Source organism: Aythya marila (genome assembly GCF_965140915.1).
Source record: "Aythya marila genome assembly, chromosome: 6".
NCBI classification, from domain to species: Eukaryota; Metazoa; Chordata; class Aves; order Anseriformes; family Anatidae; genus Aythya; species Aythya marila.
Genome location: NC_139047.1, coordinates 33,536,806 through 33,608,894, shown reverse-complemented (window position 1 = coordinate 33,608,894; position 72,089 = coordinate 33,536,806). Strand labels below are relative to the sequence as shown.

Sequence of the window (72,089 nt, the reverse complement as noted above, 5' to 3'; positions counted from 1 at the left end):
TGTTATCTGCTTGTTTAGCACAAAGGAGGCCAAACAGAGCATCTATGCTGATACTTAAGGCTGAGCTATCCCCCTAACACACAAGCCACTTACCTTCTGTATCTACTCTCCCTACCAAAGCTCAACACATTGTGCCTCAGATTCCTAACTTGGCATTAAAGATGCATCCTCAGCGCTTTCATTGAATTGTAGGGATTGATCTGCAACACTGCATCTTTCCTTCCAGGCTTGCTGGCAGTAGAGAAGGAAGGCAAGTAGAAAGTTTGGAAAAACGAAAAAGCTCAGGGACTGCACAACATTGTAAGTGCCAGACACTGGGGGATTTTGAGGGAGGGAGAGGAAGGAGGGAAAAGTACTGGAGGAAGGACAGAAGGAGCTGAGAGGGGAAGAGGTTGATTCGCCCATGGAATTCAGTAAAGTATCCAGCTTTAGGCTAAGCAACAGTCAGCATTTAAGCTAAAGAGCCCATAGTGTGAGCACCTGGGATGTACTGAAGGCTGTGTTGCCACAAGCAGTTCTCTTTGAATGTTACATGTTGATAACCAAAAGGATTCGTGGTTATTGAGGGACCCATAGGACATCATTGCAAGTGGTAAGGCTTCTCAGTCAATGGACAGTATTAAAACTCTGCCAAATTTACCCTTTGAAACTAGTCAAAATTATTCTCACAAACACAGCTGTGAACTTCTGTGGCCATTTCTGATATCCGAATAGTAAATCTTTAATTGTCATACTTAATCTTATGTCATCACATATTCCCTCTTTCTGTATACACCACATGAGCCTGTATGAGCCATTTCACAGAAGAAAACTGCAAAGAAGTGTCCACTGCAAATACAGGACACAAAAACTTTGATGCTACAGGCTTCCAGGTCTCCCAGATTCATAGGAAGACAGGCGATGCTTTCAAGATAGGCCCTTAGCTTCCTGCCTCCAAAAAAAAAAAAAAAAAAAAAAAAAAAAAAAAAAGCTGGTTTCTGTGGGTTTAGTCTGCTGTGCTATGAGACACTGTGTAATATGTTGAGAGAACGTTGCAAAAAGAGACAAAACCTAAGCCAGCTATCTAAATACCACTTTTTGAAAGAGAGGAGTAAGGTCTTCATTGGGAGTTTGAGCTAGTGGTTAATAGAAGGTTAAGAGAAAGAATTTATACAAAATTAGCTAAAACAGACAGCATGCTGCCAAGGCAAAAGATGTGGAGGATATATTATTTCGTTAACCTTCAAAAGATTCCTGGTATGTATTTCTGAAGAATCAGCATGGGGATTGTGGGGGAGGAAGAGAAAGTTATTAGTCGGGAAAAGAATACCATTGAGTTTTGTGAAAGCTAACAAAAAAACATGACTTAATGCTGACAAGAACCAAACTGGCTGCTCTGAACCTATTTCTTCAAAAGATTTTTTCAAAATTTGGGTATACGTAAGTAGCCAGACAGCCAGGTATCTTATTTCAAAAGAAATCCTTTAACGGATACAGAGTTTCAGCACCTTGAAGATTCTTACCATTTTTGAAGTTGCACAATAATGAATACAGGCTTCCTCAGGAGAGGAAGGAGGAGGAGAAAAAGAGGGCATAGATGAAGAGTTGCCTGCTGAGTAGGATATTCTCCGTGGTGCCCAGAGAAATCCCAGCTCCAGTCCAGGTCAACAGCTACCCTAACAAATGCTCTAATCATCGAAGGGTTGCACCACCCCCTCATTCTCCTGCCAGGAGTGCATACGAGGCAAATTTGGTGTCTATTTTGAGGCTCCCAGGCAGCCCCCGATGAGAGGCAGGTATCTAGATATTGGGCTCTGCAAGGGCTGTTGTGCAACTGGGTATGAGCTAGTCAGAGGGTTTTTGTAGTGGTGGTGGTTGTTCTAATGGAAATTTAGATGTTTGTGGTCATTTAAGCAAGTAGAAGAGGTGCTTGTGCTCCTCTTAGGTACCTCAATTATGCCTATTTGAAAATTCAGATGGATGTGTGCGGTTTTTTTCCCCAGCAAAAAGGCCAATTTAAGGCAGTTGTTCTTCCAGCTTCACTTTCCTGACCCCTCAAGTTGCATCAACTGGAACTTTTTGCAGACCCTGTCTAAAAACCAAATGAGATAAATCATAATTTAATGTCTTAAAGAAATAACTAATCTAGCTCTCAGAAGAATTTGACATCCCAATGAATGTGAGACATAATGCAAGAGGAAGTGTCCCCTGCTTTGGTGCCAGACGAAACTTTCCTGTAACAAAACAGATACCAATTACCATAAAAGGGCCTTATCTTCTCATTTGTGTAGTGTGTTCACATTACACTAGTATTGTCAGGTTTTAATTAAACATTTGGAAATTGCTGTGGATTCTTCCAAGAGAGAAGCCAGTATAAATAAGACAATTACACTAAAATGGGTGATGAAATAAGTAAGTGACAGAAGTAATTCTATTTGTTACAGAAACTCTCTCTAACATCTGATTGTCTTTCCTTCATATTATTAAAATAAACCCTACTTTCCAAACATATGTATGCAGATCATTTTTAAACGCAGAGATTACAGAAAAAGGTAATTCTTTTAAGAAGAGAATTGTGCTTGGTGGAAAGGGTAGGCATCTGTCAGGCACAGATAAGATCAGACAGCTGTGCTCTATCCTGAAAGGGTATTGTGAAGCTAAGTTTTCCTAGGGAAATAATATCTTTGGTATGAAAAGCAGCAAAATGTAATGAAGTCTCCAAGCAAATAAATTGAGAAAACAGGAAGTCTCAGAGCTCATTTTTATCTAAAATACCAACCCTATATTGGGAGAAAAAAAAAAATAGAATGAGAGGAGGATAACATCTGAACCACAGTGAATAATATGGAGCAGAAAGATCATCTCACTTCATATTCTCAATCAAATTAATCCTTTAGAGTAAAAACAAAGTCAAGAGGCAACTTCAGCAACAATAACAACAGGCTGCTAGGATAAGAAGAGCTCTGGGACACACAATTCCTAGGATGGGCAACGGGGTGGCTACAACGGAGACAAGGAAGCAAACCAGGCAGAAATCCAGTCGGTGTTGTGAAACAGATAAAGGGGAAGGTGGAGCCAGGCTGTTCCGAGAGGTGGGCAGTGAAAGGGCCAGTAACAATAATCACAAAATGAAGTGAGGGAAGCTTGGGTTTGACTGATGGAAGAACGTTCCTCACCGTGAGCATGGTTAAGCACTGGAATGGGAAGCCGAGGAAGCCTCCCCCTGGGGGATTTTCAGAACTTGACCTGAGTCAGCCTCACTCTGAAAATGGAATAAGTACTGAATACCTCAAGAAGTCCTCTTAAGATCGTTTTTGTATGATCCTATGGAATGATAAGCTTATGGTTTACTGGGAAGGAGAGCTGTAGACCAGAATCATAAGAGAAACTTCATAAATGCAGTAACTTCATGGGAAAAAAATCTCCTGTGCATCTGGGCAGTGCCAGGATTGGCAGTGAAAATGAGGGGCATCCAGGAACGCACGTCAACAGGAAAGCAAATAAGATTCCTGGAGAAAGAAAGAACTGAACGTGCCTCCAAAAGGGACTTCCAATAAGAGGTAGGTCTCTGTTTCTATTAGTAGGGCCTCTCAGAATGATTCCAGGCTTGAATTAGCAAAAAAAAAAAAATAATAATAATAATAATGATTTGTTTGGATGATGGGTTAAGATTTAACTTCAAGGTGATAACTTGGGAAAGCAGGAATAGAATTCAAGATGAACTGAAAAGGAAAAATAAAGGAGAAATGTTTTTAAAAAGATGCAATTCAATAAGGAAATATACACCGTGCTTCACATGACTAGGGATAATCAACTGCACAAATAAATGATGAAGGATGACAAGCAGAAAATTATTTTTGAGGTGTTGCATATCACAAACAACATGACAAACCTTTCCAAGGAAAGTGGATGCATATTTCATGAAGCCCCCTTTGGGTGCTATTTTCTATGATTATTAGAATTTTGACAAGCTCTACCTGAAACGTCTGGCTGGGTGGAAAATCTGTTTAAAAAAAAATGTAACTTAAAAGAATGCTACACGTAGAGAAATATATAGTCTTAGCTACTGTGACTGTGCAAATGAAACAATGAAGGGGGACTTGTGATGGTCAGTGCCAAACTAGATCACAGTGACACAGAATCACAGGGTATCTGTAAGTTATTAACTAACAAAGGACTACTGAAGGCACCTGGAGTAGTATTAAAAGAAGTTATGAGGCCCTGAAATTTTCAAGTCTGATACTTAGAGAACGTGTCATGCTGCTAGTGACCGAATGTGCTAAATGCATGGATACAGTAATTACCATATCTGAAATGCATGACAGAAGTTTCAGCATCATGATAAGAGATATAACAACTCAATTCAAGACGTAGACATGAGAAACAGGATACAGGCTGCAGGCGAGTCAGGTCCTACTGTGTGCTGTTCTCTTACCACTGCAACTGATTATTTTTATTTGCCATACTGCTCGAGGAAAATCTGAGTAGAAAAGACAGCCTTTAATAAAAGGTGTGGAGAAAGATAACAGTGAGCAAGAGTTTCTGGCTGGTGGGAGAAGCAGTGTCTGGAGCGCTCAATATCTGTACCAGCAACGCATCAGCCCTGGACTGGCCAAGCATAGGTTAGGATCACTGAAGGACCAGTAGAGGCCAGTAAGAGAGAAAAACAACCAACAAAAGCAAGCACAACATTCCTGTGCTGTGCAAAATATAGCTGAGTGCAGCTGAGTCAGGCTGAAAATCAAAGACTACTTTTCTGCTACATAAAACATATTACTGCTTATTTTAGCATCTGTAACAAGATAAAGCAGAAATAAAATGCATGTTATGGCGTGCCTTTACATCCCAGCAAATGCTGTAACATTGCAATGTGCTTCATTACATGAGACAATCCATTGCTTGGCACATTTCAGCTGTCACTTGTGTATTACAAATGGGTAGATCCTCTTCTGTGAGAAGACTGTGTTTCTCACTGCCTTCTCAGTGTGTTTGCATCTACTGGTGGCCTGGTTTTCCCCAACACAGAAAACATATACCAGAAATGACTTAACAAATCCGTACTGTTAGGAAAGCTGCACTATTTGTGAAATGCTTTAATCAAGCTGGTTAAATTGCTTAATTAAAACTATTTTAAAAGCACATTCTCATTTATGTTATGGACTTTAAAGGTCTTATGGTCTTAAAGAGTATAAAGGGGTCCAAAAGTAGCCATAATGTAAGTAAGAATTACCAACATTATTTTCAGTGGTGTTATTTACAGTTACTGATCTCGTCACATTGGCTTAATTATCATTTGGTTCTAAAAGGCTAATAGTTTCACTGCATTACCCTCCAGATCTGGTCTTCTTCAAAAACAGTTTAAAAGAAGAAAAAGAAGAAAAAGAGAACAGTGATTTCAAAAACGTTGCCCACCACCTCCCTCTGCTGAGAGTTCCTGTATGTACCAGCAGAAATAGATAAATCTTGGAGGTACCACTGCTTCTGGACTGGTAAGTTATCTTATATCAGATCAATGGTGGTTTCAAAGGACACATGAGACTGCTAGTTGTGGTGGTAAAGATTCAATTACTTTTCCTATCTACCAATTTACTAAACTCTGCCATAGGAAAAGGACATACATATTGTTGAGACAATAGCTTCAAAAAACAGAACCCATCCATCAGTACCCAAATCCATTTGAATTTCAACAAGACTTATATCTTTGATGATTTATTTTTAAAGTTGTTGGTGTTTTGGGGTTTTGTGTGTCTTTTAATTGCCAGTATGCAGAATATTTCTGCCAGTATATTTCTGAATAAAAATTACAATACATAGAGACATACAGCATCTACATGCATCTGAACACACACTCCTGTGTGTATTTGTAGAACCAGGGTTACCTGAACTGCACTAAAATTGATGAATGTTGAAATGAACAGGAGCACAAGAGACCATCTTTGTGTATTTCAAACTGAGAAAGTAATCAAAGTTAACGTAGAGTAACTTATAAGGGTGAGCACCAGCAAAGAAGTGAAGAACGGTGACCTCTGCATGGTTGCTACCAGCTTAGTTCCAGAAAGATACTGATGGAGGCATACTCCACCCCTGCTGACCAGGGTCACAGACAGGAGTGGTGAAACAAGATTCTTGCTCCATTTTAGAGTCCAAAAACATATAATAGAAACACACATTTGAATAATTTAGGTTAAAAAAAAAAAAAAAAAAAAAAGCAGCATGTTCTGCTCTCTCCACTGAGAGGATCCCTGAATACACAACTGCTGTTCCACAACCAAATGTCAGCAGCTGAGTGACATGCAGGCCTGGAAGAAAAACCGAGAGCTCAAAACCCCCTTCTGCATGGCTGCTTGATGGCATATGGTACATGGTGTGGGCTTTGTTGTGAATCCCAGACAAGTCATCCTGCCATGCAGACTTGGAGCATTGCATCAGAAAACATCCAAGTCCTAATTTCTGGGTTGGTGCTCCAGTATGCTCTCTGTTCAGGCGGCAAGGAGGCCCACAGCTCCCTCTGCCTCAACATTTAAGGATTGCTTTCTGTCTCTAATAACTGTGCATCACCTTGGAAAATTAAAATAGTAGCTCTTGTTCTGATTGTATGTGAAAGTATGGCTAAAACAAATCTCATGGCACTGATAGAGTGTTGTATTCACTAAAACTTTAGAATCCTATTATGGATCTTTCCATATTGGTGTTTGTGTATGCTTCACAGTGGGTAAGAAAAAAAAAAAAAAAGAATCAGATTTCAGGTGCTTACGAGCATGACAAATAGGCACTGAAGTGGCCTTGAGCACTCTGATGCAGTAACTGAGAAGAAATTGAAACATTCAATATTCTGAGGTGCCTGAGCCCTCTGCAGATGGCTCTTGGATACTTGCTATTAATCTAGCCCCAAAAGAAAGTGCCTCCAGTTCTGTTGATTTTTGTGGGTTTTCTTGTGGGCTTCTTCATATTTTTAGTTTTTATTTTTTAAACACTGGCAACAGAAATAGTTTTAATTATATAATGTGAGTAATAATAATGTGGGCATTAACTTTCAGCTATTATTCCAGTGTTCGTCTCTAAGTGAAATTAATGCAAGATTTAGCAGAAGTCCTTTGTATAGTAACAAACCTCCAATTCCGTGAGGTTACTGTACATTTCAGTGTTAATTAGGAGCTTTGCTGAATTTAATTCAAGGTTGCTGACAGAAAGACTTGTGATCAGGAGTATTTTAAACTTGTGACTGACAGTGACAGCAGTGCTACAGTTTTTTCTCTCATTCAGAGTATGTGTTTTGCTTGTCTTCATACCCTAACATTTCATTAAATAATCTGGTGGTTAATAATTCATTTAAAATGTACATCTATTGGTAAATGTTCATCCTTGTTTAAAGCTGAATTTTATAAAAGAATGCATAATTAAAGTGCAGAAATAACTTTTTTTTTGTCTCTGTTTTCATCTAGCAAGTGAATCTGTGGAAAGAAATGCATTCATAGATGAACAGATGACCTGAAAGTATCTATATATTATATAAACCATTTAGACATCCATTCTGAGTGATTGAAGACAATATCAGCAGGTATCTGATCATTAGGTGTCATTAGCACATGCATAAAGATAAATATTTATCTGTTCCACTACAATGAAAGTTCAGAGGTTTAACATCTCTACTTTAAGAGCTTCTCTGGTTTAGGTTTTCATATAGATGGAGGCATTACAAGTCTGAAATAATGTGTAATGTTAAAAAGGCCCAAAAGATTAGAGCAGTAATATTTACTCTAAAGTTTGCCTGGCACTTGAGGCATTGCAAAAATTCATAATTTCTCAACACAAACCTCCCTAGTCTTCCAGCAAGCATACTTCTATATCTTTAAATAAAATAAACTTAAATTATGTGGGTTGTAGGTCAAAAATTTAGAGCACTGAGCAGATTAGAACAACAAATTGGCTATTGCTCAGTCACACACACAGGTGTGACCCAGCAGAGGTCAACAGCCAGACAATTTGTTGAAGCATGGAAAGTTTAAAATAGACTGTGCAAGTGTAGTTTATATAAATAGGTGATGTACAGTTGCCTTCTAAGGCCAATACAAGTGTATTTATTACCTAAAATTAAACTGACCTATGCATGAAGAAACCATGAAATATGAAGAAGCCAGCAGTTTTATGAAAGAAATTAAGTGGTACTTTACAAGATCATTAGAACTTCCATTGATTTTGTGAATAATTGGGTTCCTTGATTATTTTATCTGTCTTCCCAGACATTAAGTCATCCCTTATAAATGAAATTTAATTAATGATTAAAGAGAATGTGAGCACATCCCCAAGCACAGTAATAGGGCTTGTGGTAGCACAACAATTCAGCAGCTCCCTGCAGCAGCACACAGAACCCACCCAAAATTAGATCGAGCCCCAATGCACTGCAAAACTACACTTTGCTGGCTCTCCCTGTATTATCAGGGAAAGCCACAACATCCAGGGGGTGAAATCAGGTAAGTGTAGCTTGTGTTCCTAATTCTCCCTTAAAGCCAATGTTCACATACCCACAGTGCCTTATGGACAGGCCCACGGACTGGGCACGGGCACTCATCCCTGCTGACAGCTGGCCTGCTGGCCCTGTCCTTCAGGGGTGCCCAGGGAGAAAAGAGGACTGCATTCTGCCTCACCCAGGAAGAAATGAGTTGAAATGATAGGAGAAAAGTAGCACAAACTGTAGGGCTGGTAGGAGCCAGGACATCACAGTACCACAGGTCACAATGCTGCATAGTTGTTCCAGCCACTCTGAGGTTAGGCAGATGTCACAGCACCTGGATCTGGTCCAAAGTAGTAAAATCAGCTCTATTTCAAGATAGTTATGTCTCCTTTCAGTGGAAGAAAGTTTCCCTGAAAATTTTACATTGATGTAACTACAACCAAACACCCTACCCAACCATGACATTTCTGTAAAGGCTGCAGAGACACAAACAAGATCTGGACTCAGCAGCTGCCCGTCATCTTTGCCAGTCAGAGATGCCAAAGACTGATTTAAATTTAAAATCCTATGATTTGGATATTTTAAAATGTACATTAAAAAAAATATACAGACTCAAATCATTACTGATTAATTTTATAAATACATTTTGGCACATTTTCCATGCAGCTTAACCTTTTGAAAATAGTAGCTATTACTGGGCCAAAAGCATCTTTTAGGTTTAGAAGGTCTTTAAATTCAAAACATACCTGGTGCTTATGTTTCAAATAAAGATTAAAAGCTAGTAAAAAAGTTTCACACTGAGCTAAATCCACACCAGAATGGTGTTATAAATATGCAGAGGCTACAGGGAGTAAAAACAGGGGGGGGGGAGAAAAGAGTTCAGCAAAGAAAGCTCCTTTCTTTTCTCTTCAGGATCAAATGCCATCTCCAGATCCAAAAGAAAAAGGTGAAAACTATCAAAAACCACATAGAATGGGAATCTGCAGCAAAATTTAGAACAGAAATATTCTTCAGTGATGTGTAAGAGAACAAGGAAATAAGCAGCAGGGATGCTATAAACTGTGGTGAGGAATAAATTAAAGCTGATCTAGCTGTGACTAAAATTTGCAGAGATAATATTTAGTGTCCAGTTTTAGGCGTTCAACCTACATAGCTCAAGAGGGAATCTTTTAGTTTCTGCCTCTAAATTATACACCATGATTCAAGTTTAAACCTTCTAGATGGTGACATGCAAGTCCCTGTGAATACTCAGTGAGAGGAGTAGTCAAAACTTACAGTGAGGATGAGATGGCTAAAGGCAATGAGGTTGAGGAATGGATGTTACTAAAACCAAGTAAAGCTTGATGTTCTCAAAGTGAATATATCCAGCAATCACCTTTCTTGAATAAGGAAGGCCTGATAGTTTGTTTTTTTGTTTTTTTTTTTGGACAAATTGTTCCATCAAATTAAGGCTTGAAAGAAGAAAATATACTGTTTGTTGGACGGTTGGACAGAATAACTGGGGAACTATAGATTCATTCATCTGACCTCAATAATACACAAGTCTTTAGAACACACTGAAGGATTTTAATACAAATAAATGGAAACAAAAGTAATGGTCCCGTACAGCAACCAGAATAGATTTTGCCATGCTTGTACACTTCTACAAGAAAGGGAGATGCTAGAGGAGATGAAGAGAACCCAAACAAGACGCTACACCTATTTGTAGGCTAATGAGCATCTGCAAGGCAAACGTGGCGGCACCATGTTCTCTATAATACTCCATTTGTAGCTGTGAATGCTTGCATTAATGCCAGTTAATCTGCAGAGCTATGAAGTGAGAGAACGGAGTGTTGGCCATGGGACTGGAGTTAGCTGCTGCACTTCAAGCACCATAATTGAATCCTACACAGCCTCCTGGACTCCACCAGAACCAAGCAGATGGAGCCTCGCTAAGCTGCTTGTTCAAACACAAATACGTAATAAAGAAATACACATTAAGGGGTTGACACGACACCAAAGCAGAGGAATGGGAATGGTTTTACTAAAAGTGTTTCTCACTTAAACCCTTTTGGGGGCACTTCCAATAAAGTGAAGAATTCACGGTTTGAACCAGGAGTAGCAGCATAAAATTGAGTCTAAGTAAATCCAGCTTACACTTAAGACAGAAATAATAAAATAAAATAAAATAAAAAGAAAACCAAGTAAAAGACAGTCTGACTGCTTTTATGTAATGCATCAACTTCAAGCAGCTCTGCAGTTTTCTGAGTTTTTGGATCCTTGCAATTAAGGCAGAACTTATCCATTATATTCTGCAGTACAAGGATGCCTTTTAGCTTGCTTTTGTGGTTTTTTTTTTTGTTGTCTTTTTTTTTTTTTTGGAAAGACTTGACACTTCTCTCTTTCGTTCCTACTCCAGCTGAAATTTGGATACCCCTTCCCCCTTTCCAGAAAAGCTTTAGAGAACAAATAAAATGAGGATGAAAAACTCTTTAGCTTTTTAGTTTAAAGATATTTATGCTCTCATTTGGCTCCCATTTTCTTTCTTTCTTTCTTTAAAATCCTTGAAATCTTACAGTCAGTAGAAAATGTGCCACTTAAGTATCTCTTTCTCCTGAAACCATAGCAGAAACCATCCATCCTTCTGGGATAAACAAGCTGAGATAAAACTCTTTTGTTCTCTGTGCCACAACTGAAGAGAAATTGCTTGCACCACTGGATTATAATTTCATTTTAAAGCAGTTTTCTTAAGAAGTGAAAAGTGAGAGTCAGACTATAGAAAGAGATGGGGCAGGGAAAAAAGAAAACAAGAAACACAAGAAGAGTAAACTTCAGAAGACTTCTCTACTACGTCATGGATATCATATTCTAATTTTGACAAACTTCCTACTCACAGAGTCATTTTGTCCACAAATGTTTTTTTACCAGCTCCTTTAATTTTAAGAATATTTTCAAAGAGTACGACCTTACGCATTGCATCTCCCTTCACATGGCCCTACTGTTTTGTCAGGATGCATTCTTGACTCACTGTATTAAATACACTGGGGACAGTTTTAGCTGCAACACAGATAGGTAAGGAAGAGGATGTGAAATGGAGTCTTAATTCTGAATTCCCTCACCAACCTTGTTGTTCAAATGGAAATAAAGAGTATGGAAGAAAACCAAACAGGAGAATGAGAACACAGTTTTCTGTTCTTATTTAAAGGATAACGATGTCCTAAGGGAACCAATAAAAGAAAATGAAATTGTACAAAGGACAACTCTAGTACATCTAGTAAATCTTGTAGGAAAAAACAACAACAATCAATAATAAAAAACTATTCACAAGAATGCTAAATAAAGCCAGCTAGGAACAAAGCCTTTTGAAATGCATATATTGTTTTCTGGGTTTGAAGACTTCAAAAATCATTATTCATAATCCAGGTTGAAATTCAATAAAGATATTTGCCCAGTGTTTACCTCTTTTTATGCAACCTGTGTTTATATAAATTACTACAGAAAGAGAAAAATGGCAAACTTCTACAGCATAGTACATACCACGTGGTTTCTGCTTAAAACAATTTTTGCATTCACACCAAAAGATGTACACTTTTCAGCAAGGTAATCCATGTGTTATTCTGCTCTGTTTGCCTAGATGGTTACTCCTGCTAAAGTCAGTTGATTTTTATGCAAGCAGTACAGCAAACCAAAAGCATAAGTTCACATAAAAAAGTAGTATGCAAACACACCAACAATTAAGAGGTGTGAGAATAGTCCAAAATCAGCCAAAAATCAGACTATTCTACATAGCAAGCTTAATACAGTGTATTTTTCATATTCCACTTATTTCAAAGGAATGGTCAGATTTTCATCAAATTATTACTGCAATTACCTGTTTATACTGAAATTAAACACAACAAAAATAAAGCCTAAATGAGATTCGTGGAAGTTTATGAACAGTGAGGATGGGGGAAATCACTGAATGAACTGAGATGTCATTTGCCTGGATAGCAGGAAGGAATTTTCAGATGTCTATGTATTACACATATGTAAACCACACATACTGCTATTCCAATACTTACTCACATAAAACTTACACTTATTAATGATGACAGCGTATCTGTCCCTGTTTTACCAGGTATGTTCCTAAGTATTTATCCAGTGCTTTGAATTCCATAATGTTTTTGAATGGAATTGTTCTGGATGACTCCTGGAGACTTGAGCAATCATTTTGTTAGGTAATGAAAGATTCACCTTTAAGTTCCAAGTTCTACGTTCTGAATATTCAGACATTTCAAGAAATTATATTTCAATATATTGACATTTCAAATGACTGAATCGATCTGCCAAACAATACGTCTTAAAGAGAAAAAAAATACCAACAACCAACCAACAGACCACAGCAAAGTCCGTTTTTAGAATATTTAAGATCTGTCAGTGTTTTCCAGTGTATCAATATTAATGAAGCTTGGCAAACAGGGTCTGTGGTTGAAGTTCATATTAATACAGCATTAGGTCCCAAAGAAGACCTCCTGATTCACTAAAAGCTTTGTTAAAGATTTAACCAGAAAAATGCTAGTGATATTGTAAGATTTCTCTGCACTGGGCCTACATTTACCCTGGAGGAATTTCCTGCACATTGTTACATTTAATGAAAATGAATAAAAGCAGAATATACAACAAAAAGTCCCTTTTCAGTACAATTCACATGGAATTCACATTTCAGAAACTGCTGAATGATGGCAATAACAACTGTGAGATGATTTACTGCAACCAAACTTTGCACCACTAAAATAACTCTTAGCGTTGCATATTTTAGAGTAAAACACAAGAAAAGTTCAAAGAAGAGTCCAGGTACTTATTACATCATATTTTATAACTCAAAGAGTAGCTGCATCAAAGTTTTAGCACATTTAATCCTTACATTTCCACCTTCTATTTTTCCCCTGAGGTGTGCTTTATCATATAGGTGCACAACTAAGTAGGGATGGTATAACTGACCTCTCCCTTCTCTTAAAAGTCCACGATGAATTCCCACTTACTATAAATGATCAAAGTTTTATGGACTAATGACAGTTTAAAATACTTTTTTCCCCACTTTTACTGCAGTACTGTCATTAAGACTAACAATCTAAAGTAGCTAAGAGAATGAGTAAGCAAGATGATTTACACAGATGATAGTGCAATGGAAAGAAGCGGGGAAAGATTCTTTGAAATTTTTTGTAGCTGAACCATTAAAAAGATTTACACCAAGGTCTTTAAGTGAAAAGAGAGCACTGCCAAAGAGGTCTGGCAAGCTCTTCTATCAATAAAATACTCTGCCACATAAATTTAGCCAAACCTTCAGCTTAAAACCTGATTAAAAGCTAGAAGGAACTTGTTTTGTTACCAGAGAGATCCCACCACCCCAGCATCCAAAGAGACTGCTTATAAAAATCAGTCAGGATAGAGACATTTTTAGAAAAAAGTTTCCACCATCACTGAATCTCCTCTATTTTTCCATGAGGCCATATACAAGAACTCATGAAACATTTAGCATGAGAGAGCGCACAGGTTCTAATACGGGGCAAAGTTGTGTTGAAATTATTTAGGGCTGGGGACAACATTGAAACCATCTGTGTTTCTATAGCTGGCTGATCAAGGCTTCTAGAAGACTCAAAATGTTCATGTATCCTTATAAGTTTTGTATTTAAATTCTTTCATAATGTTCTTCAGTTAGAGATTATTTTGGTACAAGCTTTTCTTTTTCACATCCCACCTCCTACCATTTTTACTCATTACAGGTATCCTTAGGAGGCTATCAGACCTGGATGTTGGCGTAGGGCACATTCAGAGCGAAGACTTGACTTCATGACTGTACAAGAACATAAATCTGGACTCTGAAAGCAGCGATGTTTGATAAGGTTTCAACAAGATTTCAAAAGCAAGCAACAGAAAGAAAACAGGAGGTTTTCCACAGGTCACTATGCCAGAACATTATTATTTGTTTGGTGCTAAAATGGGATTAGGGCTGTAAAACACAAGTGTTTTGACAGCCCTTGCTTCAAGATCAGCTGTTCGTGACATTTCCACCAGCTTGGATTGCTGCCCCTCCAGAGCCAGAAGACAGGTGCTTTCCAGTTTTGGACTTCACCCAAAATAAAGACAGGGGGGATAGATACTCATACGCCCTCATACGATATTCACCCCTCCCCGAAGGACCAAATAAAGAGAGAAGCTTTATACACTGCACACCAACAGTAAACAAGTTCTAGCAGGATGAAAAGCAAGGAGCTGAAGTGGCAGCCAGGCAAGGAAAAGCGCCTGTTGGTTACTTGGTCTTTTTATGCTGCAGAAGTCCAAGCATCCGTGCTGCCTGAAGACAGCAGGTCACAACTATTGGGACAGACCTGAGCCAAGTTTTTTAACCTTCAAACAGAAATCTGTAGGAAGAAATCCATAGGGATAGTAGCCAGGTGAGTTAGCTGACCATTGCATGTGTCCTGTGCCTTTTTACTTCTCCAAGACACAACCTCCAAAAACTGACCCATCATAGTAGGCTCGAGTTTCTACAGAAGTGTGTGCTAAGTAGCTGAATAGCATTTCGGAATTGTTGTGGTCCTTCAGCCAACAAGGTACGGAAGAGGAAAAAAAAACACAAAGGGAGCTGGGAGAGGACAAACAACCCTGTAACCAACAGTACCTTTCCCAGATCAGTGCTGCTACTTGAAATTTCAACCATTTGGGTAACAGTATGGTAACAAACTGAGGACACCATTAGCATGTGTCCTGGGAAAGAGGTAGAGGCTACTCCTTGTCCTGCTCAGCCTTTCCTCAGCCATCATTTGCATCTGATAAACTTTGAGGCAATTGAGCTTTCCAATTGTCCAGCTTTCACCTGGTTTTGGACTGGCTGGGCAGCACCCAGCACAACATTCAGTTACCAGCATAGTAAAAATAAGACAAAAAAATTATAGGGAGCCAACACTACATCACAGAAAAGTCAGCCTACAAGTCCTCATCGCCAATCTTTTATCTCCATCACAGAATAACAATCTCCTCTCCAAATGCAAATGTTAACTATTTGTTTTCTAATAGATAAATATTGTGTCTAGTATTATTTTGTATGAGATGGAGTGGGAATAAACACTGGAAATTATGCATGAAAGTGCTCGTGGACATTTTCTTCATTTATGGTCAGAACTCCAAGTTTTAGCAAATACACACACATATATATATATTTTAAATAATAAGAGAACCCATCCCAGCATTACATGCATTCTCTGAAAAACATGCAACACACACACAGATGTGCGAAGAGAAGACCCTAAAGACTAATGTCCTGTCAACAAGGAACAGATCAAAAACGTGGACTTCACAATGACAAAGTTTTAACTGAACGCAGATTTTAAACTGCTTTGGATGAATGTGAACAAAGCATTTTCTTCCTCTAAGAGCCACTTGTCAGCCAGAAACAACAAAGTGGATGGAACGGGGAAAGTTGAGAAATGGAAGAAGGTGACTTCGGGAGCAAGGGGATGAGGTGTTTGGGGGAAAAGAAGGGACAAGCAGAGGCACAGTTTGCACCCTCAGCCAGACACACTGCCAGCAGGGGGAATGAGGGCTCACATGAGACATGTGATTTACTCCTTTTGACTCCTTGAGGGTCAGTACTTGTCTCCAAAAGCTAAGAAGCTCTTGGACATTTCTGCAGCTTTGGGAGGGATATCTCTTTGAAAATACATCAGATTACTAGTGGCAGGTGGTAAGCTGGGTCATAAAGAGAATGACTTTATTTTCTGGTCAATTTACAGACATATCAAGTAGTTGGGATTTTTATATAGCTTCCTATCTTGTGTGAATGAAGGAATAATTAATGAATTTCTTCATTCATATACAAAATATTTAGTGATCTTTAGCTGGGAACTTTCAGTGAAATTCAGTGAAAACATTTATTTTTCTTTTCTTTCCCCTTCTTCCCCTGTTGTATAGCAATCTGGGAAACCAAAGCAGATCATGCATTGAAAAACCAGGACCAGAATGATTCATTAGGAGCACTGAAGAATGATTTTTGGTTATACATTTTCCCCCCAGCTGATGCACTGGCTGTGTGTACACAGGCCCCCATTCCTTACAGACCTACTCCTAAGAGACTGCATGAGAGAGTTAAAAGCACCAAGACCTATTACTCATTCAGGTGTGTGAAGTCAGACAGCTTCAGAGGGGATTACAAGTGTCATTTTTGCCACTGAATCTCCTACACACTGAGTAGAGCTCAGAACAGGTGTTCACACAATCGTTACCTTTCGGGTTTGTAGGTGTAGGACCATTTCCATCTCAAGTACCTTCCTGGAGGGAAACGCTGCATATTTCTCCTCTTTTCAAAACATTGGCAAAGGGATGAAACATTCATAAATAAATGGTTTATTTCCTCCTACATTTCCTCCCTAATGCGAAATACAATTTTTACATACTGCATATTGATGACTTGCGTAATGTTGTGATTTATAACACTTGCTTCACTCTGTTTCATTGTAATTTTTTATTCTGATCAAATATGCTTTTTTCTCGATTTTTTTTTTTTTTAAGCTGTGTGGTTTTATACCACGTACCAATTTAAATAAAAAGTTATTTAATAAATGCGATAGTACTTGCCGGTGAGTGCCTGTTGTGCATTTTGCCAGTAGATGGCAGCATGCTGCTGCTTAGTCGTAAAGGCTCTGCGTAAAATCCCTAAAGCAGAAACTTTCTAACAGAAACTATTGTGTAAGGTTTTTGTTTGTTTTATTTTTTCAAATCCACATTCCTATACGTTCTCTCACAGCAAAATATTTCCATTGTGTCGCCTGCAACCCCTCTGGGGCTGAGGCAAAGAGTAAAGTTTTCCTTGATTTTTTTCTTGAAACATTAGTTTATAATGTTTCACAGAAATTAAGATTTCTGGAAAGCAGAGATAAGCTGGACAAAGTCTGTTGTTACAGACACTCAGAAAGGTTTGTAAATGGGGAATTTCAGCCCTGTATCCGCAGTTCTGGACGTCATTTCTAGCAACAAAAACAGCTCTTGTATCCTTGCCTCTTCAAAATTCTTGATGACACAATATATTTTCCTGTTATCAAACAATATGCAGACATATATAACAATTTTCCTCCTTTCCTACTGGTATAACAGGCAGCAGCAGGATATCTGTGAGCATATACCTAAAAATTTAAAATAACAGGCCCCAAAATTTTGCTATTGTTATATATTTTCCATATGATAATTTTAATAAAAACAAAACCAAAGTACAGACTTCAATCACTAAATTCCTAACTCTCTGCATTCTCAGAACCAAGATGTGCTGACAGAATGAGCATTGCTAGCTGCACTTTCAGTCTACAGTTTGCTCCTATAAGTAAGAATTTGTGTTAAATGCTGTGGCCAGTAGAACAACAGTGTATTTTTCACTCCATCATACACAAGGTTTATTGCAATTTGTAGGGCATGGATCTTTCAGGTTAGGAAGTTTAGGGCTTATCTTTAACAGTTTTCACAGTGCATTTGCAGCCTTCTAACATGCCCTCTTGTACCCTAGTAAAGGAGAATAGATATATATGTGGCTGGCCATTTGATAAAAGCACATACACAAAAAAAAAAAAAAAAAATCAAGTGACCAGCTCAGGCATCCCCTATGTCATGTCAATGCTGTAGCCAGAATGACTTGGCCACTTCAAGATACACGTTAAGGAGCAAAGGATTTTTTTCAGAGGCTTCATGCTTTCTCACTTGAAGTGACCATTTTAGCCTCCTATCCCCCAGAAGCAGCTGAAATTCCACATTTACCACACAGCAAGTAGCAGCTGCTTCAACACTGTAGTGAGAGGGAGAACTGTCAAATACAGTGCCTTTTTTTTTTTAAAAATAATAATAATAATAATAATATTACAACAGACCACATACAGACAAGATCATAATAAAGCAAAGCCTCAGGAGGGCCCTCCAACATGTAAAAGCATATCGACTTTACAAATAAATGAATAAAAGACCGCAAATCCCTCTGGTTTGGGCTTGTAAGGGTAGTTTGTATGGCTCCCACACCAGAGCAAACTCCCTTGCCAGTGCCATGAGGTCTTGCCAGGTCTGGGTGCCCAACCTGGGGCTTCTCCCTGCCTCCTGCTCCCCAGTGCCTGCCAGGACAGGAACCCACTCCCCAAGGCTCCTCCTTGCAGCTCCTTGAGTTATTGAGTCTCTGAGAGTCCATCTGCCAAGGAGCAGAAGTTGAAACCAGCTGCTCGCTTGCAGAGAGCATTACCAGGCAATTATCACCACAGACTATCTCAAAGAATCCCAATTTCAACATGCCTTTGAAATTCAGCATGCTTTGAGTTGAAACAGATGAACTGTAAAGAAAGATGCTCAAATACATTGTACTGCTAAGCAGTATTAATGGAGTAAAATGATTTAAAGACCCCCAAGGTAATGACAATTTAAATAGCAACAATTACAGCGATGAACAGCAACCAAAGGTCTGCATCAACCTTAATACTATGAACACAGGCAAACTTCCACTTCTCTGGCTTCTAGCTCTCCCTAATACATCCTAATTTTAAATACTGCTTCTCAGATCCTGAACACAGCTTACATTCAACAATGCCACCAACGACAATTCTTCCTCACTTTGATACTCTTCTTATCCTCTTTTCTTTGTTTCCTTTTTACTTTGCCATTAATTTCTATTTCCTCCCTGATTTCACTTTTCCAGTATTTCCTCCCCTATTTCTTCATGTCCTAGGAAGCTTGATGCATCTTAATACTTCTCTGAATTAGTATTTAACAAAGAGGAGGTTAAAACAGGGGCAACAGTATCTAATGTAATTATATTTAAAATACTGATAATACTGCATGAGCAGGCATGCCAGAACCCACTAGCTGTTCCTAAAGGTACAAGCCAGCTTTCTGTCTCCTCACATTATAGCCCAGTTTAACCACTGTTGTGATGTATTTTAGGACAAGAAATATGGAATCTGCTTCATTAGAACTGGAGCTCTAATTTATCTGCTTACAGAAACATGTGTTGTTCTGTCATTTGAAATATAAAGATTACATGGGGTGTTACAGATAAATACAGCAGAAGTTTGATAGCGTTTGTTAAAGAAGAGCGGATTGGTTTGCATAACAAGATTCTTCAGAGCTGATTTTATACATGTGTATATAGAGAGTATAACATTTTATATACGGATGATACCACAAAAAAAAAGTATACTTGCTTAACTTTGAGTCATGCATGGGAAATAGTTTAGGATGTAGAAATATACAAGAAATTAAGCCACAGCTTAGCAGAGGCAAGAGACAACTGTGCTGTGTCCACCTAATAGAACAGCCATTGAGTTGCAGCTAACAGTCTGATCTTGACAGTTTCAGATTGCTTAGGTTAACTGGCATCTGAGTGCAGTTAGAAGATAAACAGATCAAAATTTATGAGGAGCCAACTTCTTGCTTCCTGCCCCATTATTAGGGATCAAGAATGGGGCCTACAAATGAAAATGAGAATGAACTAGGTGTATGGTTTCAAAGAATCTGGTTTAGATACTTGATATTGGCAGTCTACATCAAAACATGCACCCTCTAAGCCCTTGCTTTTGGCTTTTCCAGGCTGTTACACATACCACTTTTCTTCATTGACTCTATCTGAAAAGGATTTATGTCTCATCTTGGCTACCCATCCGGACAAAATCTCTGGCAGCCTGCTGCACCTGCATTGCTTCAGACCTTCAGCAAAAACAATCTTACATTGTAGAAGAGTTCTCTGAAATTCTTAAATAAGTTGGAGTTTTATTAGTGTTGGTCCCACCCCCCTCCAATCCCCTCCCCAAGAGAGATTAGTGGTGCTTACTTACAATCAGCCTTTAGCTCCACTGTTAGTTTTTGTCTAGGTTAACATTTTATCATGTACCACTTCTCCAGCAAGCTTCCACATGTGTCCAACACCACCAGTGGAAGATTCTGGCAATTAAGTTCTGCAATCCAACCAGATTCAACAGCGAGCAATGTTCTGGTGAAGTCTGTTACAAATAGAGGCCACTAGCAACCATTAGCTTCAGAAAGTGCTTCAAAACTTGGCCTATGTGACAGGCTGCTGGAGATTAAAATGTATTTCACACATTATGCAATGAACAATGAACATCACCATGGCTAAAGGTTAGATCTGTTCCACATTAAGAATACTTCAATCATCTTTTCAATCCTTCATATTTTTTCTGATAAACAAGACATCTCAGCCTATTTACCAGTACTTCCTGCATTAGACAACCCCTATCCTTATGCAAGTGCCCATACCTACAAAACCATTTCATTTAACCATTTATAGAACAGAGTAAGGAGAGCTGAGAAATTTTTTCCTCAACTTTCTTTCCTTGTATGTATCAAATGTTTTGGACATGAAGCTGAGTCAAAAGAGGTCAGGAGTCCAAAGAGGCAGTGCAGCTGCGGAAGCCAGCTGGGACCTGTGAGTGAAGCTCTGATAACTGATAAGGCTACACCTGGACTTCAGTCCTTCCAAGAGTTTAAGCACAAAAGGTCTGAAGATGATTTTAAGAACCTGGCTTACTCCTAAAGGAGGAGCTATTAGAAAGGAGAAAGTTTGTGGGCACATAATCAGCTGAGGATAGAAGCCACCCTCAGGCAAACTGAAGGCACAGTTCCCTGTTATTCCCTCTGCAGGCAAGTTCTTGGTTCTCCCTGTGTCACTTGAGGTAACATCTAGCATGGATAAAGAGATCTGGAAGCTGGAGACACACGTGTAGAAGTATAAACCAATTAGCTGTTGTCTGATATACACCTATATATACACCCCCGACCTTGTACTCTCCTTAGGATTGTGCAACGCTTTATGTTTATTCTCCCTTGGAGTCCTTGAGCTGCCTTCTATGCACTTCTCACCTGCCTTCTCTGTAGTTTCACCTCTCCTGTTTTGCATGGCTATGCTCCCTGTGCTTTATTACAGCTCTTTCTATCAGTTTGGCAGATTTCTCAGAAGTCTGAGCCACAGTTACACAGGCGTGCTGTGCGCAAGCTGGGTCTGGGATTGCAGAGAGATGAACCCCAAGGAGTAGGGTTACAGGTATGTCAGGCTGTTCTGGGGAAGAAAAACCTATTGACATCACGTTATGAAGACCTGTCTCTGTTATTGTCAAGTCACATTGCTGGGAGGGAGCAGAGAGCAACAACACACACTTAATAAAGTAAAAGGACCTCTTTGCATCTCCTTCAACTCTGACACAACAGTGAGAGCAGCAGGCAGCAGACTCTCGCTGTTTAGGAGCACGGATAACACAAAAGCAGGTAGAAGTACATAACAAACCTCTTCATTTGTGCTAAGTTAAGCAACAATAAGCCTACTTGTGCCCACAGATGGTTCAGTGCCTGTAATGTTCGGTTTGGGTTTTAATGCAGAAATACCTGAAGCTGTTGCTGGCAATACTGAATGACCTCCTGCCTGCAGCCAGCGATTTCCTTTTGATAGAAAATGCACACTACAGAGCGACTGATCATGTTTTGAGTCTCATTAGACAGTCAGGAATGGAAGGGGGAGAGGCACTAAGTAGCTGTCTCTGCCGTGAGGAATAACTGCAGGACAACACCCAGCCAGCCCTGGCGGATAAGAACCTGCACGCTCTGGGAAGGCATCAGCACAGGAAAGGTGGTGTGTGCAGCCCCTCTATGCAACGTCTGCCAGATGTGGCACTGCAGGAAAAACACAGGAAAGAACCAAAAGGCACCATGGATATAAGTCATACAAGTGGCACTGTCTTGCTTCTGAAAGGAAGAAATAATTTCTGTATCTCACTGCATAATCACATCCAACTGCATAAAACCACTGCTTTGTTAAACTGAAGAGATAAATCCGTGATTTCCACCTTCTCTTTGCTGACAGGCCCTTAAAAATGTTCCAGTGGAAAAGTGGATTTATATACCATAATTGTCAACCTACTTATAAGTAGCATGTTATTTTGTAGTTATTCTTCTCAATCCTTTAATAAAAATATGCTGACCTGAAGACAAAGGGTCAACAGCCACAGCTCGAGGCCATTCAGCATAGGCAGAGCTCCGCACTTGGACTGTTCCCTGTTGGTGCATTCACACATGGCCACTAAAATCACCTTCCAGTAAAAGTAGATGAGGTTTTTCAAAGCCCTTTCAACCACTGTGAAAAGAAGGACAAGTGACAAAGCAAACAGAGGCCACCTCGCTATAATGGTTTTTATTTTTTTGAATGTCCCTGCCTCTTTCCGCTCCTTTCAGTAAGGTCTGTGTTGCCACACACATTGCATTGAGCACTGGTATCAACAGATTTCATCTGGTACATTGCTTGTCCTAGAAAATTAATAGTGGTAACTATTTTCTAGAGAACTGTTATAAATGTTGTAGGACTGCGGAAACTGCAGTTGCTAAACAAACATTTCTGGTGAGCCTTGAGGAGTAACTTTGAAGGAGTCCATATGTCAGATTACACTTGCCTTCCAAGAAGAAACATTTAAATACTTTTTGTCCCTCTGGTAAATTTATAGTCTATATTTTTTTTTATTCTAATAACAGAAAAACACATCACTAGCCACAAAATTTGATCCTGAATGTATTGTTATTGTAGCACAAAATGTAAAGTGTAGAGTTTACCTATCAAACTCCTCTGGAGCATAAGATCTGCAAAGTGCATCCCAAATTAATGTCCACTGCTGCTTTGAAATGACTGGAAGCATATTGCTAATGGCAGGGCAAGGAGCATTATCTATTTACAGCAATGGTTTTGACTTCTAAAATGAATTTTGACCTATAGGCCTTTAAATATCACACATTTCAGTCTCGCCGTGGAAGGTTTCTGCTTGCTACACTCCCCGTTCACACTCGGGCTGCAACGTGCTGGATGTGATCTGATTAATAAGGACAGAACCGCATGGCTGCACCGAGTCCCAGGCTGTCTCTCATGATTTATTTAGTCCTACAAAGGATATTTCCCTCAATTCATTACTTTATTGATGATATTTGCTGATTGAAAAGTTAGTACTTGCTTCCACTAATCATCAGATCAAAGAAGCCTGGTAAGATTTTTAATGTTACGTAATGCTTTTGAGGAATTTTTTTCTGATTCAAGAAAATTAACTTTCCTAATCCACCTGGGTAAACACTTGCTTTTCTGCCTCCCTCTCAATTGCTCACTCAAAAAAAATAATAATGAAAGTTAATGTCAAGTTTTTCTTTCTCTAATTCTGAGACTTTTAAAGATGGCAGAGGCGTCCATGGGCCTTTTTAGCTTAGTCTTACAAATAAAGCTGACAGAACTCAGCGAGCAAGAAAAATGAGCGACATTTCTCAAAGACCCAGCACATGGAAATGAAAGCAACAAGATACACATATGCCTCTTCCCACTGTAAGAGGCAGGAAACCTCTCTAGACTCACCAGCTGCAACGCTTCTTTCCTCAGCTCCTGGTCACCCCAGCTTTATGGGTTGCTGTCCCCACCACCAGAGACCACATCTCCCATTAAGGCCAACAGCATCAAACAGGCTGAAATCTTAAAGTGCTGTAACCTCAAGGCCACTACAGACTAAGTGCTACTTCACTTTCCAAGCAGAAAAGTGCTACTCACTACCTGGTCTGCTCCAGACCTTTCAAAGGTAGCACACCATCACCACTGTACTTCAATTTTCACACACTAGCTTTATGGAGAAGTAAGATCTGAGGTCAACACAGAGCAAACCACAGCCTAGCCCTACATAGGAAGTGGCAGCAGGCCATCCATCAGTTACTGCTGCTCTCCTCAGCTAAGCCAGCTGCCCTCAATATGCCAGTTTTAGGCAGCTGGCAAAGCTTGCCCTTGCTGAGGCATGTTTTCTGTAACAAGGGGCAAAGCTAAATAGCATTGACTGGAATATGTGGCAAACTTAATTACAAATCCATGCCTGTACTCCTGGGCATCTTTTTCAACAAACAATTTTTCCAAACCAGGCTTTTTTTTTCCTTTCCCATATTTCCTTAAATTTCAAGCACTCAATTTCCAGCAGTCACAGGTTTTTTCAAATAAAATCCCAGCAAATGCAAAATAAGAAGCAACAACAAACCTTACCTCGTTTCAGGGAAGACTCCTTAGTCCCTCTGATTTATTCCAAAGCTGTTCCTGCACAGCATGAACCAGGCACATCAGCAGCAGGCTTTACCAGACCTCCCAAATAACTTTCCTAGAAGCCAAGGTCTGCCTCTCTTCATCCACAGAGGGAAACTGTATTTCCAGAGGGCCAAAGCACTGCTCCACCCAAATTTCTTCAGTAATTTTGGTCTGGATTCTAAACAAAACCAAGATGCTTGTACTATTTCCCCAGCCCTGACCCTCACAAAGCATTTCCCTCCTCCCCCAGCAGCTCCGTGCCCACCTGGGCTGCAATTTATAAGTAGATGCAGCAGGCTGATACCTGTTCCTGGGGCACCTGTTCCTTGTGCTAAAGGGCTGACAATGACAAAACTGAGAAAGAACAGAAAAAGGAGTTGATATGTAAAGCAACATAGGGAAAGAGACCATGAGGGAGGGAGAGGGAGGCTGTTTCCACTGCCCAAAGTAAGATGCCAAAGACCACAATCAGCTTTACGATTAAAAAATATTTTGTTGTTAGAAGTTAAGGGTGTTAAATAGTTGAGTTTTTTTTATTATTATTATTATTATCATTCAAAGTGCAACATTTTATATTGAACATCAAAGAAAACTTCTGAGTTATGAAGCAGAAAAAAAACCCACATATTTATAAGTCTCAGCTCACAGCTGACTAAGTAACTAACTCCAGGCTGCAGTGCCCTGTGACACCTATCCCAAATTTAGCAGCAGCGGGGCTTGCATTACAGGCTCTAACTCTTTGATCTCATCGTTGTGGCACTGAGTATAGGAAATCAGTAACATGTATTGTGCTTACTCGTCGCTTCAGCTGCCTAATGGCAAGCTTAGAGCCAGGGTCTGGGAAACACAACCCCTCCCATAGTGTACTGCCGGGAACGATGCAAGGAAAGCCCAAAAGATTCCAGGTATACCTCAGAAATGAAAATGTCTTGTGAATAATCGCTTTGGCATTGTGGAAGATATGATGAAGAAAACAAAGAATTTGCACCAATGTACAGAAGCAACCAGTTATGAACTTAGCTTAGTAGCTTCGTTATCTATCAGCCTGCTGTAACTATTCTGATAACGTAACACATCTTCTGGATGTTTTAAGTGGCATTTATCTCATCAGGTACCAATGCAACGTGCACTGGATGTATACTTCGTATATAGCTTGGGTAGTTTACCCGTGAGTCTCATACAGGGGATGAACAGGATGATAAAACATGACAATAGCTGGTAAATAATATGTAAGGAGATGTAAACCACAACATCTTAATAACTGATTAAAATAATTGCTTATATTGGAAATGATATAGACAAAGACCCATGTTGGTCAAATAGGCCAGAAAAATGATGATCTAAAAGTCCATGTGTGGCCTCTTTATAATCAAAAAGAAACATTTTTCTCTATCTTTCAAAAAGTTCACTTGGGCATGTTATCATACCTGTATGTTCCTGACCAGCTAAAACTCTAAAAAAAACACTGAAAACATTATATTTCAGTTGTCTTCCAGAGCTACCCAGATTCACCTTGATACTGAGTAATCACACGTGCTCAGTGCAGGTTTTTTTAATCACTCCCCATATGAAGGTTGACAGTAAAAAAAATTGCTTCTTTTTATGTAAGAGATTATGACTTAGAAGTGTAATAAAGGTGAAAGTGAAGTGGATTTGGAAGCGTTCACTGAACCAAAGATCACATTATATTTTCAATACTAGATGAATGCAATAGCAAATTCTAATCTCAAGTCACAGCCTTCATTTTAGTACAGCTCTGTGATGTTTTTTTCATAATGTTAAGCAGGATTTTTTTTTTAGCAGAATTACACAATGTATATTTTTGTCATAATGCAGATTTGCTTGTTTTGTCTCTTGGTTTAAATATAAGCAACACGGTACATTTGTAATGATACTGTTTATTCATATTCTATGGAAAAAAAAAAAAAAAAAAAAAAAAAAAAAAGCAATAGTTAAAAAATTAAAACTCTAACATGGTAAAAAAAGATATTCAAAAATAAAGCTTTTCATAACTTATAACTAAAGGAAATTGAGCAGCTGCAACATAAATGAATCTCACGTGAGTGTCCCATCTAAATTATAAAATATTCCTTTGCAAGAAATTAACTGATGAAAGAATACATCCATTTCTAATGAGGAAAATGTATTAATTCTGAAGGTGGAAAAAAATCTGAGAGCATTAATGCAGGGACACTCTGCCCTCAAACGCTACCATTGCTGTATGTGTATATGTACTATACAACAACTCCAGATAGTATAACTTCTAAGACAAATTATATTGAATAGCTCTTCTGATCCAGTTACAGGCAACTTGCTTTCCTTTAAAATGGATTTTTTACCATTACTTTTTCCCATTATGACATCTTATAAAATATTTCCCATGATCCTGCTTTATACACATCTAGCCATAGTTTATAAACTCTGGAAATTTAACTGTTTTACTGACTCATCTTCTAGGTCCATTTGTATTAATTCCTTTAATATCTGCTCAGGTATTTTGCTGGGCATTTGACTTTAAGTAACAATTACTAATTTCCTGGATGTCCCTTTTTATTCATTCTTTCATGTTCGTAAAAAGGTTTAAAATGTATTGATTACCGTTGCCACCTGCCTCTCAGTTTTAATTAGTGATCTGCTCTCACCAATGCTCTTCCAGGAGTGCCAGCATGTCTACTGAAAGGTTTCATTTGTCCATTTGATCTGGATGCGCCCCTTTATTTATGCCCTCATTGGTAACGTGTGTGATAAAGTGTGTGTGATACTTCGCTTGCTTAATTCTTTTTATTCTTTGAATATATGTAAGCTATAGGAATTCAGAAAGTCAGTGAGCACTGGTGAGTCACCTCGCTTTCTTCCAAATGGTTTTCAAGGTCAAAAATCATGTTTAAGCACACAGCGGAAAAACAGCTTAATACAGTGGTCACTCATAGCCTTCTGAAACCAAGCTTTAAATCTAAATGTGTAAAAACCCCCTTTGAGGAGCTGGGCTAGAATTTGTCTGTGCTACAGCACAGATCCATCACCTAAGTTAAAGCAGCACTAGTAAAGAGCGGTAGCAGGCTGTTATTCTCTATTTAGACTACTCACAACGGAGAAAGGCAGTACGCTGACTGCACTGAGAAAAAGAGTTAACTGATGTGATACAAAATTCCAGTGGAGAGGCAATCTCTGTCTCAAGCAAAGCTTACAGCTCAGCTTAATGACAACTGAGCACCTCAGATAAATGAGGAAACAATGAATGCAGAAAAACAGAAGGCATGAGGACGGAAAGCAAGGGGACAAGAAGAGCTGCTGGTAATGCAGGCATAAAGAAAAAACTGACAAAATTAAGATTTAGAAATTATACAACAGACACTATATAGGGTGAGAGAATGAACTAAAACACTCTGGCGACAATGCATGAATACTGCACCCAGAAGCAGAGATGCAGAGCTGGTCAGGTTGCTGACAGGCTTATTTTCTTAGTGTATAGTTAAGACATTTAGAGAAAATCAACATGTAAAGGTTTAAAAAAAGAATCTTCACATTGTCCAAATTAAATGAATAGAAACAAGAAAATAGCCTGGCAATTAAATTCCTTAATGTCTCAACGTCAAATGTGCTGGGTCCAACTGGACAAAATAAAAAATAAGCACAGAGCACATAAAAGTGGTAAAAAGGATTGATAATCAAAGCTAATGTGTTCATTAGGGGTCAGAACAGGAAAAAGTGGAAATGGAAGTTCTAACAGCCACTGCAAGACTAAAGTCCCACAGTGAATATGGTCTGACAAGCAGAGATGCAGAAGTGGTGTCAGACAATCTTCAGCCCGAAATTCTGAACCAACAGACTTGGGAAACTGCAAGTCAGTAGGAAAGATCTGTAATGGGTCTGTACAATCAGGAAGGGTGAATATGTAGAAGAGCAAATGTAATTCTGCATGAGAATACAGAAAAAAAAAAAAAAAGAGAAATACAATAACAGCAAACATGAGCTTTAGAAATGCACACAGCCTGAAGGAGGGGAAAAAAAAAAAAAAAAAAAAAAAAAAAAAAAAAAAAAAGCATAAGTAAATAGAAAATGGGATCAATTTGTTGCATTGTGATGTTTTTATTTTATTTTATTTGTTTTTTATTTTATTTTATTTTATTTTATTTTATTTTTTCCCAAAAAGTAGATCATAGTGGATGATGAATGTTTCATTACCTGTCTTTGATTAGGTTGCTAATTTTCTAGACAAATGAAATAGAGTCATCTATCAGGACCTCAATCAAAATGTCTTTGGATGTCGGATGGGAAAAAATAGATATGCTGGAGAAGGTGATTAGGGAAAAAGTTGTGGAGAGGGTAAGGTATGGCTTAACAGGGTATGTTCAATGTCTAGGATGAAATAACTAAAATTCTGGTGGAGGGTTGAAGATATTAGTTACAACAAAGCAGAGGAGACAGACTTCGGTCACTTATGTGACACATTCTTGAAAATGAAAATACGCTAACACCATGTATCATGGAATGTATTTCCAACAATGATACATTAAGCATTAATTATGTTCCACATGACTACTACCATCTAAATTTGGATTTTCACCCATCTGCAAGAAAAACTTGTTCCAATGGAAATAGAAGGAAAGGTTTACTAGAATGATACTGGAATTTGAGTGCTATTGTCTGAGAGACACTGCCTGGCTCACATAATTAGTAGCATTTTAGAGGAAATTTGTCCACTCCTTATCAGTTTTGATGGGTAGACATTTCCAGAGGGATGAAGAAGAACATGTTAAAAACAAGCCCCATGGCTGCAAAGAGATAAGCGTGTATAAAACTGGGTATCAAGTACAGTGAATCTGGAAACTAGAAGCTAAAAGAAAGTTTTTGAATGCCAGAGGAGTGAATTTTTGGAACCGTTTCCTAATGCAGTACAGGACTCTCCACACTTCTGGCTGACTACTTTAAAGATGGAGCTTGAAGCATTTCCCAAAAGGACCTACATCCACCGTCTGCAGCCCAGGGAGATGGACCGAATGGCACGGGCTGCTCTCTCCAGTCCAGAATTCCTAATATCAGAAACGGAGTGAGGAGGGCCAAGAAGAGCAAAGGTTGGAGCTGGTGCTTTAAATTAACCTGGAAGACTTGGAAATTTAATTGGGGTTGAACAACAGATGACTTTGATGCTAACTACAGGTATTACTTGTTTGTGCTTGTAAATGACGTGATAAATGAATAAAAATCACTCTTGACTTTGTGCACAACCACTAGAAAACTTGTGATAATCAGGCATTTTTCACCATCTCATAACAGCCGGGATGGTTCAGTAGGACCTTAAGATGTTACTTTAGTTTTTCCACAGCTGGATCACCAATCCACTTCTAAAGAGAGAGCGGGATTACTTCCTGCAACTCTTATTTCCCGAGTTGAACCAACTATTTGTTACTGTGCCTTAAAATTAGGCCAGAAAATTTTCACTTCCCCATTCAAATGACATTTGAAGATCATGCTAACAACCAAAGCCAGGGGGTGCAAAGCTCAGCCTTACGTTCTGTTCTTAACCACCGCTACCGTGACTTTTCTGGGAAGTAATACAAATAACAATGCCACTTATCACTTACTGTGCATGGTACTTTTCATCTTCAAAGCGCTTTACAAACATTTATGGGTAGTTAATCTGGAAATAGTATGATTTAGGGGCAGCTTCTGATAGCTTGTGTGACAAAGTTAATGTCATTTAAATTGAGTCTGCTCGCATTTAATAGGATAGAACTACAGCGCTTTAGTTTAACCACTATTGTTCCATTAAAAGCCAATTACAGAAATTCAGCTCTCCTTGAATTTATAGAGCGCGGCTTTTCATTTTAAGAGAGATCCATCTAAATACCTCATCCGGCTTCGGCCCTCATAACTGCGGCTAATTGCATGACGCTTCTCGCCCCGCTGCATAACGGCATTACGGCTCGCGGGGAAGCGAAACCCTCCTCGGGGGGCTCGCAGGCGCTGCTGTCGGGCAGCAGAGGGCGCTGGCGACATGTCCAAATGTCGCCGGAGCCACTTCGGGTCGCGACGGCCGGGCTGGAGCCGCGACGGATCGGCACCGCTGCTGCCTGCCCCGCTCCGCGTCCTTTTGCCCTTTCCCAGGCGATAATTCCTGCATCGACACGTGCAGGGGGAGAGGATCGGCACCACAGAAAACACCATTTTAGCATAAAACCTCTTAAATACGGAGGTGTTTATTTGTTGGACAGCCAGGGTGGGAAAACAGTTTTTGGGGTTATGTTCTGACAGAGAAGCCCTAACATAGCTTGCAATGATTATTCTATAGTAAAAGACCACTAAAATAAACATTATATATGAACTTTTAAGTAGTGCTACAAACTACATGGATTATCATGCATTGCCTCAGTGGGTACTTCTCTGAATCTTAAGTCTGATGCATGTGAACCCATTTTGGACCTGTTCGGCTTAGATGTAGTTTCCTTCTCTACACCTGAACATGTTTTCTGGACCCAAATGAAGGAATGCAGTCGGTGGCTCATTCACAGCTGCGTGATGTGCCTTGACACGGTCTAGGAAAGGACCAAATGGGACACAGCACACACATAACTACAGCCATCATCTGGTAAACTCTGCGCAGTAAAAGGGCTTCCAAAGCGCCTTCCAGTGGCAAGTATTTTAGAAGTTGAACCCCATGCAAACTGCAAAACTCGGGGCGATGCTCAGGGGGATAACAGCGCTCCCACCACAGCCTTGCATGCTGAACATGGCCAGGCCTTCTGCCAGCCCCAGGCATCCCGGCCTCCACAGCAGCCCAGCAAGCCCCAAACTTCATTCTCCTTTTGAGGTTGCATCTTGAAAGCCCAGGAACAACAGTTTTACCACCGCTGCTAAGGCCACATAACTTAAAAGTGGGTGCAGAGAGCACTCACTGAGAGCTGTGCCAGGGGAGGTTCAGGTTGGAAAAGAGAAGACATTTCTTCTCAGAAAGAGCAGTCCAGCACTGGGACAGGTTGCTCAGGGAGATGGTGGAGTCTTCCCCCGGGGGTGTTCAAGGAAAGGTTGGACGTGGTGCTTAGGGAAATGGCTTAGTGGTGACATTGGTGGTAGTGGGATGGTTGGACCAGATGATCTTGGAGGGCTTTTCCAACCTTAATGATTCTGTGACTCTAAGATTCACTGCCTTTGATCATTAAAAAGACAGCACCTCAGGCGGGAGGTGAGCACTGCAGCCCTCCCTGCCTCCCCTCACGTCCCAGCACCAGGTGCCCTCATGCCCAAATGCCATTGCCCAGACTCATGTGAGGAACCTGCCGAGCCCCTCAGCACCCACAGGGACCGGCCGGGCACAGCACCCCGGGACCCTGCGGCCACCCCGCGCCTCAACCCGGCCCGTGGGCAGGCTTAATTCCCCCGGAGGGCTCCGCTCTCCCCCTGAGGGTGGGCTGGGGACGAGGAGGGGACCCGTCCGGCTCCCTGCGAGCGGCAGCAGCCCTCCGCCCGCCTCCCCTTCGGCACCACGCCGGCCGCACGGAGCCCGCCCCGGCAGCGGCGGGCGGGCGGGCGGAGGAGGAGGGGGCGGCCGCTGCGGCGCGGCTTTAAACTTGCCGGCAAAAGCCGGGGCGTCGGGAGCGGGAGCCCCACCACGGCTCTCCCCCAGCGGGGGACGCCACCACAACCACAACCACCGCCGCCACCACCACCATCATCATCACCATCACCATCACCATCACCAGCGGGCTACGAGGGGACCCCTCCGGGCCGGCAGCGCTCCCGCCCCCTGCCCGCCCCCCGCCCGCCATGGCCGCCCGCGGAGCCGAGCGGCGGGGCAGAGCCGGGGGCAGCGCCGGGGGCTCGCCGCCGGCCCGCAGCGCCCTGTGAGGGGGGCACGGCGCCTCCCCGAGCCCCGGCCGCCCCCCTCCGCCGCGGGGATGCGCCACGGCCCCGCCGAGGGAGCCGCCGCCTAGACCGGCAGCCGCCATGGTGCCCCTGCGGCCCCTCGTCGTGCTCCAGGGCGTCCTGCTGCAGCTCGTAAGTGCCCCCCCTCCAGGCTCCGGACCCCCTTTCCGTCCTCCCCCCAACCCTGCTTTGTTTGTTTATTAATTATCTGCCTTTATTAATTGCACCCCTCCGGGCCGGGGGAGCGCGGGGGCGAGGCCCGGCAGCGCTCTCCTGAAGTTTGCCGCCGGCCCCCGGAGCGACTGCTGGCGGCCGAGGGGCTTCCTTCTGCCTTTTTATCCCTTTTTCCCCCTTTTTTTTAAATATAAATCCAATGCTAGGGGAGCGGGGTGGCCTCCGGCGGGACGTTTCCCTTAGGGGCCAGCGGCCGCAGCCGAACCAAACGCGGTTTTCAAGACTTTATTTATTTTTTTCCCCCTTTCCATCACTATTATTATGATGATTATTTCGGGAATTTCTGCCGGCGTGCTCCCCTGTCACCTCCGCTTCGTGCTGCCAAACTTCTGCCTCCCTTCCCCAGCTGCCTCGCACCTCCAAAGTTTGTCACCGTAGCCAACAGGGAGCGTGTAATAAACCCTGAAGGGATTAACCATCCTCCCCGAGAGCCGGCTCCTAATGTTGCAGCGTGAATTGATTGATTAGTTTTCGGGGGAAGCTTATGTCAAATCCTAATCCGTTCTCTGGCTTGTGCTTGTCGTGTAACGTTTCTCGCTCCCGCACTTTGTCGTATAGCAGCGAGGCGCCGAGCTGCAGCCCTGCGATAAGGCACCGCCACCCTTTTCGGACGACCAAAGGCTGGTGGCATCCTTCACTCACACGGCAGCTCCCAGCTGAGCAAGGCAGGGGTGAGAGCACCTCTGCAGGGGTGAGAGGTGCGGATGGGGAGCAGTAAATGGACGGCCAAGCTGCTGAGCAGAAGGGGACTAAACAGCAAGGCTCCTTCCTCGCACCTCCGAGCCCTCCTCGCCCACATGCCCCGTTTTATTTATTAGGCAGAAAGCAGAGGGATTCATTGTATCACGAGGGAGCGGTTGTGTGGATAGTGTTTCAGATAGCATCGTGAGGTTGCTTGCTGTGGTGCTGAACGCGCTTTGCAGGGAGGCTGGCTGCTTGGAAGAAGCAAAGTTGCTGCCTGCCACGCAGCCGGTGCAGGTTTCCAGGTGGATGTGGCACCGAACTCACGCAGGAGTGCTCAGTTTTCTGTTTTCCTCACGTACAAACCAGCAAAGTTTTGTTGTCGATTAGTTTTATTGCTTACACAAGTTAGTGTAAGTAATAATTTAAAGCAAAGGGAGAATGTTTGAGATTTTAGAGGTGCTTTAGATCTGTCTTTTAACGCTCAGCTATTACTAAAAATACACATGAAAACGCTTTGGCATGCGTTTCCACAACATCTGGTTAATTTCTGGTAAACATCTGGTTAAAGCTACCCCTTATTATACATTGCAGGCAAATACGTTTGGTACTGGTGGTGATGCACAGAATACAAGTCTCTGTGCTATCCTCTGCTCTCTGTGCAATACTTGGAGTGCCTGGTGGCTTCCTGGAATCTAATTAGCAGTTTCAGCAGGCAGGCATCGGTGATGCTAATTCTCAACTGTTTCTTAACCAACAATGAGTACGGTTAATATTAATAAAATGCAGAATGCTCAGCATTACAGCCAAATGAAGAAAAAATTGTGGCTTGCAGTGTTGTAGTACAGCAGCACTCTAGTAACCCAGAAGTGCTGCCATCAAACCCTTACTGATGGCACAATCTTAATTTTTAAATGCAAACAGACTTGTTAGGATGCAAAACATCTTTGCATCTACAGTCTACATTTTAATGAAGCCAGAAATACTTTTTCATTAGACCTCAAACTCTTGCTTGGCTTTCAAACACAGAAGGGTGTCATCTGTGTGCCCACTTTATAAAGATGTGCAGATACGGGGTAAAACTTCACAAATTTTAGGAGATGCTGGCAGAAAATCTCACTGCGTTTTTGAACAGCGTTAGTTCGGTGATGGTGTTATATGCAATACCGTTCAATCAGAAGTTCATGTTTGGTATTTTCTCAGTGGAGTGTGGATACATTTTTGTAACACTTTCCTGGATTATTATTTTTAACTAGTGGATGGCGTGCCAATAAGGCATGCAGTGTGAGCACGGCTGTATCTCTTAAACTACTTTGCATTATTTGGGTATGGAAAGCAGCACGGCTGGAACATGCAGCTGTGTCAGGTTGAGGTGCTAACTGGAGTCTGGATAAAAGCGTTCAGTTCAAAAGTGAATTTTGGCTCGTGCTGTCAGTATAGATCAAAAAATAATTTGCAGTGCTCGGTCAGTGATGTTCAGGCTGTTATTGATAAGAAGCCCAATAATTGATATGCTGTATTGTCGCTAGAAGATGCTTTTCCTTTACCGTTAGTCATCAGTAAGCTTTTTAATTTTCACATAGTTGCTGAATACCTTCATAATTATCTCTGTATGAATAATGGAGTTCTACATATTGGAAATTGAAAATACCAAGGTATTGGGAATTTTAATTTTAAGGAGATCTTATTAAAGTACATGCTGTATATATTTGGTGTTTTCATGTTCCTAATTTGCACTGTTAAAATGCCACATTTAATACCCTTCTTTAACGTAGTTTATGGGGTCTTTAAAATGTACAAGACTCACCCTTTGCTTTACAAGGGAGGGAGCAGGGGGCTGTACGTAGGGTTTGAATCAGCTCAGGTCTGTTTTTGCTGTAGGTAGGTGGTGTAAGCAGTACTTTGCCTTGGCGAGGGGCAGGGACAGAGCAGCACTCGCAGGTGGGACCCATGGTTCCGTAGGGTATTCAGCTCAGCTGATCTCAGCCGGCTGGAATTAAAAAGGGATTGCAGCAGCGTTTTCCAGCGCCCATAGCTAAAGTTGTGTCAGCAGTCCTCCCAAGGAACTCGCTTCTAGTGTTAGCAGTGGGCAGAGCTGTCACCATTTATAAACCGAGGGAGTTAGTTATTTTACAAACACTTAAAACTGCATTTTTGTTTTTGTTTTGTTTTGTTTTTCCCAATAGTGTTTGGATAGATGAGAAAAAAATAGAGTGACAAAGTATATTGTTTCAAGATTTTTCTCCACCTAGGCTGAATATAGCATCTATTGCTGTGAATTTCAGTGACGCTTTGTTTTGGCCTTTTTAAGGGATGACATTTTTACCCACAATGAATATAATTTTGCCTGACAGTTAAGCCATTTTTTTTACAGCGTGAGTTTAAAACAGAGTTAAAAGGTCTTAACAACTTAAGTAGGAAAGAACATTTCATAACATGCTGTAGTGCAAGACAATGCTTCATCAGCAGAAATAGCTTGAAAAGTGAGATAAAGCTGCATTTCCATTTAAAATATTTATATTACGTGGGGCATAGAACCAGAAGTGTGTTTCTCTTGGCTTCTTTAATTTTGTCACCGTCACCTTGCAGACTTGCAGTGTGTAACATGCCAGTGCAGTGAGAATCAGAAATAGCCACCATGTAAAACTCCAAACTCCGTTTGTGAAAGGTAAATGCTACCCTCTGGTCATTGGGAAGCACAGGGATGAAATTCCATCCCTCTTAATTTCACTCAGATATTTGCCACGAAATACATTCAGCCCAGCTTTCCTTTTGGTTTGTTTTGGTGTTCTCGGTGCTGTAGGCATCGTACACCTGCATCTTATTCTGGTGTAATAAGGTACTAGAAGTAATCTAAGGAGTGAAGGCAGTTTGAAGTTAAGACAGTTCAGGAAACGCTGGTTTCAGCACTTTGGGACTTTCATCATCCCAAATGAGGAGCATGCATCAAGGTGGATGGGCCAGGTTTAGTTTAGGAAGGGTGTTGAGATGCCACGCGAAACTCAGCTTGCAGCAGCATCACATCTTTTAGCCCAGTTCTGTGGAGCTGGTGCCTGACGTTTTTCATGGTTTATTTGCAGGTTGACTGGGGCACAGAAAGGTTGTGGATCCTATTTAAAAACTGTTGAGCAAGTCAGTTTGAGTGATGTCTGTGAGACCACAAGAAACCCCGGGCTTCCCAAGCACAGGACACTCAAAATCCAAGCCTCAATCTTTCCACTTGGGACATGGAGAGCATTTGTCTGCCACTGTAAAGAGCTTTGGGATCTTCCTACCAGAGATGTGCTATAAGCACTTTTGTTACCTGTATCATAGTGTAACTGCCAGGGAAGCGAAACAGAGAAGTGAGTGGAGCCTGAATGCTAAGTTGGTGAATTGGGATGCAGTGGGTCAGTCACCTCCTTCTGCTTGCTTCCTGAGCCTTGGTTTCTGCAAGGAGGGAGCTCAGAGTTGTGGGCAAAAGGAGAACACATCTAAAAACACATCTAAAGAAAAATACATCTAAAAGCAGGTGTACTTCAGAGGACAGTGCATTTTCTCTGTCAGTCTGTCTCTAGTCTTGATTTTTGCCTGCCTATCTGTAGCTCACCACTTAGCTATTCCCAGTTATAAAGCAGAGCTATTGGCTGTGACATTTTTACCACATCACAGGGGAGGTTCCCATTTACGTGACTCTGATGCATTCACCCTGACCTCGATTTCCAAATGTTCTGGTTTGGACCTTTCACCAGAATAGCCTGATTATCTTTGTGTATGTTTCCCCTTGCCCCATCCCTTGTTCCCGTCCCATTTTCATTCTCTTCCTTTCCTCCCCTGTTTGTGGCTGTAGTTTGTGGTTTCCTTGCGTAGGTAAAGAATCAGTCAGAGTTAAAGTTAAAACTGGGAGGACCTGTACAGAAGCAGAGCATCAGTAGTGTTAAGTCCCTGTCAGTCACGTTTCACCCTCTTAGAACCTCTCTTCTGCAATTTAGCCCTTCCCACACTTGCAGGCTTTCTCTGATGCTCTGTAAATTCAGCCCATCCATCAGCCGTTCAGCTGTGGCTCGCACACTGCTGGGTGAGCAAGAGGTGGAAGGGGCGGCTGGATGAATTTGGGGATGGATGTCTCACCAAGGCTGAGGCTCACAGGTCAGGGCGTGGAAAACACTGTAGCTCCTTCACTGTAGAGGATCTCTTGTGGCTGCTGTTGTGGCCAGCCATCGGTTCAGCTGCAGCTAAAGCTTATTTCAGGGCTGGAAGGACAAAGAAATATCTGAAGACAGGAGGAGGAAATGAAGAGCTATGAAGATGGGTCCACAGAAGACCAAGTAGTTGTGTCCTAGAGGCAGAGTTTGGTGCTGGTACAGTGCTCTGGGCTCCCTGGGTTGCAGCACTTGCTCTAAATACCCAATCTGAGCAAGTTGACTATAATTTAAGGTGGAATTATTTGTAAAGAGCTTTAAGAGCTGGAGTTGTCAAGCTCAGGTTTTCTATTTGTTCCAACTGGCTGGTAGCAATATAAGTTACTAATAGCAGGCAAGTGAAAATGTAAGAATAGGGAGAAATAAAAAAAAAAAAAAAAAAAACACAACTAAAAATCCAATGTCTCTAAAAGCAGTTTTTGTGTGCGCTGGGACCAATTATGGTTATTGTGCCATTACAATGAAGAGTTAAGGTTATTTAGAGCACTTGAGTTCTGCTTCCCCAAATCCAGCATGTTTGGCTTATGTTTGTGATGAACAACCATTTGAGAATTTCCTGACTTTATAGAACTTGGTTTTGGTGATGACTGTGTATTTCTAGAACCATGAATCACCAGTATAAACTCAACCTGAATTTCATCATGCTGTAGCCAGTATCTAGGAAAACAAAGCACTGTGCATAGATGTGCTGCTGTATTTGTTCTGTCATTGTGCGGATTTAAGGGCTTTGGTGAAGGAGCTGGCTGTGCGTGCGGCTGACCTGAGGAAGAGGAACACTGGGACTTGTTTGTGGGGGTAGGAGGTGAATATCAGAGGGAGGAAGATGATGGAAATGAAAAACCCTGATGGGCAGGTGGAGTGAACTTGAGCAGTCACTGCAGGAGGAGAGGGACCGAGGGACCGAGAGGAGCAAGGTCTCTTTCCCCGACCTGTTCTGAGTCTGTGCTTGCACAAGTGCAAGAACCTGGTGGTTTCCATCAGCAGTTTTCGGCACTGTTGCTGGTTTTCCTGCCTTGAAAAGGGAGTGGGAACCCCAAAGTTGAGCATCCCAGGATGGTAAGACATGGACCGTGAAGTTTTTTCCTTTAAAGCTGGCTGCTCAGCTTTTTTTTTTTTTTTTTTCTTGTTTATTTCTCCCTGCAAGCATCTGCTGGCTGTTTCTGTTGTTCATTACGTGGGTCTGGAAAGTTGGAGTTGCTGTTCCCCTGGAGGTTCTCATGGGCAGTGATTTCCCTCCAACCTCCAGCTGCAGCTGCTACTGATGAGTGTCTTCCTCCAGCACTGCCAGCTTAACCACCCGTGGGATTCCCAGCCCAAATTTTCTCCTTACCCCAAGCAGTTGGGTTCTTGTAGTTCCCACAGGCTGGTTACTGCAGTCCTCAGAGACTGTAGTGCAGGAGTAGGTATGTGATGGTAGCTTTATAGTACTCACTAGCAGGACTTCGTGGCATTTATAGGCAAGAGATGTGCACTCATTTTTTTTGTGAAACCAAGGAACAAAGGCTGACTGAACGTAAACCAGAGCCTCACAGTGTGTTTCTCACTTTTTTGTCTCCAGTGCACCAGGAAAATGTTCCACACTGCTGTCCCTCCTCCCACTGGCCTGCCTCAATACAACGGCAGGGGCAAGGATGAACTTTGTCAGAGAGGAAGCTGACTTCTCCAGTCTGTTTGCATCAATAGTGTATGACTATGTGTTGATTCATACGACTTACTGCTTAGGGTTTTTAACCCATTAAGTGTCACTGCACGTATTTTCCAAGTGGAACTGTAGTGCTGTGCCACGTGCTTTCTGTTTCATATACTGTAGGGCAGATAGTGCATTGTGAGACTATGGGCTAAATGAGCACGTGCTCAACCTACTATATCCCTTGTTTCCTGGGGTTCAACTTAAGTCTGGAACTGGGATATGACAGCAGAAACTAGCACCACAAAATGTTGCTGAGAAACAAGAATGGCAAGGTTGGTGCATAAATCTGTCTGTACAGCCTCCAGATGTAAGTGCAGGAGAAACTAGTGTATGGCTCCTGGTTTTCTAGGCTGTGCAGATGTGTTCTGTGTTTTCTCATGTATCAGAAGTTGGTGGTGTCTGTAAGAAACAAAACTCTGTTTCCAGAATTTTATTGTTTTATTTGGGAATAATTACAAAACCTGCTGCTTCTGTTTTACTCTACTATGGATTATTAAACTATGTTCTCAATTTGGAGCCTTAATTTAAAAGCAAAGAAAAACAGTAAGATACTCATTTAAAAAAAAAAAAAAAAAAAAAAAAAGAGGAAAGAAAAAGGTGTGGTGTGTTCTTATTTGTTTGGTTGTTTTTTGAGGAAAATACAGTAGCAGATGACGAGTGGTGCTAAATCTAACTCTTAGGCTGGAGACAGGGGCATTTTTAGAGCAGCACAGTGGGAAGCAAGGGACGAGCGAAACCCAGTCCTTCAGTTTCTTGAGCAAACAGCATGTGAGGGAGAAGCCGAAAGCTTAGGCTGTTTTCCACTCATTAAGATAACAAAATGCTAATCAGCTTTGTGGAAAGATTCATAGCAGATAATGTTACCTTTGTTGCTGTGACACCGCTGAAAGGTTATCTGGTGTGTTAGCACGGTCCCCTTTAATTTAGATGATTGAAACAGTTATATACAGCAATCACTAGCTAAATTGCACCTTTCTTTCTTTTAAAATGAATGAGGTTTTGGCCATTGGTTAATCTCAATGTTATGATCGCTCAAGGCAAGGAAAAGACTGGCATTAAGATCCTTGTTGGGTTGGGATGGGTGCTGTGGTACTGCTGGAGATGGATGCCAGACTCAAGTTCATCCCCCTGCTGATCCCTTGTGTAGCTTGGAATTGGTTGTAGTTGTATAGCTATGGAATTAGTCTTCCCGTTATGGAAACATCCAAATTTGAGTTAGTTTTGAATCCCCCTTAAGTCTACTCTGTTAAAATCATAGCATCAGTTAGGCTGGAAAAGACCTTCATGATGGTGAAGTCCAGCCATCAGCCCAGCCACCAAGTCCCTCCAGGCTTTCTCTGCCTCCTGGAGGTGTCCACATGATCCAAAGTGCAGCAGCCAGGACCAGGTAGAAGGACTGCCTTCCTTTCTGCTGCCCAACTGCACTTTTTTTTTGTTTGTCTTTTTTTTTAAAGCAAAACATACTCAATCTGTACAGGAAACTAAGGAGTTGCAGCCACCTTTCCAGGATCTCCTAGTGGTCATCAGTTCACACCGTGCTGAGAGCTGTCTGTCTGAAATCCCTGGTAGCAGGACAATCCAAAGGCTTTATCAATTTGAATCTTAGATTGTGTAATGCACTTCTAGAATGTTTCCACTTAAAACTAACTGGTTTTCAACTCAGCTGTTAACTCTGGGACCAGGGAATTAAACTCCACGTTTTATTTAACAAAACACTTTTGAGAATATTGGATGGGATCTGTTACTCTGCTTTCTCTAGAGTCAAGGTGTCAGTGTTTTTTTTAATACTTAATGTTGCACAACTGGGGAAGGAAGGATTATAAAATACCTAACTTTGTGTTACGGTGACCAAGAATACCATTCTGCAGAAATTTGCTTTCTGGTGAGGTTTGCAATGTTCTTTCAATGAACAACAAACTTTATTTTTGGTGGAATAACAAGCTTAATATGGCAAAAAATAAAAATATAGTAGTTTTTGTATCTTTCTTTGGGTTTGATGGATTGCATTGTCTTGTTCAGATCAACAACTAGACTTCATTTTTAATTCATGTCAATAAAGCAGATAAATGTAACGGAAATTCAATGTTGTCCTATTTAGATATTAGAATTGTAGTGCTGATAATGCAAACCAGTAGTCACTGTACCTGATTTGTCCTGTACCAGTGATATTCTCTGAAGGCACAGAAGGATGTTAGCATTGAGATAAACTGGTCTGTGAGCAGGCATTAATAAGCCTGCTGTACTCTGAATACAGGCCTTGTACCCTGACTTCTGTCTTCCCAGTACCATTATTTAATAGAAATGTAATTATCTTTGAGATCTCCAGATCTTTTAGATCTAGTTGAAGTGCACAGAATGGTTGAACAGTTGTTAGAGAGGGACTGACATATAGCTGCAGCAACGGCATCATAGGAAGCTTGTTTTTTTTTTCATAGGAAATGGGCTAAAACAGTATTCTAAACAGAAACGAGTCTGAAAATTGAAATAAACCCGAGTCCTGATCAGAAGTTCTTTAGGACATCCTGGGACAGACACATTTCAGGGATTTGCTTGTTATTGTACAGGCATGTAGAGGCCGCAAGACATTTTAATCTTTCCTTGGCTTTGATGAAAACGTGGGCTACTGCATAATTCATCTGGTTCGGGTTCCTCTTTAAAATACTCAACTGGAAAAGAAGTAATCAATTTTAGTCAGGCAAGAAAACCTATGCTAATACAGAGGTTCTGCTCACTTCCTCAGTTTAAGAATAACATCTTAACTAAAAGCAGTCAGGCGTTTTTCTACAGTTCTGGAAAATTTCAAGTTCTGAAAAGATAGCACAGAAGTTACCCCTATGGCAGCTTTGAATTAAACACCTGCAGTTTGCATATTGTGCCTGAGAGGGGATTCAGGCGAGCTTGCTGCACAGAAGGACGTGCCGTACCTGGTAAGATCCCAGGCACGAAGGAGCAGTGACTTAAATGCATCCCTTTTAGAAGCTGCAGAGCCTTCCCCTAGGTTGCAAGGAGTGCTTTTTCACTTGAATCCAGCAGCCTTGCTACATTAAGCTGTTTAGCTTAACATACAACAGCTTTTAAAGACTGATGAGTAAATTCTCTATGTGCAAATAAATTAGCGGTTATCCTAGTTTACAGCACTGGAAGGGAAAGGGAGCCTGTGTCTCTCAAGACAGTATCATATTTACCAAGGTAGACAGTATATTTCATGAGGGTGCTCAGTCCCTTCCCTCAAAGCTATTTAGATTCACTTTTTGGAGGAAGAGAGAACAAACACAAATTTGGAAGTGGGATATGCGAGCTGAAATTCAGTGAGGTCAGGAAGGTGGCTTTCCTCTCACACCTACCAGGTGATGCGCAGAACACAAAGTGGTGGAGGACTCATTGCAACCATTTTTCCTCCTCCTTCAACCTTAGTATAAGGTGTGTGAAAACCATGGCCTGAATTGGATCCTTCAGCAGAAATTGATGCAGGAATGCCTGGACTCGTGTCCCAACAGAGCCCATACGTGGATTAGCGCTGATGTCCTTGGTGAGACATGCTCCAAAACAACTAAAGGCAGTTTTCATCCTTAAAGCATAAGGACTACTTGGGTTGTATGTCTTACAGGGCGATTTTAAAAGTTATAGATTTAGGACCTAGGCATCCCTTATGAACCCGTGAAAAATCGTGTTTGCTGCCTCTTGAGCTCTCCCTATTCTTGTGTTTCACTTCTGAAGACAGACACCAGGCAAAGATATCCAATACCCTCCTGTAATGTAGGATTGCTGCTGCCCTAAGCTTCCTAGTACTCTTCCTCAGCTTGTTTTAGGTCTCACAGTAGTCCCTAGGAAGCTTCAGAGCTGACAGCATTGTGTTATTTAGTAAGCTTTTCCTGATATTACGCACAAAGTTTTCTTAATTCCTTCCTGTTATGCTTAGCTATCTTCTTTCTATCACTATTGATGTGCTTTGCTGTAGGCTTTGTTATTTGCCTGTTCCTGGGGACCTTTTCCTCGAAGAACCACAGCAGTAGCGTTGTGAGTTACATCGAGCTTTGCCTCTCTGTTGATCTCTGTTACTGACCATGCGTGTTTGGAGTGCCTTTTGTCATTTTTTGTTGTTGTTGTTGTTTCTTACTCCCATTAACTTTCACAGAGCCTCTTAATGTAAAGATATCTGCAGGGCTGACCCAGTCAGTAGTAAGATAGCCTGTTAATGTTACAAGATACCATCCAAGTGTTAGAGAATTCAGCAATTTTGCAGATGAAGAAAATGGGTTACATTCAGGAGGAAGACAGTATATTCTGAGTGATACTCTTAACCAACTCTTCTTTTGAATACAATCACAAATGCACATCTGAAGCCAGTGAAATAAAATACCTTGTACTTTTATCCTACTGTCAAAAAATCCTGTTCTACTGATAGTGTATTTATTCTACTTCAAACTGCAAAGTGTTCACTACCATATGTTTTTATCCGTCTCTGGACACTTTATCTAGGCAGCTTTACTCTGGACACCAGCAGTCTGCCCGTGAGAATGGCGCGCTGTGTACACCAGGCATATATCCTGAAGGTGTGAGCTACGTGACTGTATTGGCACTATGCACAAACTAATGAGCACTACACCAAAAGGTAGGATGAGTACAGTTATGCAGTTTTGATCAGTTTAGCACTCAGGGAGAATGTTCTCCTATCTAGCCAGAAACATCCTTACCAATCTCCCTAACATATTGCTTCCATCGCGAGCTCTTGAAAAGTGCCTTCTGCTTCATGTACAGGGCTCAACACCCATCAACGCTCAGATAAAATACAGTGGTGGCTGAAAAGAAAAGTAACAGCAGGAGTTACATGTAAACAGATTGTATACCTGAATATTTTGCTCAGTCTCTTAATTTCTGGCTAAAGAAACATACCACAAACTCCTGAGGGACACATTTCTTTGCAAGCAATGGCAACCTTCGTAGCTGTCAATATGTGAGAAAAGCTTCTGCTGAAAGAGGCTGTAGAAAATCATCAGATGTGTTGTTGATATAAACCCAACATTACTTCACATTTCCTATTCCTGAAAGAAATGTGTTTGGAGAAGTCTGTAAAATAGTCCTCTTACCTGGCACCACAACCTGTTTCTCATACAAGTGATCATCTTTAATAGATAAACTTTCCATTAAGAGCTAGACAAGGTGCTATTTTTTCTTGCAGTAGTCAGAAATAAGAACAATAAATGTGTGGGAGAAATTCATCAATTTTGTTAGAACATCAAGTTGCATGTCTATCTGAAATATAGACTGCATGGAAACACAAATCAGTACAGAGAAGGCTCCAAGTATAGAATTATTGACCCTGGAGGATAAGATACAGAATAACCTTTCCAGGCTGCACTTTGTCAAGTTTAAGTAGTGTTTGCAAGGGTGGGTATTTTAGCAGTCTCTTCCCCCTCAGCAAAGGTTTAGTAGTAGATGCATTATAGCTTTTCCTAAATGTTGTTCTTCTTATAAATTACAGTACTGTAATAATGTATTAATCGTTTGTGCATTTCCTAAATTTACTGTTCTGAAAAACAGTATAAATAAGTCAAACTGATTGATGTGAGTTACTAAGTGTGTAGATATGTCTATTTTTCCAATCTGTTTGTTCGCTTTCTGGTTGCAGTCCCAATTCTAGGACCAATTGGTTGAGTCCTCTCTGCAGAGTGTCCCAGTGCTGGAAGTGATGGGGTCTGCAGTGCAGCCTCGATATATCATAGGATGATAGATTATGCCAGTAGATCACAATTAATCGTTTTCCAGCCTTGTGAAATATAAATGCATTTCTCAAAAGTTAGCTTTTGAGATAAATCCTTATGCCACACAGTGCTAATCATGTCTGTGCTGGGATATTTTGAAATACGTCAGCAAGAAAAAAAAAACACACCTACAACTTCTGTTCTCTTCGAAATGCTTTTGAACACTGGTCCTAACCATAATTCAAAAAGTGCACTTTCTTCCAGACAACTTAAATATGAAGCAATCTGTGTCTAGTTATATTACCAAGCCAGGAAGAACATCTCATCCTATCACAGAGTGTATATATATGTAAAGCAATGTCCTTGGAAGTTAGCAGACAAAAGCTATCCTTTGAGTCTACCAGAGTACATACATTTTTTGTTTCAAGGGATGTGAAAATTAATTTATATGCTGCCATTCTAAGCGTATAATCAACTGTTAGTCACCACGTTTAAAAAATAAAGCTGTTAGTAAAAATATTTTTTTAAATAGATCATTTCCAGCATCTTGGCACAAGCATTTCTCCAATGAAGGAAAGACTACGAGTGGGACGACGGGGTGGCAGTACCTGTCCTCCTGGCCTTGCTTGCTTAACCTGTAGAAGGCTGGACTTTTGTCATGTTTTATTGCACCGCCAGCATAAGTCTGGACCTTGAGAGATGAAAGCACACTGCAAATATGAAGAGGAAGAAGTTAACTTAAATACTTGCACCTGTCAGTGTTTGTGGGTATTAAGTCAGATCTTCAGATACTTCAGTCTTGATAGTAACAACTTCAATTAATATATTCTGAAACTAACTTTATAAAGACATATGAAGTAAACAACATTGTATAAAACATTTTATGCAGTAGTTCTGATTTTTTTTTTGTTTGTTTACACTGTGCTTTATAGCAAACCACCTCAAAACCTTTCAGTAACACTCACGATTATGAAAACTTAACCCTAGAAAATCCCTTAGTGAATTCTGCCTGCACTCTTGCAGAAGAGTGGGACTCTGTTACTGACTCTCAGGAGGGGTCCTGCCACTTTTACACCCAAATGGTAGTCTACTCATCCAGGCTGTAACATCGCATGTTAAATATGGCTAACCAAAGTAGATGACATTCTTCTGTTATCCCCCAACCCCCAGATCTAGTCTTTTGATAAATGTTTGACAATCGGTTTAGTCAAGCATGGCAAATTTAGTAAATCCATGGTAAATCTGACTGTCTGTTCCCAGTCATCATCTTCCCCTTCATGTGCCCAGACATGACTTCAGAGAGGATTTGTTCCATAATTTCCCCAAGGGGCTGAAGGAAATATGAACAGCTGGTAATCCCCCAGATTGTTCTTAGCTTTTTTTTTTTTTGAGAATGGTCACTACGTTTGCTTTTCTCCAGTCATCAGGGACTTCTCCCAGTCTACAAAACCTTTCAAACCTGATAGAGAATGGCCTTACAGAAACATCAGCCAGCTTGCTCAGCGTGCTTGGTTGATACCCATCGCTCTCATAGTCTGTGTACGGGTTGGGATTGCTCAGGGGATCCCCAACTCAGTTCTTTTCTACTGATAGTAAAGATTACATAGGGAATAGAATCAACATCTCAGGGGATTTGTATTAGTTGCACTTAGGTGTACAAATTAATCTATTGCAATGAATCCACACTACATAATCAATAGTATGTCACTGAAACAGGCACCAATGTTCTTGTTTAGTGATGAATGCTAAATGATCATCAAGCCAAATTTTAAAGAATCTCCTGCAAAGGAGTAGTTGCCATTCACTTTTTTTTTTTTTTTTTTTTTTTTTTTCCTTCTAGATGAGCTAGGTGGACATGATGATCTGCTACAAGTCTCTCTAGGGAGATCTAAAACTTGCAAGTGTGGGTCTTGAGTTTGGTCTTCTAATGCCGCAGCAGCAAATAGCTATGTGGATTCAGAGGCAAATAAGCTTCTGGGCATTGGAAACGTTTCTGTAGGATGAGGGTGCTCCAGGGGAAGCAGCAACATGCTCTCTCTTGGTCACCCTAGAGCAGTAGTCCTGTACGAACTGCTGCAACCTTCCTTCTATGTAGCTTGAACATGGTACATTTTTCCCTAAAGTCCTCATCAGCAATGCAAAAGATTGAACAAAAAGTTCCAGAACAACATTAGTGTGGGTTAACCAACTTCTGGAGTAGAATCTCAAGACCAGCTTGCCTGAAGTACTGATTATTAGATTCTTAGCTGTATTACATTCAGCTGTACCCACAGGTACAGAAATAATGTCTGCTTAAGGCAGACACAGGAAGATGATTTGCAATTCGCCATAAATCGTGTCTTTATGAATTCAACCGGTGTATTATGGATAGCAAGCTCGGAGGTGAAACTGCCAGCCTGTGCTTTGAGTCAGACTAACAACTTTTGCTCCTGCAAAAATGATTTGCATTTTTAATTGTCTGTTAGCTTGTGTCCTACAAATTAAGGGCTTGTAGATAAATTACTAAATTGGGTACTTCTAGGTAGACAAATGAACCTCAAAGCAAATGTAACACCTGAAAATTGATCAATTCAGTGACGGAAAGAAATTATGGTCAACCGTTGTCAAGCACTTGCAGTTTTTTACCATACGGGAACTTGGTTCTCCCTTAGTTTGTTAGCTGATATAGTGACAAGCTGCTGAGAGATGACAGATTTAGCCAAGGATTTAGAGTCTGAACACCTGTGCAGTGTCATGCATTTAAAAATAGAATGTGACAGCAAAACACATCAAGCCTCTAATGTCCAAATGGAAACCACAGGGGTTTTTCCTTCAGCTTTTTTCCAGAGAAGTAGCTCTCAATCATTGCTGTCCGAGTAAACACACAAAGCTGAGGCTGTTTTGTTGAGGTCCAAAATAAACAGAAACAAACTCAGGTGGTAGGCATGGGAGCAGCAAAAATGTTCAGTAATCACCATTTCTTCCCTCTCAATGATGTTCTGGTGGCATCCATCTCCAAGGGGTGCAGGTTATTACTGCTCAGAGGCAGTTTCTCCAGGAAAAGCTTGCTGAGGGCCTAGCAGGGTCAGCTAACCTTCCTTGGCCTACCTTGGCTTCTGTGTGACTCACTCAGTCCTCCAATGAAGCCGACCAAAAAAAAAAAAAAAAAACCAAGACGGTTTTTGTTTTGCATAATCTCCTTCAAGGGAGAAAAAAGCCTAAACCAAGGGCATGAAAGATAAAAACAACCTTTGATTAGATTGGGTTAGATCTGCGTATTACGCCCTTCTTTGAGGGAGCCTACATCACTGACAGTATTTGAGGGCAACGCCTCTGCTTCCCCTCTCCTCTAATAGTATCCTTGAAGCCTTAATCAAAACTAAAGCACATAATCTTTTTTTTTTTTTTTTTTTTTTTTTTTTCAGGGGGAGACTGGCTTTCCTGCCCTCTCTGAGGCATTAAGTCTGTGGCAGGCCCCGCTGCCAAGGAGCACTCTGCTCCAGGGAGCACTGCGGGCTGGCAGCCGTGGGCAAGGCCATGAACCCCCCTTCACATTACAGAGAGCCAACCTTCCAGCTTGGGTTCTCACTTCAGCAAAATGCATGGTATTTTGAAGGTCAAGTGTTTTTTCATCATGTTGGGTGCAATAATTTTGAGAGGGTATTTTTGCCTCTCTGTTTTGTTGCAGTCCTATTAACTGCGTTAAACAGAACAGTGTCAGCAAAGCCATTTATTCGGTGTTTTGGACAACAGTTTTGTGTGATTGTGTGATGGGGAATTCAGTAAGGTCCACATTTTGCTCATCTGTGCTCTCATTTATATATGAGATACTTTAAACTGAGATAACGCCTATCACACATGAATGGGTTGCTTCTTGAAATCAATGATATAAATTAGACTCCCTGTTTAGGAGCATCTGGCACCCTTAGAACCTAGTGCATGTAATGATATCTCTGTTTATTAAAAAGAATTATGTAACAATATGGTTGATTTATTTCAATGTGATTGGCTTAGCAACTTAATTGGACTATACCAGAGGAAAAAAAAATAATTTAATTAGCTCATTCATTTGTGGCTGACTGGAAGCACTGTATATCATGCTCAGCTTCTTTAAAGGTGTGCAGCCGTTTGATCCTGCAAGGAACTGAACCTTTTCAATGTTCACAGAAACCTTCGTGTTTTATGGGGCTGCTCAGCACCATGCTGATGTTCAGACTCCGGGCCCCAGTCAAAGCCCACAGAAACCAGCAAGAAGTTTCCTTTGAATCCAAAGAGCTCTCGAAGACTCCTTGCAGACAAAGGAACCTTCCTTGAGAAACAGCAGGACGAAAAGTGCCTTGAAGAATAAAGCCGGTTTTCCCCCACTGTGGTCTCTCTTTTCCCTTGAGCTGAAACTCCCACCTTCCAACTCCCAAATGCTATTAGCATACCAGAAAATTAGCATGCTGCATCCAAGTTTTTATATTCAGCCTGGTGCAAAGTTTTATTTCCTCTATTTCCAGGGTGGCTACTTACACATGAAAAACATGCTCTTGCAACACCGTTTGATTGCTTTATGAGGTTACCACATCTCAGCTGAGAGAGAACACTAATTGTTTTTTGTTTTTTTTTTTATTGGTGTACCTCTTAGTAACACAAAAATAAATGGGTTATTTATTTAAATGTGTTCAAATTACTTAATAGGCAAATAGTATTTTCTGAATAGCATTTGACAGTGATTCAAGTAACTTTCAAGATCCCTCCACTTTATTTTAGTTCCAAATGCAGCTTGCTGCAATCAGCCAAGAGACTGTTGTCTTGGGGCCAAATTCCACTTGAGTGGAGTTAATCACATCAGCATAAGTTGTTTCTATAGTCTAGTTTTACACCAATTTAAATAAAATTAGAGGTTTGGATGTTGATTTCTCTTGTGTTGTTAACTTAAGATACTCTGAATCCCAAATGATTTCTTTTTCCATGCCTGTAATTGAATGCCAAACTCCCCACCATTCTCCCACCCTCTAAAACACACCAAAACAAGGCAGAAACCTAAATTAAAATCAGAGTAAGGATTTGACTTAAAGCATAAAAGAAGAAATAAGGCTGAAATTCCATACTTATCGCACCCCGTTGTACCTAGATACTGCTGCACATCTGGTATGTGAGATAATGCACTGTTTAGAGACTGCGTTACGAACACAGAAAATTGGAAATGAGTTTCAAGTCTTAACGCTACATTTCTTTACTACTGGGAGCAAGTAAGGCCCTGTTTTTCACTCTTTTTTTGTAGGTTGTGTGATTTGATTCCCTCTCTCGGTTATATAAATAATATAAACATGAATGAAATCAGAAAAGGAATGGTTCTGTAAGAAGTGTTTTATGCAGCACAGCTCTGAAGGCTTTTTAATAATTCCCAAAGTGTATACCAAGGTTTAATTACAATATTAGCCATATAGCAAAAAATAAAATCTGCTCGGCTGAAGTAGTGAGTGTAGCAATAAAAGCACATATATCTTGTTCAGTCATTTATCATATAATATAAATAATTAAAAACAAGGGCAGTGGTTAGCCATTCTTGACCTTCTGCAACAGAATATGTTCTCTCGGCACTACCTGATGTTATAATTCACTTCTGAAACGATCACACATATTAGCTATTTGCATGAGACTAGCCTGTAGCTATCAGACACAAGAAGGCAAATCTGCAGCCAACGTGCTTTTGAGACACTTCTTACTGAAACTCATCGATGGCTGTACAGGTTGTATCTTCTTAGGGGTCATATTCTTCTTATGTTTTCTTTATACAGACATGCAAAATGCAAGAGTTTTATTACAAAATGACCCGTGTGTAGCACATGTGGGCTTAATCTACAGGAAAAGAAATATATCTCTACATGCAAAGCTGTGAATTTTGTCTGATTTTTTAGTACCTACATCCTTCCAAATTAATCACTTTTCTCAGTTTCTTGTGTACGTGGCTGAACACCCTTTCAGCAGCAGTCTGGAATGAGGGGCTCCAGGGGCACTCCAGGACACAGAAGAGGACCCTCAGCAGTGCAAGGACCACTGGTGGTGGCCGCTGCCAGCCTACAGCACCAGGCAGGATGGCACCGGGCAGGAGCACAAGGAGCAGGGAAGCTTTTGGTGCATGGCAGACACTCATTCCTCAATCCCGACTTCAGCAGGAGGAGCTCTTGTACCTTGAAAGCAGGGACAGCAGTGGAAGAAGCTGGAGGCCGGGCCTCCATCTTCTGCAGCAGCCCCATCCAGAGAGGGGAGCAAATGGGCAGTGCAGAGACCTCTCCTCCTCCCTCCCAGCTGGGCTGGGTTTGCCGTGTGTAGTCAACATGAGGACAAGGGGAGAAAAAGCAGCGAAGTGAAGCATGCTGCTGGCACCCTGGAGAAAATATCCCCTTCCGGGTATTGAGCAGCAATGAAGTGCACATCAAAATTGTTTAGACATTTCGATCCATATTCAGCTATCAGAATTTTGGCTGAAATTCAGCTGAGCTGTAAACAAACTCAGACACAAGCCACAAACATCTTATCTACACTAATGAGGTGTCGCCCTTTGCTGACTGGAAGGAGATCTGCCAAGATTTTTTCTGGAGCATGATTTGGAAATACGAAGTCTCTGTTTAGTGAAATAACATATTCAAGCTCTTGTTATCATGGGTGATAGCAACACATGTATCTCACTGCCAGTCCAGCAGTCCTGCTCTCCTTGGTGCGTGACTGGTGGACAGTGAGGAGCTGCTATACCTCAAACAGCAGCTGAAAGGTTATCTGCTTCCACCCCAGACGGGAGGAACAGGTGAAACAGATTTATTTAGAAATTTTTAATCCAAAACCATGCATATACTCTGGCTAATTTGATGGTTAAGCCTGATTCAGATTAAGTTTGTAGCAATGGGTGAGCCTGGCACACAGGGAACTGGCACTGGTGAATGTGAAACCACAGTCTCAGGGCACCAAAAACCCAGACTGTGTTTCTTTAACTGCTGGAGAAAGGGCAGAGAAAAGAAGGAAGCAAAGGCCTCCCTGGTTATCTCACTAATGCAACAGCAGAGAAATGGCTGGGCTAATTTTGTTGCACTTAATGCTTGCCTCCTGCTGCTGACATCTCCCCAGGCTTTGGACGTGTCCTGTGCCAGTGCCACCCGGTGCCAGCGCTGTGTTCCCTGCATCCTTCCCCTGCAGCAGTGCAGGCAGGTGGCACAGACAAGCCAGCCATTCCTGGAAGGCTTCATCATCACGACCAGCCGGCACTTCTCAGGTATCGGGACTCGTAACGTTGTTTGATCTAGCACAGTCTATTGACCCGAGCACGGAGACTTGGAGATTTATAAAATCACATTTTTATTACTGATTCAGTCATGCACATACATATTTATAGACTTTTAAAAATCTTTGTAATTGATCGAGTAGGGCAGCACATTCAATTTTAATACAAGGGATTACTTGCAGTCCCTGTAGAACCACCATTGGTATGCAGAGGAGGCAGTTTAAAACATTTACAACGGAGTTGCTTTTTTGGCTGTCTTATGCTTATTACCAGCTTTGGCCTAGGCAGCAGTTACAGCTAGATTTGTCTCCTTTGATCTCTACAATCTGCATGAAAACACGCATTAAAAACAAGAAGGAATGTGTGCCTTTTCAAGCCTGACTTTACTTACACGTCATCAGCTCTTGTACCTTCTGCTTATCAGATCACATCTCATATCTTTTGCTTAAAAAGCTGTTCCTCCCAACCCCAGTTTGTTCAGTTTTTGAGTGTTAACAAGCAGCATGATTAATCTCAGTCCCAAACCCACTCGTATATTTTGCTTAGGTTTTGTGTACAGACTCAGAATTTGGCTACTTAATGAGAAAGACTTGATTTCATGTTAAACCCTTTTAGACAGTAAGTGAATTAAGCAGTGACCTGTAAGGCTTGTTTGCTGTTATGGATTCTGGAAAGCAGATTGGAAACACATTCATTATCTGCGCAAGAGCTCAAGACTGTGATCAACTGAAAAACAAAAATCAAAAAGAAATTTAAACGAACACTGATTTACAGAAGAGGCACTTTTTTGTTATTGTGCATGGTCAAGGCTGGGGCCAGTGAAGAGAATCACAGGGGTTGTTGACAAAGAACTGTGAATAACACAGACATTATCTAAACTTTTGGGAAAAAAATGTCTGCTGTGAGTTAAGTCAATAAAGCCAACAGGGCAGAGATTTCTCATTGAATGGTTATCCAAACTGACACCATATTTAAGCCTTCTGAGGTTTTTGTAGTCAAAGGTTTGGGAAACAGAGTGGACAGAAACATTGGCTGTTAGGACACATGTATCCACCGAAATCTGGATTCCTATTTGCATTATTCATGGTAACCCAGGGAAGACTTTTTAAGGTCATGCATTTTCATAGCCTTTCCTCTAAAACACCTTTAATATGCATATGAAGAGAATGCTTCCTGCTGTCTCTTTTCTAGGGTTGCACATTTTCTAGGCTATATATTTTAGATGTGTGTGCCTTGAAAGCGCTGTGCTAGAGTCCCATCTCCCCCAGCCCTGGTCTGCCAGCGGGTGATTTATCTGCCTTTAGTGCTTGTTTCACCAACTGCAAGCACCCTGCCAGTATCATTCTTTTATACAACCTGGAAACGTTATTCTGTATATGCTAATTGAAATGCATCAAATGCATCCTGTGATGAGATCAAATTAATACTTGGGGTGATGTGCACAGTAATTTACAGTAAAAGAAAGATTGAAAGATGTAAAGATGCACTGAATGTATTCCCTTTTTGTTTGATACAGATACAGCATATGTAGAGCAAATAGGTTTGAAATTATATTTTTATATGCAAATGACAGCAATTTGTATTAACTCCTATTGTGCTAGAACGTAACATTGATGTCTGATGTAAGCCTTTCTTTCTTCAGATCCTTTTTGTGTTCTTAGAGTGCATGTTTAAAGATCCTAGACACTAAACACCTCTGTGAATTACCAAACGGGAACAAGCCAGGCATGTATTGTGACAGTCTTCCAGGCGAACTGGATATCAAAGTCATCCCTTCTCTATTTTTGAAACCCGAGTCATGATTTTGGTACACCCAGGTACAGGCCAGATGACTAAACAACTTCTAGTTAAACCCTGCTAAATATCACATGGCGACTGGATTTCAAATTTGGACCTCATCATTTCTTAAGCATCTCAAAACTGCCATTTCATTTCAGAATTAACATCTTGTGTATCTAGCAGGGCTCTTGAATGGGAGTAATTGTGTATTCTTTGTTTGTTTTTAAAATTAATCCAGAAAGTTGAATTCTTAGATTGATAAGCAGCTAAAAAATGGCTAAGGAAAATATTTCTATTTTAGGAAGCTTTTAATTTAGAAAGGATTTGACCAACTAATCTCTAACTGCTCCCCAAATCTTCAAAGAACAACCAAATTCAAGCTGGAAGGAATTCTGTTTTTCCTTTTCTTGGGGACACAAAAGATGACTGACTAAATTAAAAGGGATTAAATTTGAGTTTAAACAGGACCTTACAGTGTAAGTCAGTACTACACCACAAAGCAGTGCACAGCAGCTGCACGCATGGCTGACTGCTGCTGGTCAAAGGGTAATATTGTTTCGCCTTCAAACTTAATAATAAGGCAGCATCAGTTCATGATTTTCTCCTCTTTAAGAGAGTAATTCATTTTGGAAAGCAGCATGCAGGCTTGTGTGTAGGCAGCAATGAAGTATCTGGAAGTGCCCCCGTGTGCTCCCTCATGCTAGGTGGCTTAAAAAGGAAAAAGACTTTAATTTAATTTAGAAAACTGACGTGGGCTCCCCAGTATCACGCCCATGCTGGGGTGGGCAGCGAGAAGGGGCCAGGCTGTGCTCGCAGCAGGGGGCTGTCACCCCAGGCCCCATGGCACCCCAAGGCCACGGGCAGGGGGTTTCTCTCTGGTTTTCTCCCCTCATGCTTGCTGCCAGCCTTCAGGAGCCCCGTGCTGCTCAGCCCTGCAAGCAGCAGCTCTTCCAGAGCCATAAGCCACCTTCCTCCTCTGCCTCGGCCTACACTCCTACAGGGCCTGGAAGTCAGATTTCCAGGGTCACCATGTGGAAAGCAAGCAGTGAAATGGTTTTTTTTTGGAGGCCAGCGTGGATCTTGTGATTATAATTGTTTCCCATATCCTTGCCTAGCTCTTGGACACATCCTGTTCAGATGGCGGGGTGGAAGATTGACAAGGGATCGCCAAGCCCTGCTTTTAGGCCCCTCACCGTGCAGCATGTCTGGCCTGGCAAGCCCAAAACCAGTGTCAGGACAATATCTGTGCTTTTCATTCCTCGAACAGGACATTTCCTAACACGACAGAGTTACACACCCTCTAGCAAGAGGCACATAACAGTGAAAGCTGAAATCAAGTCCAGATACACTGACTTTGTCTCTCTCTCCCCTCCGTGTCCCACGGAAGGCAGCAGTCCGCAAGCACACACACACAGCCTTCCTGGGACAGACCCATTTAACTATCTTCATCTCTTCAGGTTGTTAGGAAATGCAGCCTGCAGTGAAGCAACAGAAAAATCTGATGCTGTATTTAACTAAGTGTGTTCATTGCCTATTAAAATGTAACTCCTCGTTTTAAAATAGGATTAATTAAAATGTACAAGAATGCAATTCAGTTACATTTTATGCTTCAGCCCAGCGCACGCTTTTTTTCATAACTCGATCCCAGAAGTAATATTCAGGGCAGCACGGCATTCTCAGTCCTGCCATTAAAAGCGCAAATGAATATAAAACCTGTTCTTTTCAAAAACTTGGCTCCAGTATTGCCATTGTTAGATTTTGCGTAACATATTACTTTGGCCATTACTGTTTTGCAAGATAATTGTATCAGTGATCTAACTTTTGACAGTATCCAAAGTGGCTGAAAATAGTTTGCTGCAGCACCTTTGTCTTTTAAAGGCCATTTGGGGCTTGTTATTTTAATCCTTGTGCAGCCTGATTTATCACTTCAAACATCTGTCAGCTGTGCTTTGTCTTGAAATTGATAGTGATAGTGTTACTGATTTTTCAACAGCAGCTGTTAGAGGTTCATTAGTTAGACTCTCAAAGGGAGTAGATAACTGTAATATTTTTCTTTGTTAATCATCTCTTACGTGCTGTAATAATTCAGAGTTTGAAATCTGCTAGAAACGTACAGCTTCTTTCTGTTTCTAACTTGTCAGAAGCATACTTTTATTCATTTAATCTGGCTAGATTATTAAAACTCTACCTCATAATGCTGTTAAAGTATTGAATAATGGCACGTGAGTGGTAAGATAGAAAATCACCTTTTCCTGTGTCGTGCTTAGCATGGAGGGAGGTCAGCTGGGTCTCGGAGTTCTCATCCAAATATGAATCAACTCCAAAGACGAGATTAAGGGCTGTTCTGTAATTGATTTTTAATTTAAAATTTATAAGGCATACAAAACCTAGATGACAACTTGAGTAAAATCAAGTTGATTTCTAACAGGTACAGCAGTTTTACATTAATGCGGTTTCCCCGACACATAAAATTGTCTTAATGGTTTACTGTGGCTCTTAAAACCTCTCTCCCCCTCAATCCTTTCATGCCCACCTCCGTCCGAGTGCCCTGGTGACTCCTGCTCGGAGCTTTGTGGGACTGGGGCAGCCATGAACTCTCCTGCTGTTCAGAGCCTATCAGTGCTACCACTGGTTCAAACAGCAGTGCTCACCAACAGATAATTACACTTTGAAATTAGTATTTTAATGAACTGATCTCCACAAATGTAAAGCGAAGTCTCCCAGGCATTAAAGAAATAAGCAGGAGGGAGAATTATTAACTGTAAAGTTCAACAGACAGCAGGTCAGCAGGTGCTGTGTTGGCAAAGGACTCGAAGTGGTTCCATTTCAATTTGCTGTCGGAGGAAGCTTTTTTAGGTATTAGTCCTGCAAGCCGCTGAGCAGCATCTGCAAGTGGCATGGTGGAGGTTGAAAGCACCTGGGACATCTCACAGGCTTACCAGACAAAAGAAATGTCTTCTAAAAATACCTAAATATTGGTTGGGAGGCCAGATTCATCCTAAAGGACAAGTCTCAGTCCCGTGAGCTGATACATGTCCATAGCACCAGCTAAGCTCCATACAAAATAGGTTTCATGAGCACAGCTTGAACTTCCAGCAGCTGAACACGGTGATTCAAAGAGCACCTGAAGCTCTTTGCAGGTGCCCAGGGAGCAAGGCCAGAGACCTCAGGGGGCTCGGTGCAGCCTCCCCAGTGGTTGAGGTGTTCCCTTCTGAAAGCTGGACTGGTGCCCTGGCCTTGCTGGCAGCAGGCAGGGTGGTCAGGGAGAGGCTGTGAGGAGGACAGGAGCAAATGGGGCCAGAAGGCACCCACCAGAAGCAGCATCCTGAGTGCCCTGGCAAATGGCCAGAGCCCCCAGCCCACTGCAGCAAGGAACCTGCATGCTCAGGTCAGCTTTCAGCTTCCCCTTTCCCTTACCAGGATCAGAAACTGGCCTTGAGAAAAGCACACTCCCACTGTTAAAGTCAGATTTTCAGCTTTCAGCCATCTGACTTTGGAAGTCCTTCAGAAGTCCCATCTAGGCAGATTATGCCATTAGTATTTCATAGACTTGATGACCTTTTTATTTCACTTGCTGAAGGGCAGCTCATCTCTACCAGAGACGCTGCCCCGCTGAGCCCCCCCACCGCAGCATTCCCTTTCCTGGCCTCTCATCAACTACACACGCTTCTCGAATATTTTAGGTACTTACATAAGTACAGATCCCAACTAAGATTTCTTTATCTATCGTGACTGATCTAGATGTTCTGTTATGACACTGCTTTTCAGATCAGTCACGGAATGGTTTACATCTCTATTACTTCTCCACCCTTGAAAAAGAGCCGAACGCCTCACAAGTGGCAAAGAGAAAAACTACTTAGTAATACCAATATTTATATCTAATCTATGTCAGACAAAATTAGGAACCTTTTTTTTTTCTTCTGTAAACAAATAAGATACCTATTTTTTATCTCAAAGATCTCTATTTTAGCTTTAAGGGAATCTTTAATGGATTTAAGTAGAATAAGGTGAAGTCTTCAACAGCTGAGTTGTGTGCATTTTTTTTTTTTTTGGCAAGTAGCATTTCTCAGAGTGAATTTTCTGTTGTTTCAGCAAAAAGGTAGATCAATGCAATACACGGATATCATTTAAAAGCCATCTATGCAATTTATCCAATTGAAGCTGGAGGGAACAGTTAAGCTGAAACTACTAGTAGGGGTTATGGGTAAAATGGCAAATGCTTTCCACAGATACCTTTCTGGAAAAAGAATTAATTACAGGCTTCCTTTTTTTTTTTTTTTTTTTTTTTTTTTAATTTTCCTTCTCTATTCTTTTGCTTCTTTCTCCCCCACAAATTTCTTTCTTTATTGAAGTGCTGTTTTAGTAAAGTACTATTTTGCTTTCTCACAAAAAGTGGATAATTTTATTTTATTTTATTTTTCTCTAAAATATCATATCAAGGATACATTTTGTTGAAAAATATGCCATGAAATCATGGTCTGAATTGGAACTTCTCTCAGCATGCCCATTTGTTTTAGACTGATATGTTTGTCTGTAGGTTATTTGAATGATAGCTATATTCTCGTTAAAGCAAAGATTTCTACCTGTTACCTTCCCTAGCCTTCAGGGGTACATAGATGTAGACAGAGGTTTTCTCTCTCAGATCTTTTGCAGAAAAATGGCAAAGCGCCTTTCAGTGGCGCTCAGCGAACCCACTTTATTCAGTTCCCGTATTTCTGCCGTGAGAATAAAAGAGGAACTTGCCGTATTGTAGTGGGGGAAATGGTGCTGAGTCTGCACATTTGCTTTTATGTTTCCAATTTATGTTTTCTGCCTTACCTTCCGTGACAGTCTGAAACTCCTGAAAGGCAGAAGGCTAAGCAGTTAAAGAAAGCTTCGGGCTGGCTGTTACTGTCATATCTCCTTCAGGTATTTAAGTTTATATTCGTGTTTATCAGGATTCATTGAATTTCAGGCAATGATATGCAGTGTCAGAAAATACAAATATTCACAATTAATATACAGTCCCATTGACTCACTCCCCATTTTCTTCCTGTGACATCCCCATTTCACTGCTCTGACACTTTCCCAGAGCTGCTGGGGGGGTTCGGTGCAGGAGGGCATCACACTGCCCATGGCTGGCAGCAGCAAGCAGAGCGGCCCCAAGCACAGCGTCCCTCTGTGAGAGGCATCTTCTTGCAGGATTCCTTTACAGGCAGGAAGTTTAATGGGCTGTAAGGTTCAGTTGTGCCTGATCTTTGCCTCCACTTGCGATGCCTTCTGTCATTCCTTTAATTTTTGGAAGTTGTGAAAAATGTACTTCCTTCCTCAGTCTGCTCCTGTCCACCAGCTCAAGGGCTGCCATGCCATGGGGCTGGTTCAGGGACACCCCTGGCTCTGGCTAGGGCATGCCGCGGCCACCCCAAGCACCCTCAGGTCACCCAGCACCTCCTCCGTCACCACAGCAGAAGAATTCAGCTCAGGAAGTAAAGCCAGTAGTCAAATACAGAGCCTTTTGTTAGCTTCACTTCATCTCCAAGTCATTTTGTACTTTCCTCACAGCTGAAGCGAAAGGCAGAAGTTAGCTGCGCTCCTTTGCAGCTCTCGATATTTTCCCGGTATGTGAGCCGCATTCCCTGCTGCCAGGCCCTCAGGTATTTACAGACACTTTTGAACTTAATAATTTCTAATAAAGTAGCTTATCTCAACTCCTCTATCTGATTTAAAACAGCTCCTGGGAAAAGACACAAGCCCCAGATCATGGCAGGATGCTCAGTGCTTCCTGCAATGAGCTCAGCCCCCAACTGCTGTAGCTGCAGCCGCGTGTCCATGGCTTGGCGTATCAGGACCAGGGCCCTCAGCTGACTGCAAAGTCCAGTGGAGGTGGAATTGGTGCAAAACCTTGGACCTGCCTGGCACTGAAACCTCTTCAACTCTGAGCAAGCAGCGACTCGTTCCTTGGTGCAGGCTGACCTGCACGATCTCTTATTTTGTTTTCTCAAGGGAAATCCAAACATCTCCCAGCAGCATTTCTGGGAGAAGGGAAGCAAAATCAAAGTTTTTGAAGCAAAAACCTGAACATAAGTTTGGGCTGCTGAAGATCCGAGTATCCAAAAGAATTTTTCCTTTAACAACCCCAGTTGTTAATTCAAAGCTTTCATTCCTAGCAGAAGCTGCAGTGGTAAATGAGAGTTAAACCACCTTACAATTGCAGCTCATGTGCTTATAACATCCTGCAAAATGAGGCTGTGACTGGATGGGACAAACATGGCTCTTAAACATAGTCCTGCTAAAAGACGTTGCTTAATTCCTAAATTCCTTGAAGCATTCCTGACAGCAGTCGCATCTGCTGCCATAAAACCCATCGCGGCCTCTGCCTTTGAGAAAAACGTATTTAATAATCGGTAAAGTTCAAACTCAGCTTGTTGTGATGAATTATTAGGAGCCGTCATCATTTTCTTGCAAAAAAAAAGGTTATAATGGAACACAATTTTATGTTTTTCCATTTAATTGATGACGGTCTGAGTTTTTATTAATCTTCCTGGGCTCTGGTGTAAGATGCTGAAAAAGCTAATATGAGATCATTGTATCTGGTTAATGTGTGTGCTTTGCAAAATTGATAAGGCCTGTCAAGACATAAATTATTTAAAATTTGATAAATGTGTTGAAATCATTGAATTTTCAAACAGATAAAGCAGAGCTATTTCTCTTCCTTCTACCCCCCCATTCACAGCAAGGTTTTCGTGAGGCCGCTCAATGATTCTGCTTTATTCTTGCAGCGCGTGGCTTGCAAGATGCTGAGATTAGCATGAGGCAGCCAGGGCAGCATCCTCTGCAGCTACAGCAGTGAGATGAATACAAACCCTCGTGATGCAGCGGCAGGGCTGGGACCAGAAGAGAGCTCGGAGCCCACTGGAAGCTCCCCCAGGATGAGTTTTTCTCTTGTCTGCGGGATAAAAACGCTCACCGCAGCACGGGCGAGTGGCAGACTGGTGCTTCAGAGCAGTTTATCCCACCAGACCTATTTATTTCAGCTAATTGCCGGCGGTTTTTAAATGATTCCTGGCAGGGCAGAAGCTACAGAAATGATTGCTGGTGATTGATGACTAACCTGGATCAAGTCCCCAAAGCATCAGAACTGTTAACTCTTGCATGGCTGCTCCTCCTTTATTTAGTGCCTTGCCCATGGAGGAAGGTGTGGGAGCAGGTTCCAGGTGAGCGAGCACAAATTTAACGGGGCAAATACAAAAAATACAGCATTTACTGATACCGGCGTTGCTTCAGCACAGACTAATTTCTTAAAAATAGTTCACAGGGACCTCATTCAACCCTGTGCCTCTCTGCCATGATCTGAATCATTCACGGAAGGGAAAGGCCTTGAAGAGAAATCACAATCATTCAAAGAAGCATGCAGGAAGAGCCAGTGGTTTGAGTGAAAACCACACAAATAAACACGATGCTATGCTTTGGTCTGAACTGCTTCTGTGGGTAGCGTACCCCACCAAAAGAGCAAGGCGTGTTGTGGGTTCTGCACAGCGTGACAGGTCCAAGATAATGCCCGGTACGGGAAAGTATCTGCGGTCTGATGGAAATTTGGGGGTAACCGGGTGACAGTTTACAGCCTCTGTAATACAGAAAATAGATGAGGCGATTTCCTCTGCTTGGGAATTGATGGGTTGGAGAGAATGGGAAAATGCAGGTGCAGCAGAGGAGAACTACAGCCACAGCCATCTATTTAAATGTATATACAAACTTCCCATAGCTAGTATTTTTTTCAAATACCTTCCTAGCAATATTTTCCACTATAGAGAAGCACCGTAGTGAGATGGGAAGATGCTGAGGAGGTCATTTTTTCCAGCACGCTCTGCATTCTTTTAATACGGATTTTTTTATTTCCTGGAAATTGCTAACCAAAGTGAATAACCAGCTGAACAAAACGCATCGGCCCATCCCTGCTAATAGCAAAAGGCTGTCATCACGTGAGGGGTCTGTGCAATGCGTAGCAGCAAAAGATGGGTTAGGGTTTGGTTCTCTCGTGTTGCAGAAAGCTTTATTTAAAATAGCAAAGTCTGTGCACACACACAAAGGGTTTTGTACAAATATTATTCATGTTTCTGAACAAGGTGCCCTCACTCATGCTCCTGCGCTGGGCACCGAGCAGAACCAGGCTTTTCTTTGTTAGGCACTGTTTATTGAACGTTTGCAGAACACCACAAATGTACCATCCAGGGCTTGCAAAGTCCCCTTTCCTGTGACTGACTGAGCCGATGACTTTTTCAGCCCCTGAGCCTTGCTCCTACAGCAAGATGAGGGAAGAGGGCAGCAGCAGGAAGAGGCAGAGTCAAGAGTTAAGGCTGCCCAAGTCCTGTAGTCTTCAACCTGTTTGAGAGAGGAGGGAAAAAATACTCATTTTAAGGAAGCAGCAGCGATTATTGGGTGCTGTATGTGCCCTAAACAGGAATATTGCATCCTCATGATTCAACACATTAATGGTTTTGTATTCCTGTGTTATGAAAGCCAGTTCATTGCCACATGAACCAGCCCATGTCTCTGCAGCTCCAGCGGCAGGTCTCACTGTGAGCGTACCAGCTGCTCCTTCACTGCAACACATACACAATTAAACGTCGTGGCAGTGGCTTGGCATGGCACAACTCTGCAATTCCACCACCATGGCTGTGAAATAACTGTGCCCTAATACCTTCCCGATGTGACAATCCTGACTTGTTTTATCATGCGGTAATGTTTCCCATTCCTTAGCTCCCCCGAACCTTATACTACATATTTCTTCTTTTTATGGCGGAGCCTGCGGAAAGAAGCACTTACGAAAGCAATGCTCTGCTATCTCATTTGGAGTGAGCGCCCCCAGAAGAGCCATACGCCGAGCATTACCGCTAACACATGGCTCAATGCCCTCTAGATCTCTTCCTAAAAGGAAGGGGAGGAAAGCCAAAGAGCCGCTGCACACATACCAATAAGCACTGAGGAAGGAAAGCAGCCCAGAAGGACGGCTGTGTGCATCCCTGTGCCCTTGCCAAAGGACAGGCAGAGCTGCGTGTGGACACAAAACTGGGTCCTCCTGCGCACCGAGCGGCTTTGGGGCCAGCAGTGCTCCTTCACCTCACCCCCTGCAGTCCTCAGCCGGGTACCAGTTGTGGGTACCTGTGCCTCCAAGTGGTTGTTAGCACTTCAAATAGGAGCAAAAGCTTCTGGACTTTCAGCCCTATCCCCACTGGAGCCTGGGGCTGCCACACGATGGCATCCCACCTTCATCACCTCCACATCCTCGGTGCCAGCCCCGGCCTGCAGCGGGGAGCTCCCAGCTGCTCCCAGTGCCACCTGGCTCACCTTCAGCCCTTGGGCTGGCTTAGCAGTGGCTGAGGACCTATGCATAAACATGCAGTGCTGCACCGGGAGCTTTCCATCACCGTGACAGCTTCCCCCAGCATCGCTATGACAGCAGTATTCGTGGTGGTGCAGATAAGCATCCGTCTCTGCTTCCATTAGGATCTCCTATTTTCCCAAGTTCGTAGCTCAGCCATAAAAAACGTAGCATGGAGGCAGAGACTTGACATACAAGGTCTCAGGCTGAGAGTGATGGCTGGTGTCTTTTTCCCCCTTTCCAACCTAAGGAAGAAAATAATTTACCTACGGAGGGGTGCTCCTTCCTCCCCAGCAAACCATGCCAGGAGGAGGAGGAAGGAGCTTTTCTTTGGGGGTGGAACACTCTACAACTCAGTTATTTCCCTATTTAGCTGCTTTTCATGCCGTTCATGCAATGGGTAGCGTGTTGGTGAATGATAATGCAGCTGAAAAGCTTCTCTTTGTACGTGAGGATACTGATGTAGGATAGCCCTGAGGAGGACTACCTTGCAAATATGTTTTACAAAATTTATGTCTAAGACTTCAAGGGCTTTAAAACAAGTCAAATGTCCACTTCTAGCCTGTCAAAACACACGTCCTACCTCTGATTTCCTGACTACACGCTCAACTTCTGTCTTTTCAACAGGACTCCCCTCTCAGGGTGTGCAGGAAGAATGTACCTGGGCAGTATCTGTGTGCATTGAATCGGGAACCTGATATTTACTGAGACACGTGGGTCAGAAAGCTAACACTGTCACTGCTACAAATTGTTATTTGCTCTCTGACTGCAAACTATTTTGCATTAGACATAGCTTGGCCTAGTCATGTTACTGAAAAATGATGAGACGTGCTCTACAAGTGAAGTTGCTCAGCTCCTCATGCAGGTTAGGCCTTGCAAAATACAGGCAGCTTAGCACCTGCAACCAACGCACCAAAAGCTATGATTATGTTCACAGTCTGACTCAAACTGAGAGCACGAGTGGGCATACCAAGTTAGGTATGCCAATGGAAGAGACGAGACCAAAAATACAAATGTATAATAAACATTTTATTGTACAGATAGGAGGATTTTAAGCATTTGGCAGGTTAACTACGCAGAACAAGAAAACAGAATGGAAAAAAAAATCTGCTTTTGTCTGTCACCCCATCTTTTAGCAGAGGTTCTGCTTTGCTGTTCGGGTTTTCTTGTGTCCTTAGGCATGGTTTTATCTAACACATCTGAGAGCAGTGTGTGCTTGCCTTGCTTGACACATGACAGTCCTCGACCTGTCCAGAGATTTATGCATTTGTTCCCCTGGATGGCTCCCATTGAGCTTTTTGCATCTGCCGTAAGCTATTGTGAATAAAATCCTTGAGCTTTCATGGGGCAATAGAAATTACTCATTACAGAAGTCCGTGTGACTGAACTGGCACAGATGTGGTTCAGTCCCCACTGATATAAAAAGAAATATTAATAGCTCCTTTCGGATCTTGACATTTTTATTTTCATACTTCATGCCATTCTTTTTCTGTTTTGAAACAGGTATTTTGTGACGCTAATCAAGTCGTACAAGCCACGGACGTGCTGGACTGGGAAGACAAGGATGCTGCAGAGACATTGGTCGACAACGTGGTCCACTCCAGGATCATCAATCCCTTACGCCTGTTTGTTAAGCCATCTCCAGTACTGAAACACGGCCAGGTGTCCTACTCAGACAGCACAGAAAACTTTTGGGATTGGTTGTCCAACATCACGGAGGTTCAGGAATCTCTTGCACGAACTAAACGCAGACCTATAGTAAAAACTGGGAAATTCAAGAAGATGTTTGGATGGGGCGACTTCCACTCCAACATCAAAACTGTTAAACTGAACCTCCTGATCACAGGGAAAATCGTTGATCATGGCAACGGCACCTTCAGCGTTTATTTCCGACATAACTCCACAGGTCTCGGGAACGTTTCTGTAAGCCTGGTGCCACCTTCCAAGGTGGTTGAGTTTGAGTCGTCTCCACAGTCAACGCTGGAGACCAAGGAATCCAAGTCCTTCAATTGCCGGATCGAGTACGAAAAAACAGATCGCGCTAAAAAAACTGCCTTGTGCAATTTCGACCCCTCCAAGATCTGCTATCAAGAGCAGACTCAAAGCCATGTCTCCTGGTTGTGTTCTAAACCCTTTAAAGTTATCTGCATTTACATTGCTTTTTACAGCGTAGATTACAAACTGGTGCAGAAGGTCTGTCCTGATTACAACTACCATAGCGAGACTCCGTACCTGTCCTCTGGCTGAGACAGCCGCCAGTAACTGTAAAGATCCAGCATCAGTCATAAAAATCAGCATTCCCATTAACCTTCTGGAGAAATATGTTTTCCTAGCAGGTTAAAAAGTCTTTTAAAACTGTAGCTGTGTTTGTGCTGTATCGTAAATAATCAAACTGTTTATGTAACAATCATTTTCATTTGAGACCATTGCACTTTAGCACTCTCATCGTTCACAAGGGAACCACCAGGCAGACACATGATGAAAAAAAAAAAAGAAATCAAAGCAAATTTTGTCTGTAATGAGCATCGATCATGAAAATAATTCTTTTTTAAAGAAGACTCAACAGCAGAGAGATTATCTTTTACTTGAATTGGACAACACTTAGCAGGAAACGATCCTGTTTCTCATTGGGAACTTTAGGAGGTGACAATATAAAGAATAAAGTGATTCTCAGCTGCTTATATGGAAACCCAAATAAACAGCTCTCCCTCTAATTTCACAAAGAATGTTATACACACAGGGCTCAAAGGATCAAGTCTAAATATTGAAAGTGTTATTTCTAGGAAAAAGAAAAGGAAGCTGCATTTCTATGAGTTGTAGTAGTTGTATGTATTCGTTGAAGTGAAGAGTGAGTAGTTCTTCCTTCAGACTTTTACCCATGGATATGCAATGATGTAATTAAACACTGATGAGTTTTAGTTTATTAGACCCACCAGGTGTGCAGGTTTGGTGTACATTTCTTCCTTCTGTGGTCATCACTGGTTTTGATCATTCTTAAGTGTTTGCACACTTGTACTAGTTTCATGGTGAGAGTATACATACCCTGGAAAAAGATAATCTCTGTTTAAGTCTGAAAATGGTAACAGGGGCTGGTTTCCCCTCAAAGGAAGCAATTGTCTTGCTACCACTATACTGTGGCGAAGAAAATACATCACAGTGTAAGGATGATGCCTGAGTAACACTAGCTTTCTGCTTAACAGCACCCAGTTGTCTTCCTTAGCATTGCATTGCATATTGAAGGTCAGTACATAGGCAATGAAAAACAGAGGAGAACAAAAATCTATGCATCCTCACCTCATAAAGCAGATTTCAAACAATTGCTGTCGATATGAAAACACTCAGCCAGACTCACACCTTGTACAGAAAGCATCTTGTAGTTGTAAAACCCAAGGGTCTGGCTAGGAATTTGCTTCAGAAGCAAAGCTGTTGCTCCCTCTGAAGTCAGTAGCAGCTAGCTCCAACGGTGCGGCGCCAAGCACAAATTCCCCAGGCTTTCTTGCAGTATTGATTTTACCACTGCTGCTGGTTTGCTATCGCAGACCCCTGTGACAGCCTGATATTACAGGTCCCGTGCAAAAAGCTGGCTGAGGAAGTGTTTTTCATTACCTATAATCAAACTAACATGCAGGGCCCAAGAAGCTACACGCAGCTTAAATGAAGTACTGTTAAAATACTTTGCTCAAGTTTTATGCACCCAGACAAATGACTGGCAGCTCAGAAGGACTCACTCATGAGATTAATTCTGATTTCCATGGTAAAGTCACACACATGAATTTATTCTGTCAAAAAAATAAAGGTAATGGTTAATTTGCTTTTCTCTTTAGGTGACAAACTTAAATGTGTGGTTTTGTTTCATCACAAATCTGAATGTTTTCCTCCATTTTATAGAGTCTCTCCTGTTCTAAATGATGTTTTTAGTTTGTCAATTATTGTTGATTCCTACAAGATGTTCTACTTTGTATTCTGTATAGCGTGTCCTCGTTCTAGCTGTATATAAGCTTGGATTTATTGCTATGGGTTCGGTGTTTGGTGCTTTTGTAACTTAGCTGTAAGCCATGATTTTATTGCCATGTATTTTTACTCAGCACTGTAGGCAATTAAAAGAAAACCCTACATGCTATTTATTGTAGAGTACGTGGAAACCATATATGTATATACACTTGAATATGTGTACATATACAGAATATATGTGTACATGTATTTGTATGTAAATAAAGAGAGTTTGCTAAATCTGTCACTCACTTGTGGTAAATTGGATTTTTTTTTCCCCAATATCACTTTGTGTCCTTATGCACAAAAACTCAGATATTGCTACACGTCACTGAGTATTTTTCCCAGCTGGAATTTGTTCTTTGATGAGATATTTAAGTCTGCCCTGCACCTGACTGTGCTAGAAGCCTGGGCTGAATAGGTTTGATAGTGTTTATGGCAGCTGAGAAGTGGATGGTTTGATGAACGTAGTCATGAACTGCTTAATTATTACATAAGGCCCCTGAGCCAGGGCATTAAAAGTAGAGGGGTTGGTTGGGCTCATGGCTGCTGGGTTCCTGCCCAGCAGAGGCTCTGTGGAGATGCAGGGCCTGCTGCTTGATCCGTCTGTGCTCGGGGAGCTTCTGGGGTAGGAGCTGGGTTCTCCACCTGCAGCTGCAGAGCCAGGGCCTGGGCTGGGCATCCCACACCACAGGGTGAGGGCCCAGGGCCTGTGGCAGGCAAGCGGGGCTGCGAAAAGGCCTCAAGCCTCCATTTGTTATGAGCCAAGCTCCAGGTAGCAAAATTGGCTCACACACCAAGAAGACAGGTGCCCAGGCAGCAGCAGATGACTTGAATCAAGTCTCGGGCCCACCCATAAATCCCCCCCAGGAGCTTTCCTTTCCCCTAAGGGCTGAGGAGTGACCACTGCCAGCCCTGCTCCTCTCCTGCCGCACCAGTGAACATGACATAGGCTAGGGAGAGCCGAACATTTTCCACAGAGAAAAAGGCCCCGGTCCAGAGGGCCCCACACACCTAAGAGAAGCCCCTGAAGGCTCAGGGTTTGCCTTACAGCAGGCCAAAAATTGGTGGTGCTGCAATGGCAGCCCTATACCACCACCCTCATCTTCCTCCTCCTCCAGCCCCAGTGCATTGGGGCAGCCTGGCTCTGTGCTTGACCCTGTGAGGGATGGAGCCCCGGTACCAAAACCCATTATGTCACAAAACTCACCTCTACCCACCACGTTGTTTCTGATCAGTACCTTAAAATCAGCCCCAAATGATTACAGCGCATTTTTTAATATCATTTTTGAGAAAATCACTGCAAGAAAGGACTTGCAGTCAAAAATCAGATTAAAAAGAAAGTGTTTCAGCCTAGCGAGTTAAGCAAAATATGCTCCAATGAACCTAACAGTGACAGACTTCATTAACTCGAGTTTCACTACCTGTGTAAACAGAACAAAATTTAATTTTACACAGAACAGGCACTACTTTAAAAAGAATTTTCTGTATAAACAGATGACTTTTTATACAAGTTCCAAATTTCAATAGTTGTCACTCATGACCCTTATCCAGAGAATTTTGAAATAAGAATTTAGTAGATTAAATGTCATGCACCTTAAAATAATTGCTTGGAAGCAAAGAAAATACACCATTTTTTAGAAAATGTCCCAAGTGAGCAGGAATGACTTATGACTGAAGAACCAATGTTTCTCATCTAATTCAAAAAGTTTAATATATTGAGTTATAAATCAATCCAAATCTCAACAGTGGAGTTTTGCATGTATTTATATCAATGCAAATAAGAATTTAAACTCCTCACTAAATATGCTGGCTGCTGTTCTCCCCATCACTCTGATATGAAGGTGTTCGGTGCAAATCAGCATCCTGAGCTGCTACCTCCCTCCCCCAAAATCATGGGTAATTCAAGGACATTAGAATTTGCTATTTGTTTTATGCTCCGTTGACCAGCATAATCTGGATAATGTTTTATTTATAGTATAATAATGATTCGTCATTACCACTGTTCCTATTCAAATATGCACAGTAGAAAAGACAATAACAAGTCGCAAACTAAGCAGCTCAAGGAAACACACATCAATCAAATACATTTTTAGCTGTAGGCTGTCTCATTTGAAAAGCTAGACTATGCCATTCCCCTCTCTGCCTCTTGTGAACATCTCTTAGATGCATCCACCAGAAGCAGTTTACTTCTTGTATTTTAAAATGAATAAAATAAAATGATGTTTCTAACACATGGGCAACTAGCATTGAAGTGTATACAGAGAATTTTACCTGTACTGTATCGGTCACTGACTAACTAGGAATTAGCATAACCCCCTCACAGGTTTCCAGAATCAGGGTCACAAGTTGATATCATGTCCCAGAAGCTAGAGAAAAGAAGTTAAGCCACATGCCAGCAGCACAGCCTGCTCAAATCTACGTTTAGTAGTGATGCAACTTGGATGAAATCCATTGTGTGTTGCCAGCCTCGTGGTGCAGCAACATCACCCTGCAGACTGCTGCTGCCCACCAAATCGCTCAGCTCACCAGCCTGGAGCACCCGTAGGTTTTCAGCCAGAAGGCAGCTTCCAGCTGCAGGATCTCCAGGCCGGGTTTGGGATCTCATACAGACCTGGGCCATGGGAGCAGCACACAGGACCCTGCAGAACACAGCCTGGCCATGGCAGTGGGCACAGTCCCAGGAGAGAAGCAAAAGCTGCTTCTACAACGTTTCCTCTGATGTCCTACTACTCACCTTGCACCTCTTCCTTTGACTATCATTAGTAAAAAAAACAGTTTTATTGTCACCCTGATCCTAGCATCTCACGTTCCAATTATTCTGTACACCTGCCCTTGGCTGCTTTACATTTTAGCCACTTCAGATGCAAATTCAGGTTCCCTAGTCTCTTGCCTCGTTCCCAGACAGTATGTGGTTCAGCTATCATTATGCAGTCAATTAAGCTTTGGCTACCTTATCTTAACAGCTCCAAATACACTGGTGATCTTCCTGAAAGGTGATACATTATAATTGGTTCCAAATTGGCAAGAAAGTGAAGAGCGGAATATGAGACAGTGAGGCTATATGAATTAGCCCTAAAGTTTAAAATGGAAAAAATAAAATAAAATAAAATAAAATAAAATAAAATAAAATAAAGCAACTGACGTTATCAGTGTGCTTGCCTGGATCTCATAGCACTGGTCAAATTTGTATTATCTGCTACAGCCAACGTTACTGCCCAAGAAACAAGACTTGCCCCTGGGGGCAGCATCAGCTCCATAGGGCCAAGCTCTGGGTATGTTCCTGGGGACACGGCAACACCAGCATTACTAACTGCAGCCACTTGCATAACAATTCACATCTATTTTTGTGTGGACTGCTCTAAAAAAGTCCAAGTTTCAAAATTTGTCAAGCCAATTTTAACTGAAGTACTTCAAAACTTGAGCATTTGCATTTCAGCTTGGTAAGAGAACTGAATATTAAGGAACCCTGAGTCTATTTTATGTCAATACTACTTAGGCTCTTCCACATTTTGAGGTGTTTTTGAAGCACACGCCACAATGGCAGGTGATGCTGAGCTGACTTACACCACAAACCTGGCAGCCCAGTGCAGAATACTTAACACAGATTTCTGGGGAGGTAAACCAGAGGATTAAAAATACTTCAAGATGCCATATTTAAGATGATAAAGCAAGCCTATTTAACATTATCTAGTACTTGAGAAGTGGATTGGAATTAAGTAGCCTTATGTCAATTGTATTTAACTGCAGCATTTCTGGCTTCAATCACTGAAGATCTGGATTAGACAAAGAAATCTTGGGAAACCAAGGAACCCGAGCTTCCTGGAGGCAATGCTCTGTCCCAAGTGAGCACCCTCTCTTCCAACTTTCTTCTGCCAGTTGTAAAGTATTTATATTTACGAGACCCACAGCATTTTGTGACAGCCAAGCACAACCTCACTGCTCAAAATAAAATGGTACCATGGATGAATAGCATGCAAGGTAGTCCAGACCCATTAAATCATCCACACTCAGTGCATTGAGATAGAAGGACTGGTTGTAATTTTATTTGGTAAAGGAAGTGGAGAGAGAAACGTATTTGATACGTTACACCAGTTACCTTTAAAACAAGCAGAACCCCGTATTTAAAACATAAGTATTGAATAGCATTGCCAGAAGCAGATTAATTGCAGCTTCCAGGAAAAACTGAGCTTATTTCACATTGACTTTTATTCCCACTTGAATTAAGTTCCTTATGTTACACTGCTTCATTTGAATTTTTTGAATTGGTTTTGCATAGTATCATTTACTGATGTACTATCTTTAATTACATAATACACATACCGTCTCCAACTGCATTATTAATGGAAGTGTTTTTAATTAAATGGCTCTCAGCATAATATCCAGTCATTAATTTCACATGTTGAGGGTGTGGAGAGATTCTATTCTGATGGTCTGGGGAAACTTTGTACTTTAGATGAGGAATACTTCCAAAGTGATAGTTTTAGAATGAAGTTGAAAATCATTATGAGCATTGAATTACCCTCTCAGCAGCTGGTACCGCAGTTATGCTCTGCTGGGCATTATCTATTCTTCAGCTGAAGTGCTCCTTTTGCTCTGCCATGCTTCACCGCTGGTAATTTTCAGATGCCTCTCACAGGGTTCATGTGTATTCCACAGTGAATAATATCAGGCTCACCTTTTAGGAACAATTTATGCTCAGATAACAACACTAAGGCTCCACCTTCCACAAGGAAAAACCCTGCGTCCCCCTTTCTAATTATATCTCACCTACCAGCACCTACTCAAGTTTTCAGTGCTCTCAGAAATGACAGTATCAATGCTCGTGGGGTCTGGGCTTTTTTCACCCATCCTGCAGATGG

The 72,089-nt window shown here is 41.6% G+C and overlaps 1 protein-coding gene across 1 annotated transcript; it reads left to right on the top strand.

Annotated features, from left to right (window-relative positions):
- The first annotated feature begins 32,286 nt into the window (after positions 1-32,286).
- NXPH2 (neurexophilin 2) lies at positions 32,287-65,664 on the top strand. Its single transcript, XM_082763676.1, has 2 exons — positions 32,287-32,501; positions 64,741-65,664. The coding sequence occupies exons 1-2, from the start codon at positions 32,451-32,453 to the stop codon at positions 65,482-65,484; spliced, it is 795 nt and encodes a 264-aa protein (XP_082619802.1). The 5' UTR covers positions 32,287-32,450; the 3' UTR covers positions 65,485-65,664.
- Positions 65,665-72,089: the final 6,425 nt, after the last annotated feature.

Coding starts and splice junctions, on each gene's coding strand:
- NXPH2 (XM_082763676.1), top strand. CDS start 32,451: ATGGTGCCCCTGCGGCCCCTCGTCGTGCTCCAGGGCGTCCTGCTGCAG. Junction 32,502..64,740: donor AGGGCGTCCTGCTGCAGCTC/GTAAGTGCCCCC, acceptor GTTTTGAAACAG/GTATTTTGTGACGCTAATCA.